Source organism: Pongo pygmaeus, chromosome 13, assembly GCF_028885625.2.
Source record: "Pongo pygmaeus isolate AG05252 chromosome 13, NHGRI_mPonPyg2-v2.0_pri, whole genome shotgun sequence".
Lineage (NCBI taxonomy): Eukaryota > Metazoa > Chordata > Mammalia > Primates > Hominidae > Pongo > Pongo pygmaeus.
The window spans coordinates 93371914-93444002 of NC_072386.2; the positions used below are offsets into that span (position 1 = coordinate 93371914).

The window sequence follows — 72089 nt, forward strand, 5'->3', positions numbered from 1 at the left end:
TATTCTCAAGGCACAGTAGTTTTTTTGTTTTGTTTTGAGATGGAGTCTGGCTCTGTCACCCAGGCTAGAGTGCAGTAACACGATCTCGGCTCACTGCAACCTCTGCCTCCCAGGTTCAAGCAGTTCTCCTGCCTCAGGCTCCCAAGCAGCTGGGAGTACAGCTGCGCACCACCATGCCCATCTAATTTTTGTATTTTTAGTAGATACAGAGTTTTGCCATGTTGGCCAAGCTGGTCTCGACCTCCTGACCTCAAGTGATCCACCAGTCTCGGCCTCCCAAATTGCTGGGATTACAGGAGTTAGCCACTGCGCCCGGCCAAGGCACAGTAGTTTTGAAGGACCTACATTCTCTATTTATTTACAACATGAAATAGTTCTTCCTTTTTTTGCTATTACTATGCCGATTTCTGAAGGACAACACATATATATATATATACACACATACAAATATGTATATATATATATACATACACACATATATATACACATGCACATATATAAATTTATAGCATGATCATAATGTTTGCAAATCACAAATGGGCCAAGAGACTTTTTTTTAATAAAACATTTGTTATAGATGTGAAAAAATGAACTGGGCATCTTTAATGTTCCAACAAATCATCTAGTCCAAAGTGGTTTCTGCAGAAACCCATATTCAGAAATACAATGATTTGACATTCATAGTACAAAAGACACTTGGATTTAACAGATATTTGCACTCAAAGAATCATCCCCAAACAAATAAGACAGATGTATATTAATACCAGAGTTGAAAGAAATAGTTGGAAAAGAATTTCAGGTACTAGCTAAAATCGATTATCCTTGAAGCAATGTATTTTATTCTATCATTGCCATTTATATCACAACTTTCATGTGCTTGGCATGGCAGAATTTGCACATATGCTGTGTTCTTTTATACATTCTAACAGTTCTTTTCACTGAGAGTTTAATCACTATCACTTAAGCAGAAAAACTTTGTAGAAAAAGAGAGTGAAGCTAACTAAATTTGCAGCTAAGCACAAAGGAAGGAAAGCAACCTTCTAGCTATGCAGTTTCAATTATTTTGTGACGGAAATTATGTAATAATTCTATTATTTATAGATACATGTCATCAAGGATGAAATGTTTATCCAATCACTTTTATATTCTTTGGATTTTAACAGATATATAAAATGTAGTATGAAATGTATTCAGGACATAGTAACAATTCCCTATATTTTATTTTCCTAGATTTCACTTTATAAAATAGTACTTCAAAATTATGAGTAAATTTTGAATGTGGATATTTTTTGTGATGCAAAATATGAAAAACACATCAGTTTTCTTAAAACAAAAAGTATGATTTGTCATTACTGATAAATGTTTATATATAGTGATCATGATTCCTCTACTTCGGCAATCTCTTACAGCATTAAATCATCATTTAAACCATTATCTACTCATAACAGTATGATTAAAGCAATAGTTTTCAAAGTGTGGTGTCTCCACTGAGAGCATCAGTTGCATCTAGCAAGTCATTAGAAATGAAAATTCTCAAGCTCTACTCCAGACTCATTAAATCAGAAACTCTGGAGATGGGTTCTATCAATCAGTATTTAACAAATCTTCCAAGTGATTCTGATATGTGATAAGGAAATATTCCCAAATAAAAAAAGATGCATATTATTGTAACAATACTGCAGAGAGCACAGGGCAGGGCAAAGGCTTGCAGAGCTGTGGGACCAAAGATGCTGCAGTGACCTCAGACCCATAAAGCCTTTGGCAACAAACTCCAGCCACGTTAAGAAACTCCAGCAAGCCACTCCAACCCATGAGAGCTGCCACGTGGGCCATGACCAGCAAAGCCATGGGAATAAGTCCACCTGGAGGACTGGGGACCCAATCCCTACCCCAATGTGTCCAGAAGGTGGGACTTCCAGTTAAAGAAGAATATTGTGGAACCTTAAGATTTAATATTTGCCATACTGGGTTTTGTATTTGGTTGAGGTCTTTTATCCCTTTATTCTCTTTCACTTTTCTCTTTTAGCATGGAAATAGCTATCTTGTGACTGCCCTACCATTGTAATTTGGATGTACACAACTTGTTTGATGTCACAGATTCACAGCTCGAGAGCAATTTGGCTTAGGATGAATCATACCTTGAGTCTCACCCAAATCTGATTTAGATGATATGTAGATGAGACTTTGATGCTCGGCCAAGTTAAGACTTTGTGGGCTATAGGAATGGAATGATTGTATTTTATATAAGAGAAGTATATAATTTGGGGGTTCAGTGATGAATGCTATGGTCTGAATGTTTGTGTTCTTCCAAAATTTCTATGTTGCAAGTGCGTCCTCAGTGTGATAATAAAAAGAGGTGAGGCCTTTAATAGGTGATTAAGTCATGAGGGTGGCACCTTCATGAATGAGATTATGTCCTCATGAATTGAATTAGCATAAGGCTTAAGGCTTACTAAGCCTTATACAAGAGACTTGAGGAAATCTTTTTGCCCCTTCCACCAAGTGAGGACCCAGTAATTAGTCACCATTTATGAGGAATGGGCCCTCAGCACATAAAATATGCTGATACCTTGATCTTGGACTTTCCAGTCTGTAGAACTGTGACTAATAAATGTCTGTTGTTCATAAATTACCCAGTCTAAGATATTTTGCTATAGCAGCTTGAATGGACGAACACATACATTAATTTGAATCAGAGATGTTTATGACTAATCCTTCCACATTAAGAAAATGTTAAAGTCTTTACCTGTATGAATAATAAAGATAGAATTTTTTGTGTCTTTCCATATTCTCTGTTTTTTTTTCTTAGTTCAATACTCTTTTGAGGCTTTCACGCAAACTCTAGTAATGTATGCCATGTAAGTGTTTTTATCTGCAATTATAAAATTACTTTGTATATTATTTTTCCTTCACTCTCCTATTGTAATGTAGTTTATAGGTTTATACATCAGGCAAACCAAGCCCAAAATTAATAGAAGAAAAGAACTAACAAAGATTAGAGCATAAATAAATAAAATTGAAATGAAGAAAACAATACAAAACATCAATGACACAAAAGTTGGTTTTTTGAAAAGTTAAACAAAATTGTTAAATTGTTAGTGATACTAAGAGAGACAGAGAGAAGATTCAAATAAATAAAATCAGAGATGAAAAAACACACATTACAACTGACACCACAGAAATTCCAAAAATCATCAGTGGCTACTATGATAAACTGCACGCCAAGTAATTGCAAAATCTCAAAGAAATGGACAGATTTCTAGACATACAACTGACCAAGATCGAACCATGAGGAAATTCAAAACCTGAACAGACTTATAGCAAGAAACAGGATAATATTCTATATATAAGATTTTTATATGCTAGAATATACATATATAATATTTTATAAATATGTTACATATAAAATTTATTTAGTTTATATAGTTTATCTATCTAAGATCATGCCATCTCCAGAAAGACACAATTTTTCTATTTCCTTTTGATTTGGAGGCCTTTTATTTATCTTTCTGGCCTAAATGTTCTCACTAAAACTTCCAGTTTAATGTCAAATAAAAGGGAAGAGAGTGGGTGACCTATCTTGTTTCTGATTTTAGAAGAAAAGCCCTCAGCTTTTTACTATTGAGTATTATGTTAGCTGTGAGCTTGTCACATATGGTCTTTATTATGTTTAGGTATATTTCTTCTATATGTAAATTGTTGAGAATTTTTATTATGCACGTATGTTAAGTTTTATGAAATACTTTTTCTCCATCTTTTGATATCATAGTGTTTTTTAAAAAAAACTAATTCATGTGAGTACATGGTAGGTAAAAAATATTTATGTGGGTACATGGTAGGTGTATATATTAATGGAGTACATGAATTGTTTTGATAAATGCATGCAACGCCTAATAATCACATCATGGAAAATGGAGTATTCATTTCCCTCAAGCATTTATCCTTTTTTTACACATAATCCAATTATACTTCTCTGGTTATTTTAAAATGTATAATAAATTATTGTTGACTGTAGTCACCCTGTTGTAGTATCAAATACTAGATCTTATTCATTCTATCTAACAATAATTTTGTACCCATTAAACTTCCCTCACCATCGCCATTACTCTTCCCAATCTCTGGTAACTATCCTACTCTCTATCTACGTGAGTTCAACTGTTTTAACTTTTAGCTCCCACAAAGGAGTAAGAACATGCAAAGTTTGTCGTTCTGTGCCTGGCTAATTTTACTAAACATAATGACCTCCAGTTCCATTCAGGTTGTTGCAAATGACAGAATCTCATTTGTATGTCTGTGTGTGTGGCTGGATATACTCTACTGTATATATGTACCATATTTTCTTTATCCATTCATCTGTTGATGGACACTTAGGTTGCTTCCAAATCTTAGCTATTGTGAATAGTGCTGCAATAAACATGAAAGTGTAGATATATCTTTGATAAACTCATTTCCCTTCTTTTAGAGATATACCTAGCAGTGGGGTTACTGAATCATATTTTAGCTGTATTTTCAGACTTTTAAGGAACCTTCATACTTTTACCCATGGTGGTTGTAGTAATGTACATTCCCACCAAAAGTGTATCAGGGTTCCCTTTTCTCCATATCCTCACCAGCATTTCCTATCACCTGTCTTTTAAATAAAAACCATTTTAACTGGGATGAGATGGTATCTAATTGTAGTTTTCATTAGCATTTCTCTGCTGATTAATGATGTTGAGTACCTTTTCATATACCTGTTTGTCACTTGCATATCTTCTTTTGAGAAATGTCTATTTATATCTATTGCCCATTTTAAAAATAGGATTATTAGATGTTTTATCTATTGAGTTCTTTAAGCTCCTTATATATCCTGGTTATTAATCTCTTTTTATATTACTAGTCAGCTAATAGTCTCCCCCACTCTGTTTCTTGTCTCTTCACTTTGTGGGTTGTTTTTTACTTTTTCCCTGTGCAGAAGCTTTTTAACTTGATGTGATCCCATTTATGCATTTTGCTTTATTTTTCTGTGCTTGTAGGGTATTACTCAAGAAATATTTGCCTAGTCCAGTATCTTGAAGATATTTCTTAAAGTTCTTGTAGTAGTTTCATAGTCTGAGGTCTTAGATTTAAGTCTTTAATTCATTTTGATTTGATTTTGGTATGTGGTGAGAGATAGGCATCTAATTTCATTCTTCTGCATATGGATATCCAGTTTTCCCAATACCATTTATTGAAGAGACTGTCCTTTCCCCAATATATATGCTTAGAACCCATGTCAAAAATGAGTTCACTGTAGTTATATAAAATTGCTTCTGGGTTCTCTAATCTGTTTCTTTGGTCTATTTGTTCAGTTTTATGCCAGTATTACATTGTTTTGGTTACTAGAGCCCAGTGAGTTTTGCCTCATTATAAGAGGTCTCAGGGTTGAAAGAAGTACTTTTTTGCCCTTCCATGTATTCCACCATGTAAAGATGTAGCATTTCTCCTCTCTGGAGGATGCAACAACAGGGCACCATCTTGAAAGCAGAGTGAGCAGCTCTCACATTCACCAAACCTGCTGGCATCTTGAGTTTGGACTTCCCAGCCTCCAGAACTGTAATCCAATACATTTCTGTTCTTTATAAATTACCCAGTCTCAAATATTTTGTTATAGCAGCATAAATGGTCTAAGAAACTTGTACCAGATATAACTGGTGTTGCTATAACAAATACCTAAAAATGTGAAAGTGGCTTCGGAACTGAGTAATGGATGGAGGCTGGAACAATATTAAAGTCAATGCTGGAAAATCCTGTATTGCTGTGAACGGAGCATTAAAGGATATTCCAATGAAGACTCAGAGAATGAGAGCTGTAGAGAAAGCTTCAGTTTTAGAGGTTATCTAAGTAATTCTGAATAGAATGCTGGTACAGATTATTTAGGTGATTGTGAAGAGAATGCTAGGAAAAACATGAACAGAAAAGTGTCATACTAAGGAGATATTACATGAAAATCAGGAATGTCTTTTTGGAAACTGGAGGAAAAGTCATCCCTGTTAGAAAGTGGCAACAAACGTAGCTGAATTGTGTTTATACACTAATGCTTTGTTGAAAGCAGAATTAAAGAGTAATTAACTAGGATATCTGACAGGGGAAATGTATGTGTAAGCAAAGCATTTAGAGCGCTACATGGTTTCTCTTAACTGCTTATAGTAAAGTATGAGGAGAGATAAAGAAATTAAAGATGAAGTTTATAATTAAATGGGAACAGAATTGAAATATTTGAACAATTTTCTGCTTAGTTAAGTTATGAAAAATAAAATGTGATGTTTGGGAGAGAAAATCAAGGCTGTGGCCTTTTATTAAAGAGATTAATGACCAGGTGTGGTGGCTCACACCTGTAATCCCTGCACTTTGGGAGGCTGAGATGGATGGATCACGAGGTCAGGAGTTCAAGACCAATCTGATCAACATGGTGAAACCCTGTCTCTACTAAAAATACAAAAATTAACTGGGCGTGGAGGCGCATGCCTGTAATCCCAGCTACTCAGGAGGATGAGGCAAGAGAATTGCTTGAACCTGGGAGGCGGAGGTTAAAGTGAGCCGAGATCACACCACTGCTCTCCAGCCTGGATGACAGAGCAAGACTGTCTCAAAAAAAAAAAAAAAAAAAAAAAAAAAAAAAAAATTAAAGTGAGATTAACATGGATAGAAAGAGTCTAAGTACTATTACTCAAGAAAATATGGTCATGACAGAAGGCCATAGCCCTACCCAGAATTGGAGCTGATTTCGGGAACAGTGAAAAATATAAAAGTACAAGCAGCAGCAGGAATGCCTAGCAGGCATTCCCAATCTCCAGCGTGGAACAAGGGAAGCCATTCCTTATTTATATCAGAAGGGAGCTCAGAGAAGTAAGCCAACTAGCTTAGACAGGGGTAGAAGGTTGAAAGAAGCACCCAGCTGAAATTCATGATATAATCTCAAGGGGGGATGAACTCTGTTGACCAGAATCTGAAAGGGGAAAAGTAGGAGAGAGCAGGAATTGTGCTGCAGACAAAAGCACAGAAGCTAAGCACCCAGCATTGTAGTCAGACAAGGAGGGGCATGGCCTGAAAGCCACAGTAGCTATAAGCTTATGGCCTGGAGCAGGTCTGAGTTCTGTGTGCAGACTGCCTGAATCTTAACCTGGGGCTATTAGTGAAGCATTCCAGGAGTGAGATTTGCCTTTCCAACACCTGGGAGCTGGGTGAGACTTACTGCTGCCTGCTACCTCTCCACTCTCCTTGCAAACTCTTCTGTGCAGCAGAGACAGTTATACTCCCCTCTGGAACGTTACCTGAGAGGCCTGAGAACTAGCCATTGACACACAGAGGAGCCACAGCTTACCTGGCATGTGGAGGGGCAGATTACAGAGCTGTCTGACCTAGCCACCATCTGGCCCTCCACTTGCACTGGTAGCTTAACACAAAGGATATAAAATTGGGGGAGATTTATAGCTCTGCTCATTGCCTAAGGAACCACAATACTCACAAGCAACAGTATGCTCAAATCCCACTGCTACTACTGCAGCTGGTGCTTTTTGCAGGCACCACCTTCTCTCTGGAAGCCAACCTACACAGTCAATTACAGCATCTCTGGGTAGAATGACACTGTGCCCAGAAAGGACAAAATGAGTGTGCAACTTCAGCCATCACTATTGCCTACAAACCCCTATATAACCAAAAGTTCTAAGTCTGTCTACATGATAAGTTCACTACTATTACAACCAGCATTCAAGAAAGCCAGCACACTAAGCCTTTCTACAACCAAGGAATCTCAAAGTGTCTACATCACTCCCCTGCCACCCCTATTAGAGTTGGTGCTGCTTCCCACTGCTGGGAGTCTTGAGGATAGGTTACACCACCAGATTCCTCGCAGATATTTCCCAGCACCAGCCTGGGGTGTGGCAGCCCCACTGGGTGGCTTGACTCAGAATAATAATAGCAATCACTGTAGTCTGGCTGTCAGGAACTCCTAGTGCCAGGAGAAGGGAGGGAGCACCACATCAAGGGAACTCCCATGGGACCAAATAATCTGGATGGCAGGGATTGGGTCTCAGATCATTTCATTGGTGGGAATCTTCTTTTAGCAGAGACACAGTGGCAGTGCTGGGCTCAGCAAGGAAAGTCTGCACTTCTACCCTAACAGTCAGGCAGCCTTGGTACCATGAAGGGTCTTAGAGAAGGGTTCATCTTTCACCCTTTGATCACTACTGCAGACACAGGAGAACCCACAGGAGCTCAGCATGGACGCACTTATAGACAGCCTTCTTGGAACACTTCAGGGTGAGTGCTTCTCAGGAGGAGCACTCTCCAGGTTCAGGCTTGCATTACAGGCAGTCACAGTTCCTTTCTATTTGGAGCATTAACACTTCTATAGATGAAAAGAGGTGCCTGTCTGATCTGAATAGCCAGAACACTGCAGCAGAAGTGAGACCATGAAGTGAATAGCTTTTCTGCTGGCCTGGCAGAGGAGCTGAAGTAGCTCTCACCTTTCACCCTGATAAGACTTCGGTGCATCTAACTTGGGCTCCTGCAGCCACCTTCAAGACAGGGATCTCTGCCCACCATTGGGTATTGCAACTACCCACCCACTGTAGCTACAACAAACATGAAAAAATGCTCAACATCACTAATCATCAGGGAAATGCAAATGAAAACCACAATGAGATCCCACCTTACTCTTATAAAAATGGTCATAATTAGAAAGTCAAAAAACAATAGATGTTGGCATGGATATGGTGAAAAGGGAATACTGTTACACTGCTGGTAGAAGTTTAAATTAGTATAACATCTATGAGAAACAGTATTGAGAGTCCTTAAAGAACTAAAAGTAGATCTACCATTTAATCTAGCAAACCCACTAGTAGGTAGCTACCCAAAGGAAAAGAAGGCCTTTTATGAAAAGGACATATGCACACACTTGTTTATAGCAGCACAATTCACAATTGCAAAAATATGGGACCAACCTAAGTGCCCATCAACCAATGAATGGGTAAAGAAAACGTGAGATATATATATATATATATATATAAAATGAAATAGTACCCAGTCATAAAAATGAATGAAATAATGTCTTTTTCAACAACTTGGATGGAGCTGGAGGCCATTATTCTAAGTGAAATAACTCAGGAATGGAAAACCAAACATTGCATGTTCTCACTTATAAGTGGGAGCTAAACTATGAAAACACAGAGACATAAAGAGTGATATAATGAACTTTAGAGACTTGGGAGAGAGAGGTTGGGATGGGGGTGAGAAATAAAAGCCTACACATTGGGTACAGCATACACTGCTTGGCTAGTGGGTGCACTAAAATCTCAGAATTTGCCACTATAGGATCCATCCATGTAACCAAAGACCATTTGTACACCAAAGGCTATTGAAATAAAAAATATGAAATATATGTATGTATACATACACACAACCAACTTTTAGTAAGTAAAAGCATGGTACTAGCATAAAAAATAGACATATAGACTAGTGGGACAGAATAAGGAACACAGAAATAAAGCCACACATATTAATATAAACTCAACCAATCTATGACCTGGGTGCCAAAAATATGCAATGGGTAAAATATAGTCTCTTTAATAAATGTTATTTGTTAAACTGAATATGCATAATATTGAAATTGGACATTTGTCTCACACTATATAAAATATCAACTTAAAATGAATGAAAGATTGAAATGTAATACCTGAAATTGTATATTGACTAGAAGAAAAATAGAGGAAATGCTTTTTGACATTGTTCTTTATAATTTAATGTGTTTCTCAAGTGATGAGAAACTCATTTAACCTACACTCATATACTGAAAGTGAAAGAATGGAAGAAGATATTCTATGTAAATGAAAATTAAAAGAGTGCGGTAGTTGTAATACTACTGCATATCATAATCAGATAAAATAAACCTTAAGTCCAAAAAATGGTTTTAAAAAGTACAAATAAAACCATTATATAATGATAAATGGGCCAATACAGCAAGAGGATATAACACTTGTAAATATATATGTCCCCAACACTGAAGCACCTAAGTATGTAAGAAATATTAACAGACTTAATGGGAGAAATTGACTGCAATACAATAATAGTGGGGAACTTCATCACCTTTTCTTTTTTTTTTTTTTTTTTGCGTTGTACAGATTATCCAGACAGAAAATTAGCAAAGATGTATCAGGGTTAAACTTCACATTAGACCAAATGAACCTAACAGACATTTACAAAACATTCCATCTGATAGCTGCAGAGTACACATTTTCCTCAAAAGCACAAGAAACATTACCCAGGAGAGATCATGTGTTAGTTCACAAAACAAGTCTTAAAAAATTTAAAAACACTGAAGTCTTATCAAGTATCTTTTCTGATAACAATGGAGTACAATTAGAAATCAATAAACAAAAGAACTTTGGAAACTACGAAAGTACATGGAAATCAACCAATATGCTTAATGGGTCAACAAAAGAATTAAAAAGAAAATATAAGGGCTGGGTGCAGTGGTTCATGCCTGTAATCCTAGCACTTTGGGAGGCCGAGGCAGGGGAATCACCTGAGGTCAGGAGTTCAAGACCAGCCTGGACAACGTGGTGAGACCCCGTTTCTACTAAAAATACAAAAAATTAGCTGGGCATGGTGGTGCGTGCCTGTAATCCCAGCTACGCAGGAGGCTGAGGCAGGAGAATCGCTTGAACCCAGGAGGCAGAGGTTGCAGTGAGCTGAGATAGTGCCATTGCACTCCAGCTTGGGCAACAAGAGAAGAACTCCATCTCAAAAAAAAAAAAAAGGAAAAGATATTTAAAAAGTGTGAAACCAATGAAAATGGAAAAATATCATACCAAAATTGATAGGATATTGCAAAACCAGTTTTATAGTTCTAAGGAAGAAGTTTATAGTAATAAATGACTGCCTCAAAAAAGTGGAAGGATCTCAAATTTAGAATCTAATATTATACCTCAGGGAATTAGGAAACCCAGAATAACCTAAACCAAAATAAGTAGAAGAAATAATAAAGACCAGAGCAACATAAATAAAATAGAGACCAAAAAAAAAAAAAAAAAACCTGCTACAAAAGATCAATAAAAAAAAAGCTGATATTTTGAGAAGATAAGCAAAATTGACAAAGCTTTACTTAGATTAACTAAAAAAGAGAGAGATGACTCAAGTTAAACCAGATTTAAAAAAGAGACATAATAACTGAAACCATAGAAATACAAAGGACCGTAGAAGACTATTGTAATAAACTATATGCCAAAAAATTGGAAAACATAGAAGAAATGGATAAATTCCTGCACACATGCAATTTACCAATATTGAATCATTAAGAAATCCCAAACCTAAACAGACCAATAATGAGTAACAAGATCAAAGCATTTATAAGGTCTCCTACCAAAGAAAAGCCCAGGACCTGACAACTTCACCAATGAATTCTACCAAATATTTAAAGAATCAAAACCAATTCTACTCAAACTATTTCAAAAAAGTGATGAGATGAGAATATTTCCAAACTAATTCTACAAGGCTGGCAAGTACAAAACAACAACAAAATGACTACAGGCCAATATTCACCATAAACGTAGATGCAAAAATATTCAACAAAATACTAGCAAACTAAATTTAATAATACATTAAAAGATCATTTACCATAATCAAGAGGGTTTTATTCCAGGGATGTAAGTATGGTTCAATATATTTAAATTAATGTGACACGTGACATTAACAGAATCGAGGACAAAAACCATGTGATTATTTTAATAGATGCTGAATAAGGGTTTGATAAAATTTAACATCCTTTCATGATAAAAACTCTCAACAAATTAGGTATAGAAGGAGCATACCTTAATATAGTAAAACCCATATATGACAAACCCATAGCTCACATCATTCTGAATGGGGAAAACTTAAAAGATTTTTCTCTAACATCTGAAACAAGATACCAATTTTACCCCTTTTATTTGAAGTTCTAGCCAGAGAAATTAGACAAGAGAAAGAAATAAAGGTCATTCAAATTAGAAAGGAGAAGTCAAATTTTCCCTCTTTGCAAAAGACATGATCATATATGCAGAAAACCCTAAAGACTCTATCAAAAACTGTTAGAAGTAACAAATAGTAAAGTGGCAGGATACAAAATCAACAGACAAAAATAAGTATAATTTGTGTATGCCAATAGCGATCCATCTAAAAAAATAAATCATGAAAGTAATAGCAACAAATGAAACAAAATAGAAAGGGAAAAACTTAACGAGTTGAATGATCGCTACAATGAAAACTATAAAACACTAATGAAGGAAAATGAAGAAAACACAAATAAATGGGAAGATACCCAGTGTTCATAGATCTAAAGAATTAGTATTCTTAAAATGTTCATATTACCCAAAATAGCATACATTCAATGTAATATTCATCAAAATACCAATGGCATCTTTCACAGAAATAGAAAAACAATCATAAGATTTGTATAGAAATACAAAAGATCCTGGATAGCTAAAGAAATCTTGAACAAAAAGAACAAATCTGGAGGCATTATACTATCTGACTTCAAAACACACTACAAAGCTATAGTATCAAAAGTAGTATGCTACTAGCATAAAATAGACACATAGCCATTGAAACAAAGACAAACAAACCTAGAAATAAATGCATGTATTTACAGCCAACCTATTTTTGAAAAATGCACTAAGAAAACACATTGGGGAATGGTCAGTCTCTTCAATAAATGGTGCTGGGAAAACTGGATATTCTACAGGCAGAAGAATGCAACTACACTCTCTACTTCTCACCATAAAGAAAAATCAACTCTAAATCCATTGAAGACTTAAAAAAAAAAAGACCCAAAACTATGAAACCCAAAACTATGAAATTACTAGAAGAAAACAGAGAAAAAAGCTTCACAAACCTGGACTGAACAATGATTTTTTGTTTAAGACCTCAAAATCACAGGCAAGAAAAGCAAAAATAGACAAATGGGATTGCATCAAATTAAAAAGCTTCTGCGAGATAAATGAAACAATCAATAAAGTAGAAACAACCTACAGAAGTTGAAAACTATATATCTTACAAGCGGTTCATATCCAAGATACGTAAGAAACCCAAACAATAACATAAAATGAAATAGTTTGATATAAACATGGGCAAAGTACCTAAATAGACATTTCTTAATACATACAAATGGCAAACAGGTATATGAAAAAACTGCTCTTGCAAATCAAAATGACAATGAGATATCACCTCACCACAGTTATAATGGCTATCATTAAAACGACAAAAACTACCAAATGCTGGTGAGAATGTGCATAAAGGGCACATTGTTGGTAGAAATGTAGATTACTACAGCCATTACATACAACAGTATGGAGGTTCCTCAAAAAAGTAAAAATAGAACCATCATACAATACAGCAATTCCATTACTGAGTAAATAGCCAAAGAAAATAAAATAAGTATGTCAAAGACATACCTGCACTTCCATGTCTATTGCAGTGCTATAACCTTTTTACTGTGTTATCATAAAAAAGACTCAGTATACACAAATTATAACCTATAAAACACTTAAATATATATACGTATACATTTAAAAACTAGAATATTTATGCTTGAATACGTAGTTACTAAGCTCAAAACAACCACAAAATACTTCTGTGTTATTGTAGTGTTGAAGCTGGATAGACATTGGCAAGATCTTAAGATATCATAAAAATTATATATATGAGGCAGATATATTTCCATTAAGACTCAAATAGTAATACTATTCGCCATAAAACACAGTGAAATCTCATCTTGTTATAATAACGTGCACGAACCTGGATGGCATTTTGCCAAGAGAAATAAGCCAGGCACAGAAATATAAACTCTGAATGATGTCACTCATTTGTAGAATCTAACACAAGATGATCTCACAGAAGTGAGGAGTAGAATAATGGTTACCAGAGGCTGGGGAGAATAGCGAAAGGGAGATATGGGAGAAGTTGGTCAATAGGTACAAAGTTAGACATGAAAATAAGTTATGGTGTTCTATTACACAGCAGGGTGACTATAGCAAATAATAATGTATTATGTATTTCAAGAGAGTCAGAAGAAAATATTTGAATGTTGATGTGGTTTGGATCTGTGTCTCCACTGAAGCTCATGTTGAACTATAATCCCCAGTGTTATAGGTGGGGTTTGGTGGGAGGTAACTGGATCATGGGAGTGGATTTCTCATGATAGTTTAGCACCATCCCCTTGGTGCTGGTCTCATGATAGCCAGTGAGTTCTCGTGAGATCTGGTTGTTTTAAACTGTGTAGTACCCACACCCCCAAGACCTGTTGCTCCTGCTCTGGCCATGTGACATGCCTGCTCCCCCTTTGCCTTCCACCGTGACTTCAAGTTTTCTGAGAACTACTCAGAATCCAAACAGATTCTAGTGTCATGCTTCCTGTACAGCCTGCAGAACTGTGAGCCAATTAAACCTCTTTTCTCTATAAATTACCCAGTCTCAGGTATTTCTTTATAGCAACACAAGCATGGACTAACACAAATGTGATCACCACAAATAAATAAATGTTTGAAGTGACAAACATGCTAATTACCCTGGTTTGATTATTATACAATATACACATGCATTGAAAACCCACAACTATACCCCATACATACGGACAATTATTACATGTCAATTATAAATAAAACTTTTGGAAATGATACAAAGTATTATACTGTGTAAAATGTCTTAGAATTCATTGAATAAGCTGATTTCTACATTTATATACCCTTTTTATTGTCTTAAATCTTTTGTGAAACAAAGAGGGAGATAAATTGATGAAACATGAATAGAAACATAGATTAATAATAAGTAGATATACAAATCATACATATAGACACATTATATATGCACATGCTACATAAATATGTGAAACACTGACTCATTGAAATTATTACAAGCTTGAAGAATCTACAATTATATATATTGATTTTAAGGATGAAATTATAAGCCATGTTTCTGAGTTGATAACATATTGCAAACTCTTAGGAAATATATCTTGTTCAAGGACCACCTCCCCTAACCTTTACATTGTTATTATAGAAAAAATGAGTTAATGTATACAAATAACTGTATAGTATTTAAAACACTAAAAATATGTACATATACACATTTATAAAGTAGAATATTTATGTTTGAAGACATGATTTCTAAGCTTAAAAACAACCACAAAAACATTAATATATGGTTATAGTGCTGATGCTGAATAGACATTAGCAATATCCAAAGATATTATATATATATTTATATGGCTGATATATATAAATATATGGCTGATATATTCTGATATATTTTTATTAATCCTCATGTTCTACAGTAGACTTTTAGTCTTAACATTTGATATGTTGTAGGCAAAATTTTAAGAAAGGCTCCCAACTACCATTCCTTCGGAGTGTGGGTAGAATTTGTGAATAACAGGAGATAGCATTCCCATTATATGCTACATTATGAAGTACAATTGATCCTTGAGTTAAATACATTATCTAGGTTGCTTGAATCTAACCATTTGAGCCCTTTAGGAAACAACGTTTTTCCTCAACTGATAGTGGTTAGAAAGGCTGAAAAAAGATAAGACTGATTTAACTATGAGGACTCCATGAAATATTTCAGGTTTGAAGATGTAGGGGGAGGTATTTGAGAAGGAACTTAGGCAGTTTCTAAGCGCAGAAAGCAGCTCACAGCTGACAGCAAGGAAGAAAACAGAGATATCAGAACTACAGCCACAAGGAATTAAATGCCACCAGCTGAAATGTGCTTAGACACTGATTCTTTCTTTGAGTCTCCAGGTAAGGCACAGTTCAGCTGACAATTTGATTTTTCAGTCTTGTTAGACCCTAAGCAGAGGACCTAGTTAAACCTGCCTAAGCTTTTGAATTATAAAATTATGAGATAAAAAATGAGTATTGTTTTATGTCTTAAATTTGTAATAATTTGTTATGTAGTAATAGAAGACTGACACATGCTCATTATAAAAATATCATTGGCTCTCTAAGATATTACTAGATCATACGCTTTTAATTACGAATGACAATAAGAGATTAATTAAAGAGATGATAATGCAGAAGGCAAGTATTGCTGGTTGCCCAGTCATTATTTAGATTTTAATGTATGATGATAGAGTAAATGCATTAGAGATTAATATTTTCAAAAGGCACTATAGACTATAAAACGCTCAATAAAATATTATAGAATTAGAAATTATATTTTGCTTATTAAACCATCACTTTTCAGGAAAACTTCAGTAGATGTTCTCATTAAGTCAGATAGTGAAGTAATCAGATCACAGAAATCTAAATTATGGAAGGCTCCCATCCCAGCTCCAATGCCTCTGTAATTTATCATTGTGTAAGATCAGTTAGAAACTTTGAGTCAAACTACTAATATTTCTGTAGTTTACCTCTTATAGTAGCTTATATTTAATAAAATTATTTCTTAAGACAAAAAATAGCTAAGACATTTTAAAAAGAGCTAAATAAGAGCAACATGTTTAAATGCCTCTCTATATAGTACTAGTATTCACTTATTAATGGAGTAAGATTGTGAGTTTAATAAAAATGTACTAACTCAGATATATTTATAAGTTTAAAAAGCATATAGCTTTAAAATATTTTATGTATGAGCAAACAATACGTTTAAGATGAGAGAAAGATATGTAAAGTTATGCAAACGATTTAACAAAAGTTACAGGAATGAAAGGGAATTTAGGATTACAGCTGATCCTCACAGACAAATGTTTAGACTTACCTTTTTTCCATATCAGTCAATAAGTTACAACTACATGAAAAAAATAAAACAAATATTTTATTAAAGTGTAAAATCAATTGATTACTTTTAAAACTCCTAGCTAGATTTAGTCAGTAATAAGTGAAAGTAAATATTAATCTTAGAATTTTACAGAACATAAAAACACAAGTGTCTCCTTTTGTTTTGCCCCTTTAATTCCAAGTGCTCTTGGCTTCTTTATGATGTCACCTTTCAACATCACCAGTTTGAACTTACAATACTTAAGTCCTGGCAAGTCGTAAGTGGGGAAAATGTCTCTCCCAAGATTGTAAGTCAAATTTTATGTTTTAAAATAACTGAAATACTCGTTAGCTTTACATTTAACTTCTTTAGTATGAAGAGATGTTTATTATATTATTATTGTGCCATTCATAAGCAAAAGATAATGTGTTTAAGCAGACAAAGATTCTCAAGCAACATAATAGATTGTTTTGATTTAAGATATAGCTAGTGCATGCATTTCAGTAAAATAGATACCTGGCTTTGGATAAGTCTTTTTTGTTTGTTTTTTTACTGCTAGTCTTACTTGATTTTTTATCACATTGCATTTTGAGTAATATAAAATAAAATAATTCATGATTTTCAGTCAGGGAACCACTCGAAAATTTCTGAGAATAATTTTTGTGTATGTAATAGTGACTGAAGAGTGTGACTGAATTTTAGAGGAGGCATTATATCACAGTGTTAACCTTTAGTAAAAAGTGGGGCAGCTCTATCCAAATATGACCAACTGAATATTAATTGTATCCCTCTTGCAAAATATTGAGTATGTGAAAGTACTTTGTAATGTAAAGCAGATAATCCAGGCATGAGAAGTTATATGACAATAGTTTACTTATGCTTAATTTATTCTGTGTCAAAATAAGGTAGGTAAAGAACACGTTTCAATTCTGTAAACCTTTTTACAGAGGACATGCAACAAAGGTGAAGGAATGGAGTTTTGCAATATAAAGTATGGGTGGGCCTTCATTTAGCAGTATTGTTAAAGGAAAGATAAAACATGAATATTAAAAATAAAATAGGCTTTCCATAGATACTGGTACCCATTTTGGTATAAAACAATCATTAAAGTATAATTTTTGGTAAAGGTTTAAATGCATTTGTCATGATTACTTCAGAAGCTGAGTAACTTGATGCCTACTATGCAATAATCTGTGTTCTGGCACCTAACATGGCAGAATTACACTATATTTTAATTACTTTCAAATATATAAGCACTGTAAAATATCGATGGTATTATTGTTATCATGAGCATCAAATAGCTTTCAGAGAACTTAACCACAATGGTTAAAAACCTCTTTTTGGTCTTATGACTATTTTTTACGGTGTTATTCTAGTGTAATCCCAAAACATTCTTGTTTTTATATGAGGAAACTCATAGAATTCATAATCAAATGGCCTCACCATTAGCCAGAAAAGCTCACATAAAAAATCTTAATAACAAATTAGCATATTTCTTTGGGTTCAAGTGACAGCTCCCAATTCATTTAACACACAAAATTTAAGATGCAGAAAATTAATTTTCGACTCCATTTGTCTTTTCACTGAATTCTTCTAAGAATGCCAGAGCCTTAGTTTAGGACTTAACATTTCTGTGCCTATGGCTATAAACTTGTATCTGATGAAGAAAATTTTTCTGTTTGAACTCAGTTTTTCCCTTCCCACTTACTCCTTCTCTAATACCTTTGTTCTATCCAAACCTCAACTATACCATTTAATAGTTTCATCTCTTCTGGCCTTGGCCTCAAATTTAGGTTGTGTTAGTCAACTCAGCCCATTTATAATGTTGAATAGAACACCAAATCACAAAGATTTGGTGTGAGATAGGGTATCTAAATATATGAACATTTAAAATTCCAATATTAGCTTCCTGATCTCATATCTAATGCATATTTTACATTTTTCTCTCTATTGAGTAGCATTACTAAAATCCTCTTTTACTATCCTGGTCTGGGGATTCACCTTGATGTAGAGAAGATTTTATAAATCTTGGCACCACTCACATTGTAGTCTAGAAAACTTTTTGTTGGAATAGAGGATTAGAAGGTGCTGGGGGTAGAGGAGATCTAGCATTCTGTCCATTGTAAAATGCATTATAATATGTTTAACAGTACTCCTGGTCTCTATCAACTAGATGCCAGTATCATCACACACACACATACACATAGACAATTGTGACAAGCAAAATGTCTTCAGACATTGCAAAATGTTTTCTGGGCCAGGAGTTCAAAATAAACCCATGCTAAGAAACACTGCTTCAGAAAATGCTAGAGAAAGATAGAGAATCTTAGTACACACAGAGCCATTCCTCAGCAAGACAATAATCCTGGGGCAGTTGACCTTGCCTTTACAGAGATAACTCCTCTAGCAAATACAAGAAGAGTAGCTCAGGCTGCAGTCAGTTCCTAGAAAACTTTCTACCATGTCTTTTATGGACTTCTTTTCCCTGCAGCTGATGCAGATTCCAAAAATCTAGTCAACTGGCAAGATTTCTGGCAATATGCATACAAACAGGAGGTCTATGAACAACTCACATGTAATTGGGGAGATATATCATTTAAATCCTTTGACTTTGAATCCACTATATATTTTTAAAACACATCTAAGCAGAGATACAGTTACAGGCAAGAGTAAAAATGGGTGGATTTTGTGTTTAGGTTAAAATATAATCCAGACTAAAGGGAAAAATAATCAGAAAAACAAACTTGGTTAAATGTTTACCCCTTAAACAATTTTTTTTATGGTGGTAGAATAGAAATAATTTTTCTCTTAAGAAATAAAGTCCCCCATGTCTCTTGCTTCTCTAGTTTTTATTTCAGAAAACTTAATCCTAGTTTTCTTTTCAACGTTGCAAATACATTATATTCTACATTGCTGACAATTGGAAACCTTCTTTACCTCAGAACACACACAGTTACTGAAAATGATTTTGAAGCGATTGAATATATAAGCTTGAAGTGAAGGTGGAATTTTAGCTTCTACATTCCATTTAATCTTGGTAAATATGAGGCATTAATTACTATGTTTCCATATATATATATCCAGACACTTTAAGCATTAGTCCTATTAAAAAACAACAACTTTTTGACTTAATAATCACATTTTTCCCTCTTCTTAGGTTAAGTCATTAAATTAGATCTTAGGGATTTAATTTAAAATTGTGAAAATACATTTACATCCATATAAAAATATCTCAAAATAAAAATAAGGGATACGCTAACAGTTTATTCTAAATAAGACAATTTGTAAGTTTTTTTAATAAGAATGTCAAAAATTGACTGCAAATGCACCCTGACCTAGATAATTACTTGACTGTACCAGAGAGGAAAGGAAAGAGATGCTCTCACCAGCAGAGCCAGACTTAAAGAGTGGGAAAATGCTGTCAAATCCAAAAGATCAAATTGCTTTAATTGCTTATCACGTAATTTACATAGTGAGTAGGGACAAGGGTATTTGGTTTATTGCTGTTTTGGTTCCTACAAATGATTCTCACTAAAAATGCAAGAGGTTAAAATGTATTGAACTGTCACTAACTCTAATCCCATAAACACGAAGAAATATATAGAAAACTTTGATCACACAAAAAAGATACATTATGACAGATTCCAGTCAATCCAACTTGCTTTTCTCCAACCAATGGCTGTTCAGTTACCCTATAGAGTCTTGCTTATTTTTGAAGTGAATACAATAAATTATATTGTGTACGTGCTAGTATTTCTGGACTTTTTCTTTCAATATAATATTTCTTTGTATTCATTAAAGTTTCCATATTGCACATATAAGTAATTTATTCCTTTCGATTGCTAAGAAGTATTCCATTACATTTAAATAGCACACTTAGTTTATCCATTCCTTTGTTGATGGACACTTGAGTTGCTTTTAGTTTGAGGGCATTGTGAATAAAATTGCTATGAACATTTTTGTCTAAGTCTTTCTGTGGACTTTGGTTTTCCTCCTTTTCTTTATTTCCTAGAGGAAAAGTTCAATTCACTTATGCAGCTTTTATACGTATTTTAATAACTTATTTCTGTATAATTTGCTTTTGTGTTATTTCAAATTTTAACTAATTTTCCTAAATTTTTATCTTCTAATTTTGCTGATATATAGACATATACTTCATTTAAACTGTTTATCATATCATCATTAAACAAGTATAATTCATTGAACTCTGTATCATATAAACATATTACATTTGATTGGCAGCTTTAACAGTTATTATTATAGATATCACTGGATATCATATTTACCCAATTGTATCCTCTACAAATAAAGACAATTTTACTTCTTCCTTTTCAATCTTAGTGCTTTTATTGCTTTATGAAACAAAATAGGATCTGGATTTAAATGCTGAATAGATACAGTAGGTTTATCTTTGCCTTGTTTCTGATTTTTAAGGAAAGACAGTCAATATTCCTCCAATAAGTTTGATTTTAAAAATAGGCATTATCTAGATGTATTCTATCCATCTGTGGGCAATGTTCTCTATTACTGGTTTTCTCATAATTTTTAATTATGAATGCATATTACTTTCAAAAATTCTTCTGCATATACTGAAATGATCAGATGATTTTTCTTATTTATTTGTCAATTGGAATGATTGCATTGGTTGATTTTAGGTTAAACCAACCCCATATTCTGGAAAGTAAACCAGATGGTCATGATGTATTAGCAATTTTATATGTTTGTCAGTATGATTTTTAAAATTTAAGAAATTATATGTCTATAATAATGTGGGATATTCATCTGTAATATGCATTTTTAGTATTGACCTCAAAAGGATTTGAGTTATTAGCCTCAAAAATGAGTTGGAACATACTTACTCCTCCTCTACTTCTTTTCTTTCACTGTTTTCCCAGTTTCAGTGGAGAGATTTAAAACATTGATTTTAAACATTTTTTTATAATATAAAACATTAAAACTGTAAGTTATTCTCTATGAACTTTTAAGCAGTATTCTATCATTTTCATATATTATCCTATTGTTCAGTTGCTTCTTTTTAAATAGGTTTTTATTGTGATCTCTTTTGGACCACTGGTTCTTTAAAAGGAGCTGTTTATTTTTCAAATATTTATATATTTTCTAGATAATTTCATTATTGACTTCAAATCCAATTGCTGGGTGATTAAATAATATGTCCTAGAAATTATAGAAGAAATTAACAGATCATTCTAATGTACTATTTTGAAAATCTCAAGTTTAATAATGTTTCATGAACTTAAAATCTTTCCTCTTCTAGAGCATTTGGAATAATGCAGTTCATAATCATTGTTGGGCATCAACATTTCTTCAGTAGGATATAAATGTACTTTGACTGGATCTGAATTTAGAGATTCAGATATGGTGGGGCAAATAATTTTGGTGCATGTACTCAGTTTAAGAAAATGATATGCTGGATAACTTATTGGTGAAAACATATTAAATATTATTCAGCTAATACAAATTTTTATAGCACGAAAAAATGTGCCACGTTTTATGCTGCTAGCTTCATTCTTCAGTCAAGGTATCAAGATACTGCTTTTCTATGCTTAAACCTTAAGTTTTACACACTGTCAAATAAACACCACGTGTGTGTTTGTGTATGAGCACAAAAGCCTCAGACTCACTCATGAACAACGATGGCTCTATGTCCAAAATATAATGAAACAATGTAAAATAATATTTCTCTAATAGATCTTAGGACTGGTCTCCATTACCAATAAATAAAAATTAGATTGTAAAACACTCCTTCGTGGGATCAAACATTTTAAGATAGTAATAAAACTAATGGGAATCTATAAATGGAAAACAATTTGCAATATAGTTTTTCAGATTTTCTTTAAAAAGTAATGAATTTCCTTATGAATTTTGTGGAATTATGAAATTCCACACTGACATATATACATGCACACACAAATTCACAGGTGCACACAAAGGCCATTTAATAATTTGGATTTGGTGAAGTTTTTTGAGACTATTTTGAGGATATGCTTTTACATAAGCATAGAGTTTACAAAGTGATACCTTGTTTCAAATTCAATTAAGAAAGAATTTGGAGCATGAACTGGGAAAAATAATTCAACTTTGTTTTTGTAATTTTTTTAAATGTATATTTTCAGATGTGCAATTTGCTTATACACACACACACATAAACAAATTGCACATATAAAAATATACACACATATGTGATACATGTATGTACATATAGTTTGACCAACCATTATTTAGTACTGTTGTAATTTGAAAACACATTTGCTCATCTCTATTATCCTGGAGATGAAGTAATCTTATATAACAAAAGATATCTGAGATTGTGAAGTATTTCTCTAGTTGTTGATTGCAGGTATTGGAGTATAATAATGACAATTTAAAACAGTGATTTTTATATAAATTAACTAAAGCCTTTCTTTTTTGTTTTAATAGCCAAAGAGTAAACTTTGGGCCATATGATAATTACATTCCAGGTAAGAAAGCATTCAATATTTATTGCAAAACATGTGTGCTTAATTTTATGGTAAGTACTATCCTCCATTCATAGTGATAAAGCAAACATTGCCATGGAATAAAATTGATAATTAACTATTTCCCAAGGAACCTTTCTTATAGGCCCAGTGAACACCTTTTATATATGTTTTGCTTTGTTTTGATTCCAAGGAAGTTTAAGTAAATATGTTCAGTATATGAAAGCCGGAAATAGTTACTTGTTAGAATTCATACAATCAGATATTCTTACAGTTGAAAAGTAATGTAGAAATTGGATAAATAACTTCTTGTTTATGTCAGGAATTTCTTCTACAACATTCCTGATAGATTATATCCAGCTTATAATTGGCCCCAAATTTCTTTACGAGACAAGGCAAAGGTATTTGATTTTGAAGAACTTCAAATATCAAGTATTTTCCCCTCAGATATTGAGCTTAAATAGAATTTTTTTCTGTACATTTTTCCCATTGTTCCTATTTTCTTTAGAAAACTCATAGGAAATGTCTATTATTTCCACACATTAATGCTGCATGTATCTAAATACAATGATGAAATCTCTCATTGTCCTCATTGGTAACTTAAATAACTTTAATGATTTGTATTATAGTTTCCAGATTACTTCACCTACCCAGTCACCATTCTGTAGGCTTTTTGTCATTTTCCTTTACAAAATATGTCACCTATAACAATACCATTCTTGGGTGTATAGCATTTACCACCCCCCCCTTCTTTTTTTCCGAGACGGAGTCTTGCTCTGTCGCTCAAGCTGGAGTGCAGTGGCGTGATCTCGGCTCACTGCAAGCTCCGCCTCCTGGGTTCACGCCATTCTCCTGCCTCCGCCTCCTGAGTAGCTGGGACTACAGGCGCCCGCCACCACACCCGGCTAATTTTTTGTATTTTTAGTAGAGACGGAGTTTCACCGTGTTAGCCAGGATGGTCTCGATCTCCTAAACCTCGTGATCAGCCCGCCTCGGCTTCCCAAAGTGCTGGGATTACAGGCGTGAGCCACTGCGCCCGGCCGCATTTACTCTTGTAGCTTGGAAAGTTATTATTAACTAAGGGGATCTTAAGTCTTAGCACTTAGATTAAATCATATATTTACTGAATATTTATGCTGGCATTGTGCTAAGTACTATGGGAGCTACAGAAGTAGTTAACTTATTTTCTGTTATTAATAAAATTGTATACTAACCAAAAGCATAAAGCAAAAACCTAGACTGGAAGAGACAGATTTAAAAGGAAACAGTAAAACTGAATCTTTCCATTTATATTATAGTTACGCTAGTTTTGCAATGACTGCTTTATATAGTTATCTGTAAAACTGCTCAAAATAGAAAAAGCAATTTTTATTTTCTCATATTGATAACAGAAAATTGCAAACATTACCAAATACATGAAATCATAATTTGAATCACTTGTTTATTCATGTACATGATATACGTTGCACGTAATGCCATTTCAGCTATGATGGAATTCTATTCACTCCAAAATGTGTTTTTTGTCTCCCTCATTTTAGTCAGTGAATTAAGTAAAAAATCATGGAATCAGCAACACTTTGCCCTGTTATTTCCCAAACCACAACGGCCAGGAACCAAAAGGAGATCAAAACCTTCTCAAATACGGGACAATACGTTTCCTGTAAGCATTGGAAAGATTTTATACTTATCAGTAATAAGTAATAACTTAGTAATAATTATAACCACAATAAGTAATTATAATTAGTATTAAGTAATCACTAAGTAGCAAGCTTGTGAAATCTTGTATAGTTGTATGTGTTATAGATCAAAGCTGACCAACAAGTTTCTGCAATGATGGGAATATTTATCTCTGTAGTCCAATGAAGCTATTAAATACTTGAAATGAGGCTAGTGCAACTAAGGAATTGAATTTTACATTTAAATTACATTGAATTAAAGTAAATTCATATGTGGCTATGAAATGCCCTATTGAACAGCACAGTTAGAGATAATTTAAAGTCTACCACTTAAAGAAAATAGATATGTTTTATCTGCATTTTACTGTATACAGTTGCCCCCTTTATTTCATATTAACTATATTTTTAAGTAACCACACATTATAAAAATTGTTTCCAAGAAGCACAAAATTATGGAGTTCCTGATGTTAGAGTTAGTGTGAACATTCAGGAAATGTTCTACAGCTGGAGAAAACTCTCATTTGAGTCATGGGATTACATTATACCTTTAATGCTTCCTCAGTTCTGTAATATAGAATTCAGGATTCAGAGTATTGGAAAATAAATATTTTCCAATGTTTCTGGAGTCAACATAGGATATGCATATGTTCAAAGAAAAGTTTTCACAAAATAAATGTATCATTAACTTGTTTATTTTTAAAAATGTAACCCATTAATAGTGAACAAAGTTCTTTTTTTCTTGCTGAATTTATTTTTCCATTTTTGTTAATATTTTTACAGAGATTAGCTATTTTTGCCATTCAGTTTTGTACATATTTAATTAGAAGTTGAAAACAAAATGCATAATTTCTCTCAAATTAACATTCTCTGTTACAGATTTCATTATTTCAGTTACCAATCTGATGATACTCAATTTGTATCTGCCAAGCAATAGGAGTTTCAGGCTTTTATCTTTAACCATGAGTAGCATTCTAAATTCCAGAGACTCTGAAAATGAAAATAGACTAAGACATGCCTCAACCTGAACTATTAGATATTAGAGAATAGTTTCTGATTTACCTAGAAATAGAAGGTGGGCAAGATATTCCAAGAATTCTCAAGAACACAGAGTTAAAAAAGCCTCCTATGATTCTGAAGATATGCTATGAGTCTACCAATTTGAACCTAAAATCCTGAGGGAACTATGAAGATCCTATAAACTGAAAGTAAGCTCCAAATGTGGCATGATTATTCACTAGTTTAAAAAAAGGATGAAAATAAAAAAGCAAAATAAAGGATGAAATCTCAAACTTCCCCATTTTTTAACAAAAGCTAAAATCTTTTTATGGTTGAAGTTAAAATATATTTGGGATATACTAATAAAAACTGTATTATTCACCCACAAGTTGTTCATCATTATTGTAAACATCTTTCAGATAATTGATGAAGAAAAATTAAGAGGAGATCGTAGACAACCATTATGGATGTACCATTCTTTAATGAGAATTTCTGAAAGACCATCCGTTTATTTAGCTGCCAGGAGGCAGCCTCTCAAACCAACTCATACTGTCAAGGTGGATTCTAAAGCAGCAGGTAGAGAAAACTTACTGTTTTTATATTATCTCTGTAATTTTCTGATTAGGTTTCTATTAGAATTTTATCAAGTTTGGATTTTCTCATTTTAAGAAATATTTCAATATTTATCCCCAGAAATTGGTAAGAAAGGTGAAGACAAGACATTACAGGAGGACACAACAGATTTGGAATCAGAATTAAAACAAGGAAAAAAAGATTCAAAGAAAGACAAGGATGTAGAGAAAGGAAAAGATGACAAGCTCGATGCAAAGAAAGATAGCAAAAAGGGTAAAAAGGATGCAGAGAAGGGCAAAGACTCAGCTACAGAATCTGAAGATGAAAAACAAGGTGCAAAGAAAGATGACAAAAAAGATAAAAAGGATTCAAAGAAAGGCAAAGACTCAGTAACAGAATCTGAAGATGAAAAAGGAGGTGCAAAGAAAGATAACAAAAAAGATAAAAAGGATTCGAAGAAAGGCAAAGACTCAGCAACAGAATCTGAAGATGAAAAAGGAGGTGCAAAGAAAGATAGTAAAAAAGGCAAAAAGGATTCAAAGAAGGGCAAGGATTCAGGCATAGAATTACAAGCTGTAAAAGCAGATGAAAAGAAGGATGAGGATGGAAAAAAAGATGCAAACAAAGGTGATGAATCGAAGAATGTCAAGAAGGATGCCAAGAAAGATGCAAAGGAGATTAAAAAAGGTAAGAAAGATAAGAAGAAGCCCAGTAGTACAGACAGTGACTCAAAGGATGATGTCAATAAAGAGTCTAAGAAGGACACCAAGAAAGATGCCAAGAAAGATACTGAGAAAGAATCTGCTGATTCAAAGAAGGATGAAAAGAAAAATGCTAAGAAGAATGCAAAGAAAGATGAAAAGAAGGATGCAAAGAAAGATGAAAAGAAATCCTTCTTTTCATCCAAGGGCAAGTAGGCCTTGGATAAGAATTCGAACTGAAAGAATAATTCAAAAGCGTATTTGATGAAACAATAGTGGTAGTCTGCAGCTGAATTTGTGAGAAAACAAGAGGGCTCAAAGAATTAAATAATTTTTAAAAGGTGGTAAAGAAGGATACAAAGGAGAACTCAGAAGAGGTTTATAAAAATATATAAGAAAGATGTTAAGAAAAATTAAAGAGGTATGCATTGAAAGACTTGAAGAATACATATACTTAAATTTGGGGATATGAAGGATTCAATGAATGATCTCTGGAAAGATTTAAAGAAGAATATTCAGATAAGGATGTTGAAGATAATGACACTAAATCTATGGACACACACACACACACAGACAGCTTAATAAAGGCTTAAAAAATCCAAGGAGACAGATGTATCTATAGATTTAAAATAATCTCAAGCTGCATCCACAGATACAAAGAAATATAGGAGCCATGACATGAAGTTAAACACCTTGTAGAAAGCCTACTTTCAAGTAAATATAGCATTCCTTTGGAAGAAAAAAAAAAAGTAAAAGAAAAGAAAAAAAATGTATTACCGCCTGATGAGCCTACATCTTTCTTTCTGAAGTTTAAACAACCACAGTCATGTTTATGGTTGTCGGATGTCACACTTCCAATCCAAAAGAAGCACACTTGGTAAGTCAGTTTTGTTTTGTTTATTTATTTATTTATTTTTTGAGATGGAGTCTCTCTCTGTCGCCCAGGCTGGAGTGCAGTGGCGCGATCTCGGCTCACTGCAAGCTCCGCCTCCCGGGTTCACGCCATTCTCCTTCCTCAGCCTCCCGAGTAGCTGGGACTACAGGCGCCCGCCACCACTCCCGGCTAATTTTTTTTGTATTTTTAGTAGAGACGGGGTTTCACCGTGTTAGCCAGGATGGTCTCAATCTCCTGACCTCGTGATCCGCCCGTCTCGGCCTCCCAAAGTGCTGGGATTACAGGCGTGAGCCACCGTGCCCGGCTAGTTTTGTTTTATTTTAAGCCAGATTGAATTAATTCTTGTCTTTTTCATTTTTGTGGGTACATAGTAGATGTAATAATAATTGAACCAAATTATAATTAGATAGGAGGAATAAGTTCAAAAAATCTATTATATAGCATGGTGACTATAGTTAATGACAATATATTGTATTCTTGAAAAATGCTAAGAGAATGAACATTGTGCTCTCATCGCATAAATAATAACCATGTGAGGTGATGCTTATGTCAATTAGCAAGATTTCAGGATTCCACAATGTATACATGCTTCATAACATCATATTGTACACGATAAATATGATTTTACTGATCAAATTAAATAAATTTAAAATAATAAAAATCGAACCAATGTAAAGGTTCAAATTGACACTGTTCTTATATTATCTCTGTAATTTTCTGAGTATGTTTCTTTTAGAATTTTATGAAGTTTGGACTTTCTCATTTTAAGAAATATTCAAAGAACATGGCGAGACAACCAAATAAATGAAGCTTTAAAAAGTGTCCATGGAAAGGTTAAGGAAGTCTCTAATTAGGGAGAGGTTACTAGCTTATGATAGATGATATTATTACCAATTAAGCATCCAAAGTTTTAAAATAGAAAATAGTAATCAATTTATTTTTATTGAAAGAAGGATGAAAATCAAAATTGTTTATTACTGACAAGAACAAATTTAAATGAGGCATATGAAAGAGCTACTTGATAAATGGCTAAATACTTCACAAAACTAAATTCACCAGAATTTAACAGAGTGTAACAGAATAAGAATATATACATAATATTTATTTAGATGTGGAAACAATTAACTTACTGTCTTTAAAACTATATTAAACTCTGTCGTGACCCATAAGTCCTATTGATTTGAGGAAAAAATAAAAAGCAATATTGGGCAAAATGAAATATCCTTGAACTTCTCAATTAAACGACAATTCATTTATTTCTGATTTAACATTTTCTTAAATAAACTCAATGTTGCTGCAGAACTTGCAAAATGATTTTCTCTTCTCTTTATTCTTCCTGACATAAACTTTGGATGCAACATAAAGCTTCTCTTGGACATTAAAGGAAGGGTCTCCTATTCTGTATGTTCTCAAGAGCTAGCTTCCAAGGAACAGTAAGGAATAATTGTTTTTCTTTAACATTCAACATTGGGTCCTGTCCTTCCTGAATCAACTACTAAGAGTCAGTGGTTATTGTAACTCATGATCTGCCAGGTGATCACACCTTGTTAGCCTGGGTCAGCTGTAGTGGCAGAGGGAGTCAAATCCTAGCCCTTTGTTTTCCTCCCACTCCCTCTAGGAACCTGCTCATCATCTTCCTCTGCTTATAGTAGAATTATGTGTTGAGATTGCTAAACTTTTCTGGAAATGTTACCATCTCTCTGAGGATTTAAGAAATCATTTCAAATCCTCTTTTTCCTCTATAAAAAGGCCCTTAAGATTATTTTCACCAATAGGATTCAAAAGTCAGGTTTTAGATTGAAATGTAAAATGACAGAAAAATTGAGCTTCTACCTTTAATATCCTACTGAGGTGCACCATCACCAGGAACTTTCATGTAGTTAAATTTAATAGCAGTGTCCTTTTATTCTAGTACCTCTTCATTTACATCTATGTTGTTTTCTCAGTTATTCCAATAAAAAATAAAAATGAAAAAAATGGCTTTACATACCATTCTTATGCTGTTGAATCTTATATTTAAACGTAGTATTTACTTATTTACTCAGCTCCATATTCCCATATCCAAATACTTAGTTAAGGCATCTAGTTGACTAGCTTCCAGGTATTTCAAAATTAACAAATCCCAAAGGGAACTGTTGACATCCCTCCACCAATGCCTCTTTCTCCTCAAGTTCTAGCAAACCCATTAAATGATGCTGGTATCCAGTCTGTAGCTTAATCCAAAATCAGTGAGTCATCCCTAATTACTCTTTTTTCTTCACCCTGCCTACTAGTAGTAAGTCCTATCCTGTCTACCTGCAAAATACTTGAATTGGTATAATTCATTACATTTCTACCACTTCTGTACACTAGAAGTCCAATCAACCATTATCTCTTACTTGAAAACTTCTGTACACTAAAAATCCAAACAACCATTATCTCTTACCTGAAAACTCCAAAGCCCTCTAAGTGCAGGGGAAGCCCCTGCTTCATGTCTTTCCACAACACCATATCCTATTCTCCATATAGAAACCATCATGTTTCTCCGTTGGTCAAAGCTTTCTAGTGTACTGACGCCACACTTACCATCAACTTTTCTTTTGCTCTGGCTTATAAATCCATTAATGCTCTGTGTGCTGACTATTTATCTGCCCTCATGTGACAACACTATTCCTTTTGTCTACCATGCACTTGTTGCATTGGATTTTTAAAAATATTTTACCACATGTAACCTTACAATATTAAGCCTTTACACTTGTTCCTTCTCTGTAGAATGCAGTTCTCCTAGAACATCACATTGTTGACTCCTTCAAAATAGTCATTCTCAGCTTACATTCTACATTTCCAGATATTTTTCATAGACTAATTTATTTTTTGACACAGTGTCTCTCTCTGTTGCCCAGGCTGAGGTACATTGGTGTGATCACAGCTCACTGCAGCCTCAACCTCCCCAGGCTCAGGTGATTCTCCCACCTCAGCCTCCCCAGTAGCCTCAACCTCCCCAGGCTCAGGTGATTCTCCCACCTCAGCCTCCCCAGTAGCTGGGACTACAAGAGCTCTTCACCACACCCAGATAATTTTTGTATTTTGTAGAGATGGAGTTTTGCCATGTTGCCCAGGCTGGTCTCCACCTCCTGGGCTCAAGCAATCCACCGCCTCAGCCTCCTCAAGTGCTTGGATTACAGGAATGGTACTATCAAAGACTAGGTGTTAATAATTACATCATGGAGAATGGGGTAACCACCTCTTCAAACATTTATCCTTTGTGTTAAAAACAATACAAATATGGACACAGGGAAGGGAACATCACACACTGGGGCCTGTCAGCGGGTGGGGGGCTAGGGGAGGGATAGCATTGGGAGAAATACCTAATGTAGATGACGGGTTGATGGGTGCAGCAAACCACCATGGCACATGTATACCTATGTAACAAACCTGCACGTTGTGCACATGTACCCCAGAACTTAAAGTATAATAATAAAAAAATTATTATACTAAAAAAAAACAAATATACTTTTATAGTTGTTTTTAAATGTACAATTAAGTTATTATTGACTATAGTCACTACAATGTGCTATCAAAAAGTAGGTCTTAGTCATTTTTTTCTAATTTTTGTGCATTAACTATTCTCATCTCTCCTTCAATTCCCTACTACCTTTTCCAGACTCTGATAATCATGCTTTTACCCTCTGCCTCCATGAGTTTGTTTTAATTTTCAGATACAACCAATGAGAGAGAATATGCAATGTTTCTCCACATCTTTGCCAACACTTTTATCTTTGTTACACTAGCCAATTTATATATATCACTTATATATACAAACATACATATATGTACACACATACATATATGTATATATACACATACATATATGTATATATACACACACACATATATGTATACACATTGAATTTATTACATTTTACATGTATGTGTATATATATATATACACATGTCAATGTAGCAAAAATAGAAGATAAAATTTAAAATAACATCATTTTCAGTAGCATCAAAAATATGCAATAATTTTATTATCACTAATTGATTCAAACTTATTTTCATGAGAAATCAATACAATCAATCTTAAACAAATAAGGATTACAGAAAAAGGGCACAGAAGTTATAAGTCATATACCAAGTTAATTATGTACCAAGTGAAAAGTCTTATACCAAATTACTTCATAATCAAGACAATGCTTGTAAAAGCAGTGGCAAAATTCAAAATTATTGCATAATTATAATCATATTCAAGTTATCTCACAAATGCTTAATCCACAAAATCTTTTTTAAGTTAAAATAACAGCAGCAGCAAAAATGACTACTATTTATTTACTACTATTTGCTAAACACTTTCCTTGTATTATCACTTAATCCTCACAATCCTAATATATCTCCATTTAATTGAAGCTCAGAAAGGTTAAGAAACAATAAATTTGCACAGATAGTGCAAAACCAGAATTTGAGTCTGAATGAATCTCATATGACACCAACATTTAGACTGCGGTTATGTAGTGTAATTGTTTGTGGATTTGGGAGAATTTTTCTTTAGCACCACAGGTTCGGTTTCTTCTAATCCTATGTATCTTTATTTGCAAAAATGTATAGTTGTGTTAAAATTACATAAAATTATATTATTAGTTTAAAGATCTGCTACAGAATTTAAGAAGGTAGTTGTTCTATTCATAATTGCTCACCATCAGCCTCTCCTCCTACTACTGATCCTACTCTCTATACCCTTCGTGTCTGCTCAGTAAGTATTGCACATTGCTTAGTAATTTACATTAGTTGTATTTGCAGGAATGTGCTGTATTGAACAAATATGGAAATTAAAAATATGCATTAGAATCCTAGATCAACCATTATGTAATAATAAAAAGGGACTAAGAAGCAGGATGTAAAACATTAAAGTCAAAGAAAAATGGAAGACTACTAGTGTACACCTAAGAATATTGATTCTGGAAACCATTTCAAAAAATAATAACTAGATATAAGATTATCTGCTAATGATTACTAATGTTCTCTAACCCCTCCAACATAAGGACTTCCTTGGTATATATGCACTGAGAGAGTCACAATTAACATTGAAACAGTACATACATGCATATATGCACATACGAATAAAAGGCTTTGTTTTTATTATTTTATTATTTTTGCACCAAGAGGACAACATGCATTGTTCTCCATTCTTCTCTTTTGTGAATTTGTAAGCTGTTTGAAGATTTTTTACCCCCATTCATTTTGCTTAACTTTTAGTGTAACTTTAAAACAGGTTTTTCAAGTACTAGAGGACATGAAATACTTATGTTTCATAAAAAATGTTTTATATCTAACATTGTCACATAGCTTTGATGGCTAAGTAACTTACTGAATTTTGGTACTTTAGGTTGAGGAACTTAAGCTATTTCTATAGAAAAGGTGACAGTCATTCTGTAATGGTACTTGAAACCTGATAAAACCACATGAGTGACAAAAATGGGGTCCAAGTGAAGCTAACCGATTTTGAAAAATGGGGGAGGGAGGGATGGCTAAGAAGATAAGGCACCATTAATACAATTCCAAAAGTGCTCAATTTTGCAAGAGATGGCAAAATCCAAAACCATTGCTCTGTGGGTTTATACAGTAAAGTTTTCTAAAGTTTATTTATGAAGTAAAAAGAAATGTTGCCTCCAGAGAAAAAGGTATGTCTAAGGGTCATAAACATCCTAAACTCACATGCAAGTGTTGTAGCTATTTGCATTATTTTTCATACAAAGTTTGGCCTCTTTAAAAAGTGAGAGTCCAGGAAAAATACGAAAGGAATTTTGAAAATGATATTATTCCAATTCCCTTTGCAACATATATCTTCTTTGTCAAATCACAAAGTAATAACTTGCTAATACTTAGATCATTCCCTTTTTTTTTTTTTTTTTTTTTTTTTTTTGGTCAAATCTTATTCTGTTGCCCTGGCTGGAGTGCAGTGGCATGATCTCAGGCTTACTGCAATCTCCACCTTCAGGTTCAAGTGATTCTCCTGCCTCGGCCTCTCTTGTAGCTGGGATTACAGGTATGCATCACCACATCCAGCTAATTTGTATTTGTTTTGTTTTGTTTTGTTTTAGTAGAGATGTGGTTTCACCATGTTGGCCAAACCTCTGCCCTCAAGTGATCTGCCCACCTTGGCCTCCCAAAGTGCTGGGATTACAGGCGTGAGCCACCATGCCCTGTCGTTAAGGCAGGCAAATATATGAGGCAAATATATACAGCCCCTGGTCTCCTTTCAGTCATTTAGTATTTTTGTATCATGTTCCTTCAGGTCTATTTTTTTAACCATTGGACAATACCTCATTAGTAAATATACCAGATGAAATAATTCTGGTGTTTTGAACATACTGAATATGGTCCTGAAGACACCGAATAATTTCTAAGGGAGCACAGTTCCATTTTAAGCCTTGTATATAGTTTATGATAGTTTTTATAGTTATTCTTTTTTAAATGATTCAAATGCAAGTTCTTCCCTTAGCCTAATCTGAGCCCTAATCCATAATAAAATGAAATTGCTTCTGTAAATAAAGCAAAATATGAATAAAAGTATTGTGGAAAGTATCCAGTGATAATATCTAAATAATGATTGAGTTTTCTTATCAGGCTGAACTATTTGGCAAACATGTAAACAGAAACCTACTCCAGGTGTTAAATATGTTCAATAATCAATCTTATAGTTATTAATAAGTTATTATACATGGTAATTTTTTATAGTTTCTCAGTTATTGGATGCAAAAGAAAATAGCTGCCATAGTCATCACATTAGCAGTTTTATGGTAGGCAAAATCAAAGAATTTCAGGGTATGTACAGAGAGGATATGTGAGTAACAAATCATGGCATGGTTTAGTTTGGCATTGGGATAAAACAGTTAAATTTATAAAAATCCATAAACTTTGAAAGTGCATTTCTGTTCATTGGAAAAAAAAGAAAAGGGTATGGTTTTATTGATAGCAAGGTAAGGGTATGGTTTTATTGATAGCAAGATTAAGAACCAAAAATGCACTTCAAAACCAAAGATTAAGAACCAAAAATGCACTTAAAAACAAATTATATATATGTAAATATATTATAAATATATAATATATTGTATAAATATATTATATCTTTATTATATATTTTATATAATAATATATAATATATAAAGTTATATATTTCTAAAATATATTAATATATTATTATATTAATATATATTCATTATAATATATAATTATATATTGTATATAATAATTAATATTATATTAATTTTAATATTATTATGTTAACATGTACAATATAATATATTCTGTATATTATATTATATATAATATATTCTGTATATTATATTATATATAATATATTCTGTATATTATATTATATATAATATATTCTGTATATTATATTATATATAATATATTCTGTATGTTATATTATATATAATATATTCTGTATGTTATATTATATATAATATATTCTGTATGTTATATTATATATAATATATTCTGTATGTTATATTATATATAATATATTCTGTATGTTATATTATATATAATATTCTATGTTATATTATATATTATATTCTATATGTTATATTATATATATTAATTCTATATGTTATATTATATATAATATATTCTATATGTTATATATAATATATAATCTATTCTATATAATAAATTTACAATATATTATACATATATAATACTCTAAAATATATAATATATCATATAAATCTCTAATATGTATTATAAATATATTTAAATGTAAATTAAATATATTTATTTATTTATATGAATTTAATTATTAAATATATGAATTTAATAATTAAATTTATAAATTTCATAATTAAATTTATTAATTTAATATTTATATTAATTTAATATTAAATTTATATTAATTTAATTATTTTATATATATAAATTAAATATATAATATATTTATATAATATGTTTCTATATATAAATATATATGTAAATATATTTTTATATATAAATATATATAAAGATATGTAAACATATATTTTGATATATAAATATATGTAAACATATATTTTGATATATAAATATATATGTAAACATATTTTGACATATAAATATATATGTAAATATATATTTTGACATATAAATATATGTACATATATTTATATATACATATATATTTATATACATATATGTAAATTTTTATATATAAATATCTATGTAAATATATATTTATATATAGAAATATATATAAATATATAAATATATATTTATATGTAAATATATAAATATATAAATATATATTTATATATATAAATATATAAAAATATATATATAAATATATAATATACATATATATTGTAAATAGATAATTTATATTATAACTATAATATATATTATAAATTTATAATATATATTATAACTATAATATATATTATAAATACATGATATATATTGTAAGTACTATATATTATGAATATAATATATTCATAATATATATTGTAAATATATTATATTCACAATATATATTATAAATATAATATATTCACAATACATATTATAAATATAATATATTCACAATACATATTATAAATATAATATATTCACAATACATATTATAAATATATTGTATTCACAATACATATTATAAATATATTGTATTCACAATATATATTATAAATGTGTTGTATTCACAATATATATTATAAATGTGTTGTATTCACAATATATATTATAAATGTGTTGTATTCACAATATATATTATAAATGTGTTGTATTCACAATATATATTATAAATGTGTTGTATTCACAATATATATTATAAATGTGTTGTATTCACAATATATATTATAAATGTGTTGTATTCACAATATATATTATAAATGTGTTGTATTCACAATATATATTATAAATGTGTTGTATTCACAATATATATTATAAATGTGTTGTATTCACAATATATATTATAAATGTGTTGTATTCATAATATATATTATAAATGTGTTGTATTCATAATATATATTATAAATATGTAATAAAAAATATGTTTACAATATATATTATAAATATATAATATATAAATATATTAAATTTAATGTTAAATATATTTAATATAATTTAATGTATTTAATATATATTTAATATATAAATCTATATTATATGTAATATATTTATATATTACATGTTATATATTATATAAATATATTATATATATAAATATAATATATATTATATAAATATATTTTATACATATTAATATAATATATATTATATAAATATATTTGATATATATTAATATAATATATATTATATAAATATATTTGATATATATTAATATAATATATATTATATAAATATATTTGATATATATTAATATAATATATATTATATAAATATATTTGATATATAAATATAGTATATATTATATACATATATTTTATATATAAATACAATATATTATATACATATATTTTATATATAAATACAATATATTATATACATATATTTTATATATAAATATAATATATTATATAAATATATTTTATATATAAATATAATATATTATATAAATATATTTTATATATAAATATAATATATTATATAAATATATTTTATATATAAATATAATATATTATATAAATATATTTTATATATAAATATAATATATTATATAAATATATTTTATATATAAATATAATATATTATATAAATATATTTTATATATAAATATAATATATTATATAAATATATTTTATATATAAATATAATATATTATATAAATATATTTTATATATAAATATAATATATTATATAAATATATTTTATATATATAATATAATATATTATATAAATATATTTTATATATATAATATATATATCAAAATAAGACTCCTTTTTATTCTTTTTTCTCTAAACTTCCCTTCTCACTTCATTTCATTCATTTCATCTTCCATCACTGATACCCTTTCTTCCAGTTGATCGCATCGGCTCCTGAGGTTTCTGCATTCTTCACGTATTTCTGGAGCTTTGGCTTTCAGCTCCATCAGCTCCTTTAAGCACTTCTCTGTATTGGTTATTCTAGTTATACATTCGTCTAAATTTTTTTCAAAGTTTTCAACTTCTTTGCCTTTGGTTTGAATTTTCTCCTGTAGCTCGGAGTAGTTTGATCGTCTGAAGCCTTCTTCTCTCAACTCGTCAAAGTCATTCTCCGTCCAGCCAATTTTAACGTAAATCACCTTTAAAGTATTTCTCTTGAGTGTTCCTTGGACTCTCTACTTGACCAGCACTCCACCTTTCAGAGTAGCTCGTTTTTGTCTATGACTAATATTGCCCTTTAGAAAATGTCTTTCATAAAATTTTGCCTTTTAGAAAATGTCTTTCTTACATCTAGTTATAAACTCGGACAATGTATCATCTAACCTACTAGTTTCATATCTTGTTTTGTCCCCAAAATACCAATATCTATTCCACTGTTCTACCCTAAATACCTCTGTAACCAGGTAAGATGCAAAGACAGAAACTAATCTCAACTGCTAATTCCCATTAATGCTCAGATCTGGAAATTATATATATACCTAATTCTATATATATAATATGTAATTATATATACATACATATGTGTATATATGTATCAATTATCTATCTATATGGATTTGGATAATTGGTAATTCATAGTATCAATCATCTATCTATATAGATTTAGATAGATAATTGATATTATCTATATCTACATATACACATGTATGTCTCAGATATAGGTACAGACATAGAATTTTTCCATCTGGCATATTTAAAAATTAGTTACTTTCTAATGGTTAAAAAACGGACCAGATGGAGCATAATGTATATCAGATATAGATACCTAATTGGGAACAACTTAAATAAAAGCTGATAAATTATTGGGTAAACAGAGTGGCCTAAATAAGATTCAGGGAAAGCAGCAGTCACTGGCCACAGAGGTTAAGTGCAACGGTCAAGGAATAAGCTGTGGGACAGCTCTTCTCTCTAGCACATTGCCATGGAAGATCTATGCCTGCTGCTCTTTCTAGACAGAAAAATAAGACAGGATTTTAATAAATTATAATTTCAGTGGTTGTCATATGTATATGTGTATCCACAAGCCATTGATCCCATCAGTGTTCTGTTTTCTGCTATTTACTACTACTAAGGCGTTTTATATTCTAGTACAGGATTTTTTGTGAGAGGAGCCACAATTTTTTAATCTCTATCAGTTACCTATTAATTTCAGGTTGTTGTTGTACCTGGTCATTAATCATTGTTTATAAAAAGAGACAGGAAAGGAAAATTAAAATTTCATATGGATTGATTCAGTTGATTTACAAGGAAAGACAACTTCCTCTTAGGAAGAGATATTTTGTCTTAGGTAAAGTAACTTAATGACATAAGGGATGGCTGAACATGAAAGATGAGGCCCCAGTGCATAGCACATATGGAACTTTACATTAGAAAAAAATAATTCATTTACATAAGAGATAAGCTCTTTGTTTTTGAAAGGGAAGGAAAATAGCTGGCATTTCTTGCTGGAGAAAGTTATCACAAGTGGAAAGGTTACCCTAGAAATAAAAGATATAAGAAAACTGAAATTTACCTTTATGTGTAATAGCCATCTAATTTTAAAACAATGATGTTTAATATGTAATTCAAAGGGATTTTTTTCATATTGTTTTCATCTGCTGTCCCATACCTGCAATATAAGTCATTTGAGTAAGTGGCTTTGCTTTGATGATACTTAAGGGGAAGAAATGGATAATTAATTGGGCTAAGCATGATAGTAAAGAGGAGAATGGGATTTCAAAAGGGGATTTAAGGTGGGTGGCATTTGTGAAGAAACCTTAAAAATGAAAATTATTAGAATATGTCCTAGTAACACCCAACTTTCCCTAAATTCAAAAAATATTACAAAGTTGGAAAATATTAAAGATCATTATAGTTTAAATTTTCCTATGTAAACAAAGTAAAGGGCATCTACAGAATGTTGAAAGTTTGAAACTTTATGGACTTATTTATTTCATAAAGGGCTCTCTAACTTGTACACAAATTAGAGGTTTAGTTAAATGCTCCTAATTTGGTTTACTGAACAAATTGATCTGAAATAAAGTACGCTTTTCAATTATGTTTAGCAAGTTTCACTCATCTCTTCAGAAACTTCTGTTTCATTTCCTCCATTTATACAAACCTACATGTTAACATGTTCACAATATATATTTTCCTAAAGCCAGGACAAAGAATATCAATTGGACCCTCTGTAACTTTTCCTAGATATAGTTGGTAACTTTTTCTTAGAATGTCTGCATTAGGGGTAGATTGGTTTGCTAGGACTGCCATGACAACAAACCACAGAGGGGGTAGCTTAAATAATAAGCTATTTTCTCACTGTTCTGGAAGGCTAAAAGTCCAAAATCAAGATATTGGCAGGGTTGATTTCTTCTCAAGCCTCTCTCCTTGGCTCCTATATGGCTATGTTTTCCCTTTGTCGTCACATGGTCTTTCCTCTGTGCCAATCTGTGTTCTAATCTCTTGTAAGACCAGTCATGTTGCATTAGGGTCCATCTTAATGACTTCATTTAACCTTAATTACTTCTTTAAAGGCCTTGTCTACCCAGTCACATTCTGTGTTGCTGGAAGTTAAGACTTCAACATGTAAATTTCAGGGGAGACAATTTATTCCACAACAAAGTTATATGAGATCAGTTTTTTAGTTTTAATCACTCAGAAACCTAAGGTTCTGAAGTAATATCTTCAGTTGAGTAATTTGTACTCATTTTTTGGTAGAAAGTCTAATTTGTTTAAACAATGAGGAGAACTTTATGACGTAATTGGAGTCCACGTATTTTCAAAACTTCAACATTTGGTAGATGCCCTTTACTTTACCACTACCTCTGGGAGAAGCTTTAGCATCTCATTTGACTCTGATTTGATTGTGTTCCAGAACTACCATGAAGATGGATTGGACATTACACCACACTGGAAAAGTGAAACATCTCATTCAGTTGGTGATCTTCCTGTCATGAAAGTTGCTTGACAGCTCTAATTATGAATTGAACACATTAAACACCTGGTGAAATTATCAATTAAAATCATCTACTCACCATAATTATTTGTGTCTAAGTTTCTGTGAGTTATGACCTACCTCACAACCATCTACACATGGTTGTCAATGGCATTGGTTTTGCTAAATTATTAAAACAATCTTTGTTAAAATTAGTTTTTCTATCGTTCTACCTGGACCTGGTCTTCAGTTCAATATGGAAGGAATGGAAGAAATCTGTTCTCCTTTACCACACAATTTCTTTGTCAGAACTTGTAGGTTCTGTCATTATAAAGCTGGGTTAAACTGCATACCACACTCAGGCTTGCTCAAAGTTTGCAGTCATGTGTGTAACATTATTCCCTGATTTCAACACTTTTCATTTTATGTTTTTCTGTTTTTGTAATTTGGGTTGGTTCTTAAATAGATTTGAAACTTTTCACTTACTGTAAGCTACCATTTCCAGAATTCCCTCTTTAAAAGATTGATTTCTGCTTGGATTATCTAAAGATTCTACAAACACTAGAATTCAGGCCCCTAGTTCCTAGTTTTTCCCACTATATCATCTCTCTCCTTGACGGTTTGTAGCTTAGCAAATAAATTTTGTGAACATGTAGCCCTTTTGAGTTAGCACAGAACCATCATCAGGCAACACAATTCTTGTCAAGAAAACTAAAACCTATATTATGAATATCAAGCCATTACAATTTCTTCTTAAAGGGATCACTTTTGAGTTTTAAATATTTTTTAAAGCAAATTTACACCATTACAATCTGGCCCTGATTTTATTGTTCAATCTTATTCCCATCTTTCTTCTTTTCATCTTTCTACTTAACTTTCTTTCCATCTTACTACTCTATTTTTTTTCCTTTAATCCAAAAAAACGTGCCAACATTGCTTTTTTATTTTTTGCAAACAGCTTTGAGGTAAAATTGATATTAAGCAACTGAATATATTTAATGTACATTATTTAATGAGTTTGGCATGTGAACACATCCTGAAGCCATCACTATAATCAAGGAATAGACATATTCATCTCCAAAAATTTCTGGGGGTTTTTGTTGCTTTCTTTTGTTTTGTGGTAAACACTTAACATGAGATCTGTCCTCTTAACAAAGTTTTAAGTATGTAACACAATATTGTTGACTGTAGGTACTATACTGTTGAGCATATGCATAGTTATACCACATCCCCACATTCTCCTTCCCCTGGTCCCCAGTAACCACCTTTGTACTTTGTATTTTCTAATCCCACGAGTTTGATTATTTTTGGTATATCATATATGTAGAATCAGGCAGAATTTGTCCTTTTGTGACTGACTTAGCATAATGTCGTTAAGGTTTATCCACCTTGTCACATATGGCAAATTTTCCTCTTTTTAAAAACTGTGAATAATAGTCTGCTGTATGTCTGTATGACATTTTCTTTATTCATTCATCTGTCAATGAATGAGCTGTTTCCATAGCTTGACTATTGTGAGTAGTGCCACAGTGATCATGGAAGTAAAGATCTCTTAGAGATTCTGATTTCAATTATTTTAGGTAGATACCCAGGAATGAGATTGCTGGATCATATAGTCTTCTATTTTTAGTTTGTGGAAAACTTTTCATACAATTTCCCATAGCAGCTGCACCATTTTTGAATTGTCACCAAGAGTGAGATAGGTTTCAAATTTTTCCATAACTTCACTAACATTTGTTATGTTTTGTTGATAATAGCTACTCTAACTGATGCAAAGTGATATCTCATTATGATTTTATTTTGTAATTCTCTGATATTGATGTTGAGCATTTTTTCATATACCCATTGACAATCTGTATGTCTTTTTATTTTGATAAATGTCGATTAAGATTTTTACCCATTTTTAAATGAAATTATTATGCTATTGAGTTGTATGATTTCCTTATATATGTTATATATTTCTTATTATATACATGGTTTGCAAATACTTCTTTCATTTCATATGTTAAGTTTTTACTGATTTTTTCTTTGCCGTACAGAAGCTTTCTTAGTTTGCTGTATTTTCTTGTCTATTTTTTTATTTTGGTGGCATATCTAAGAAATAGCCCAATGTCAATAAGATTTTCTCCTGTACTTCCTCACAGCAGTTTTACAGTTTTAGGTCTTACATGTAAATCTTTAATCTATTTTAATTTGATATTTGAGTATGGTATAAGGGTCCAATTTACAATTTTTTTTCCCAAAATATATTTTAAACTTCCCTTCTTTGGTGTTTTTACCAAACTGTTTACTTGACCTGGAATATCACTTTCTTTTATTGAATTTGTCAAACATTTGTATATTTTCCAATGTCCCTATTTAGACAGTCGCTTCACAGGAACTTCCCAGATTATCTGCTATAATCTGTGCCTAATTCACCAGATGGGTATCTGATACGGAGATTGCCATATTTCCCTATCTTTATAAGCAGGAATCAGCAAAAATATTTAAAAAATTATAATTCTTTCTTAGGTCCAGCATTTAAATTCTCCATCAATTTATCTAAACAGGGTTGACTTCATTGCAATATGATCAATGAAGCTGTGTTGGGACCAGTGCTCAAAATGCCCTGTACCTGGAGTTAATATTCTGCAGTCATCATTTTGAAAATCTTAATATTTTAATTTTTGAGCATCTGTATTGCAAATGAAATCCCACCACACAATGTGGGCTAGGAGGAGGTAGGGTCAGATCCAAGTGAGGGCCCTGAAGGATCTGGAGATGCGAAAGGTAGCAGCCATCTCTGACTCAAGTAGCCAGCTCTATTGTGCCATCCAGTGAGATTGGCTAGCACCTCTCATTCACTCCCATCCACATACTGAGCACATCCTCTCATGGCATCCGCAATCCCTTGGTGGTTTTCTAGCTGCCATGGTTTGGAGTGGTGAGCTTTGGGGGAAAGGGAGACTGACTTCCTGTCACTGGCCAGGGTTTTGCATTTTCATTTTGCGTTGAGCCCCTCAAATTATGTAGTTGATGAGCCTCTAATAAATCTCCCAGCAACAATCTAGTCAATGATTAATTCTATACTAATTATTCTAAGGTAATTGAAGTCGTCTTTTCCCCTGATATTCACACAGTTTTGTTGTGTTTTGTTTTGAGACAGTCTCACTGTGGATTGCCCAGGCTGGAGGGCAGTGGCAGGATCATGACCTCCTGGGCTCAAGCAATCCTCCCACCTCAGCCTCATGAGTAATTGGAAACACAGGTGTGTGCCACCGTGCAATGGCTACTTTAAATTTCCTTTTTTTTTTTTGAAGAGAAGGGGGTCTCCCTGTGTTTCCCGGGCTTGTTTTGAACGGTTGGGTTCAAGCTATCCTCCTGACTTGGCCTCCCAAAGTGTTGGGATTACAGGTGTGAGCCACCATGCTAGCCTCACATGGCTTAATACCAAATTAAACAAAAACAACACAGAAGGTTAAAGGCATTCCACAGCCATTGATTACATTTCTTTTTCTCTTAAATGCTTTCAAGAAATACTGTTATTGTATTAAATTGAACTAATATTATTCTGAAGACAATATTTACATGTGCCTGAATAATTAGAAAGCATATTATAAATGTAATCTGAGAAAAAATATTCTATATTTCAAAGTTGTAAAGAGACATTTCAATATAATGTGGTAGACAGAACATGTGTCTAGATTCTAGACTTCCTATTTTCTACCTGTGTATTATTAAAATATTTTTGGTACCAAATCTTAACTATTTTTATTTTTTATTTATTTAAACCTAAAAACATGCCTGAAAATTTACTTTCTCAATAAATCTTAGTCACTTTCTCTCTCTAAAATAATTATCTTCATTTTTAACTTGGAAAGCTTATTGAGCTGCTAATTAGCTCCTAAAATATGTCCCATAGGGCATGGATATAAATCAGAACATTGAAACAAAAAGAATAAAATTAATCCTCACAATTAAGTGGAAAATTTAGACTTTCCAAAGGATCTGAGGAAAGAGTAGATGGGGTCTTAGAGAAAAAAAGAGGCAAAAGCAGAAGATGATATAATTGGCATGCTATACATATTGATGGTTAGGAAGAATTGCAGAAAGACTTTTTAGGAAAATGGGTGAACTTTTAGTAGTTATATGGTAATGGTATACAGTAACCCTCATTAAAATATCCAACATACTCTTAAAAGTAATAATTAGGCAAAGCTTTAAGCTGTAAGTTTGTACAGAATGACTAATGTGTGCCATGGTGGAGTCATGATAACTAAAGAGTGTGGCATAGTTTATCAACTGGATAAATTCATCAGGAGTAGGAACTCAGTCCAAATTTGTAAGCTCCCTGTACTTCTTTGCTGGAGAACATGAAATAAGAACTAGCACTAAAAAATAGGAAATGCCTAGATCATATTAAATATATAACAGATACTATTATATATGACACAAAAACTACACTGAAACAGATTCTGTCAACATACAAAGAGAGAACCTGAGGCACAGAGAGGTGATTTTCCCACTATCCCACAGATTATAAGGGGCAAAAGCAAAACTTGAACCATGACTCTTCATCTCTAGACCCCGTGCTCTTAATCACTACATCATAGAACCTCTCTGCACTGATTCTTAGTTTGTGATATGGTTTGGCTCTGTGTCCCCACCGAAATCTCATCTTGTGGCTCCCATAATTTCCACATGTTGTGGTTTCAGATGGAGATGAGGAACTTGTTGAGAACTGGAGCAAAGGTGACACTTATTATGTTTTAGTAAAGAGACTGGTGCATTTTGTCCCTGCCCTAGAGATTTGTAAAACTTTGACCTTGAGAGAGATGATTTAGGGTATCTGGCGGAAGAAATTTCTAAGCAGCAAAGTGTTCAAGAAGTGACTTGTGTGCTGTTAAAGGCATTCAGTTGTACAAGGAAAGTAGAGCATAAAAGTTTGGAAAGTTTGCAGCCTGACATTGCCATAGAAAAGTAAATCCTATTTTCTGAGGAGAAATTCAAGCTGGCTGCAGGAATTTGCACAAGTAACAAGGAGCCTAATGTTAATTGCCAAGACAATGGGGAAAATGTCTTCAGGGCATTTCAGCAGTCTTCACAGCAGCCCATCTCATCACAGGCCTGCAGATCTAGAAGAAAATAGTGGTTCCATGGCCCAGGCCCAGGATCCTCATGCTGTGTGCAGCGTGGGGACTTGGTGCCCTGTGTCCCAGCCACTCAAGCCATGGCCGAAAGGAGCCAATGTAAAGCTTGAGCTGTGGCTTCACAGGGTGCAAGCCTCAATCCTTGACAGCTTCCATGTGATGCTGAGACTGCAAGTGCAGAGAAGTCAAGAATTGGGATTTGGGAGCTTCCGCCTAGATTTCAGAAGATATATGGAAATGCCTGGATGACCAGGCAGATGTTTGTTGCAGGGGCAGGGCCCTCATGGAAAACCTCTGCTATGGCAATGCAGAAGGGAAATGTGGGGTCGGTGTCCCCACACAGAGCCCCTATTGGGGCACTGCCTACTGGAGCTGTGAGAGGAAGGCCACAGTCCTCCACACTCCAGAATGGTAGATCCACTGACAGCTTGAACCATGCAAATGGAAAAGCCACAGACTGTCAATGCCAGCCCATAAAGGCAGCCAGGAGAGAGGGTGTACCCTGAAAAGCCAGAGGGGAGGAGCTACCCAAGACCATGGGGACCCATCTCTTACATCAACGCGACTGGGATGTGAGAAATGGAGTCAAAGGAGATCATTTTGGAGCTTTAAGAGTTGACTGCCCTGCTGGACTGTGGACTTGCATGGGGCATGTAGCCCCTTCGTTTTGGCCAATTTCTCCCATTTGGAATGGCTGTATTTACCAAATGCCTGTATCTCCATTGTATCTAGGAAGTACCTAACTTGCTTTTGATTTTACAGGCTACTAGTCAGAAGGGAATTGCTTTGTCTTGGATGAGACTTTGGACTGTGGACTTTTGAGTTAATGGTGAAATGAGACTTTGAGGGACTGTTGAGAAGGCATAACTGGTTTTGAAACGTGGAGATATAAGATTTGGGAGGGGCAGCAGAGGAACAATATGGTTTGCCTTTGTATGCCCACCAAAATCTCAACCTGTAGCTCCCATAATTTCCATGCATTGTGGGAGGGACCTGGTGGGAGATGGTTGAATCATGGGGGCAGGGCTTTCCTGTGCTGTTCTCATGGCAGTGAATGGGTCTTAGGAGATCTGATGAGTTTAAAAATGGGAGTTTCTCTGCACAAGCTCTTGTTTTTTGTTGTTGTTGTTTTTTGTTTTGTTTTTGTTGTTGTTTTTGTTTTTTTGCCTGCTGCCATCCATGTAAGATGCGAATTGCTCCTCCTTGCCTTTGACCATGATTGTGAGGCCTCCCCAGCCACGTGGCACTGTGAGTCCAATTAAACCTCTTTCTTTTGTAAATTGCCCAGTCTGGGGTATGTCTTTATCAGCATGGTGAAAACGGACTAATAAAGTTTGCTAACATGTAAAAGTAATTTCAGTCTTATTTCAATTTTCTACAAATAACATGTGAATTACACTAACTGGGATCCCTTTCACTTTCTCAATCACTATGGGAAAATAAGTAACCAGAAGTTTAAAACCACTGCAATGCAATTTTTTTGCAATAGATTAAGAGTCATACCTCACACATTTATTTTTCTTTTCTCCCAATTGCTTGGTACAGTGTAGTATATTTCTCATGGTCCTGCAGCAATAAGATGGTATACTTTTAAATAATTTATACTTACCTATTTTATAGTAATCTCAGCCCAATATATTTGCTTTTCGAGGCGGTATGGAAGTGATTTTGTTCATTCAGGATTGTTGAATGTAATATTTTCTAATTAAGTAATTGTTTTATCTTCTATAGACACTTAGATTCTTTACCACTTTTAAAAGTTTATTGCCTAAAAAAGAGTAATACTATCTATATTAGATTTTGCAATTATTATTGCACTGCTGAGCCTTCTAACAGTGGATTGGCAGGCTAACTCCACAACATACATTTTGACAGGTCATGTTTATTTAATAGATGCCTTAGACAAGGCAGAAAATACAGAGGCAGATACAGACATGGAAAACATGTTTGGATGGTGTTTCACTCTGAATTTAAGTTAATTTTCAGTGACTTTAGCAGTTTAAGTAACAGAAGGCTATTGTCACTGCTGGATGGTTTATTCAGAAATTTATTATATTTACCTTGGAGTTAATGGGTCAGTGTGTTCTTAGCCAAAACAAGCAACAACGGGGTCACATAAAGTATAGAAAACTGTATATAATATACATTAATTAACTATATATGTATCCTTGAATAAGACATACACATTTTTATATGTACATTCTGGGCACTGCACTGGTAGCTTTAGACAACAGTAGCATCTTTGTAGTGCATGATCTTGACATTTAGTTGTACACTTGTAACTTTACCAGATATGGTAGAAAATTCTAAAGCAGAATGAGATCTTTATGCACTGCTGGATAAGACATTTCCTATATTTTAATAGCAGAGCTGCTGATTTGCATGAATGACACAAAGTAATTATGTCTGCACTTCTAGCTTTAACTTGTTAGTGCTCTTAGTTAGGCAACACTAGATAGGCTGCCCCAAATTACATTTGGGATTAGGAGCAAAAAAGAAAGCAGAAAATATTCGCCTGGTTGTCCTCAAATGCAGGAATCAGCATCATATATAATCTCAAGTTGATTCCAGGATTGAATGATGTCTGAGATGTAAACACAAGTTTGCCCATGAAAAGGTATTAAGTTTTATTAAAACACAAAAAGAAATGGTGGCTCTTATCATGGGCAATGTTTGACAAATTCTTTTTTTTTTTTTTTTTTTGAGGCGGAGTCTTGCTCTGTCACCCAGGCTGGAGTACAGTGGCGCGATCTCAGCTCACTGCAAGCTCTGCCTCCCGGGTTCACGCCATTCTCCTGCCTCAGCCTTCCGAGTAGCTTGGACTACGGGCGCCCGCCACCACGCCTGGCTAATTTTTTGTATTTTTAGTAGAGACGGGGTTTCACCGTGTTAGCCAGGATGGTCTCGACCTCCTGGCCTCGTGATCCGCCCGCCTCGGCCTCCCAAAGTGCTGGGATTACGGGCGTGAGCCACCGCGCCCGGCCATGTTTGACAAATTCTTAAATCAAGATAGTGAAAGTATTTATGAAGTTATTGCAAAGCCAAAAGATAAGAAAGCAATTTAAAGGACCTAGGATTGGAGCACTGCCTCTGGAAATACTGAATACTGTTCTATGTGAATATGTACTACATTTTATTTATTCATTCATCTGTTGATGGACACTTAGCTTAATTCCATATCTTCGTTATTGTGAACAGTGGTGCAATAAGCATGGGGATGCAGATATCTCCTTGATATATTTATTTCATTTTTTTTGTATATATACCCTATAGTGGAATTTCTGGATCATATAGTAGTTTTCTTTTAATTTTCTAAGGAAGCTCCACACTGTTTTTATAATAGCTACACTAATTTACATTCCCAAAAACAATGTGCAAGCATTCAAAAATGATACTCAAAAAAGACAGTGTTGAATTTTAAGAATTTATATCTTACACAACTTACTAAAACTCTGTAGAGAAATAATTAAGATTGAAGCTGCTGTTTGAACCATAGCTCTATCTAGAGTCTTCTCTAAATTAATCCATGCAAAGAAAAACAAGCTAGATTTTTCCCCGTTAGGCTAAAGCTATCATTTGAGTCTACCAGCCATTTAATTAAGTTCCAGCAATGTACATTTTTGGTGCAGTTGAAGACACTTCATGTCAATGCCAGCGATGCTCAGTTAAGCTGACAAGTGCTTACACAGAAATTGTGAGATGGTAAGTGTCCATTGTTGTTTAAACCTATTAAGAGCTAGTATAATTTGATATTTAACAGTGGATAAGCAATGTATATAGAAAATAATTTAAATAAAAAGCTTTGTCATCTTATTCAAATATTCTGTTTTGGTAAGCCAGCCTAAACTATGCTGCAAATCCCTTTACCTACTCTTGAAATGAGTTCTGCAACAACGCAGCCAGGTGACATCAGCCGATGGCAGAATAAGAGGTTCATCCACTCATATCCCCCCATAACCACAATAATTTGGCAGCCATCCATGTACAAGAGTGACTTTGTGAGACTTTAAGGATTCAGGTAGGATCTTGTAAAACAATAATGGAGCCCATATTAAGGCAGGTGTTTTGAGAAGATCAACCCATGCTTAAGTGTCAAGGTCATCAACCATATTCCTGGATAGAGACCAAGAAACAGCCTAATATGGCCTTGGTCCTGCCACCAGAACTGTCTGCTAAGGGACCATACAGGAACCATGCCCTCCCATGCCTCCAGTAACAGACGTGTTGACCTTAATCTTGGTTATAGACCCTGAAGCAGACTGTGACCTGGCTCTAGCCCCTCCTAGCAGCAGCATAGGATCAGCCTTTTCCACCCAATAAGTCAGTGGAAGACATGCCTATTGGTGGCCCCAAAAGCAGGACTGTAGACCTTAATCTGACTGAAGATCTAGGAGCACCCGTTATCCAGCTTCAGCCCTGCTCACTCATAACCCAGGAGAAATTCTGCCCACCCTGGAACATAGCAGGCGGTACATTTGTACTTCTGAAGGTAGGCCTGTAGACAACAGTTTGACCTTGGCCCCAGAAGTGACACTGTGACTCAGTTTCAGCTCCTCTCAGCTATAGCCTGGGGCTAGTTCTGCCCACCCAGAGACCCACCAAATGACTCACAAGATGCATTCCCAGGGATGGTGTTGAGTATCTGTTTGGATGGAACATTTTTCAGGATATAACATATGATAAGATACAAACAAATCTTAACAAATATAGAGAGATTAATAATCTTATCACCCATATCGATATGAAACTAGAAAACAATAATGGGAGAAAAATTGGAAAATTCACAAATATGTGGATATTAAACAACACAATCCTGAACAATAAATAGGTCGGTCAATAAGGAAATCAAAGTAATATCAAAAGATATCTTGAGACAAAAGTAAACAAAAATCTCCATAACATGCCAAAATGCATGGTATGCAGCAAAAAGCAGTTCTAAAAGGGAAGTTTACAGCAATAATTGTTTACAGTAAGCAAAAAGGAAGATCTTAAATAAATCCTAATATTATATCTCAAGGAACTAGGAAAAGAATGAACAAACTAAAGTCAAAGTTATCAAAGGAAGGAAATAATAAAGACCAGAGCAAAAATAAATGAAACAGACACTAGTAAGACAATGGAAAAGCTCAACAATACCAAGAGTTTGTTTTCTGAATGGTAAACAAATTTGACAAGTCTTTAGCTAGGTTAACCAATGGAAAAAAGAATGAGAAAGACTCAGTATTATAAGTGGATGAAAAGAGATTACAACTGATGACACTAAAATACAAAAGATTATAACACAATAAAAGACTACTATGAAAATGTATATGCCAATTAATTGGATAACTTAGAAGAAATGGTTAAATTCCTAGAAACATATAATATACCAATCTGAATCATGAAGAAATAGAAAACCTAAATAGATCAATAAAGAGTAAGGAGATAAAGCAGTAATCAAAAACCTCTTAACAAGGAAAACCCCAAGACCAGATGGTTTTACGGTGAATTCTACTGAACATTTAAATAATGAACATAAATTCTCAAACTGTTTCAAACAATAAAGAGTAGGAACACTTTCAAATTTATTTTGTAAGTTCAGCATTACCTTCAAACTAAACCCAGATAATGACACCAGAAGAACAGAAAATGATAGGACATTATCTCTTATGAATATACATAAATACAAAAATTGTCAACAAAACACTAGCAAATCAAATTGAACAGCACATTAAAAAAATCATACACTATGCTCAAATCGTATTTTTTTCTGAGGTACAAAAATGATTCAATATATTTAAGTCAGCAAATGTGATACATAACATTCACAGAATAAAGGATAAAATTGTATGATCATCTCAATAGATGCAGAAAAAGTATTTGACAGAATTGAACCATTTTCATGATAAAAGCTCTCGAAAAATTAGGTATAGAAGGAATACACCAAAACATAGTAAAGACCATATATTACAGGACCAAAGAACACCGTACTCAATGGTGAAATGCGGAAAGTTTTTTCTCTAAGATCAGGAACAGGACAAGGTACTGACTCTCACTACTTCTATTCAGTATAATACTGGAATTCCTAGCCAGAGCAATTAGGCAAAAAAGAGAAATAAAAGGCATCCAAATGAGAAAGGAAGAAGTAACAGTGTCTCTGCAGATGACATGATCTTATGTATAAGAAGCACAGAACACTGTATCAAAAAATTGTAAGAAGTAATAAATGAATTCATTAAACTTGCAAAGATATGAAGTAACATAAAAAATCAATTGTGTTTCTATACTTACAACAAGCTATCTGAAGAAAATTAAGAAAAAAATTAATTTACAATACAATAAAAAAATAAAATACAAAGAAATGAATTTAACCCACGAGGTAAAAGATCTTTATATTAAAAACTATAAAATATTGATGAAATTGAATAAGATAAAAATAAATGGAAAGACATCACATGCTTATGGGTTTGAGGAATTAATATTGTCAAAGTGCCCATGCTACCCAAGTAACCTAATGATTCATTGCAATTCCTATCACAATTTTAATGGCATTTCCATGGAAAGAGAAAAAAAATCCAAGACTTGTATGAAACCACAAAAGTGAGGCCATCACACTTTCATATTTTAAACTGTATTGCAATGCTATAATAAAACATTATGGTACTAGTACAAAAACAGACACACAGACCGATGGGACAGAATTGACAGCCTACAAATAAACCCAAGCATGGCTGGGTACAGTGGTACATGCCTGTAATCCCAGCACTTTGGGAGGCTGAGACAGGAGGTTCATTTGCGGCCAGGAGTCTGAATCCAGCCTGGGAAACATAGTGAGACCGTGTCTCCATTAAAGAAGAAAAAGAAAAAAAGAATAAACCCCATGTACCTGGTCAATTAATTTTTTACCAAAGCACCAAGAACACACAATTAAAAAATAAAAGTATTTTTAATGAATACTATTGGGAAAAATATATCCACACACACAAAGAGTGGAAATGGAACTTTGTCGTACACCATACATTAACTCAAAGGTGATAAAAGACTTAAGTGTAAAATTTGAAACTTTAGAACTTCCATAACACAATATAGCAAAAAGTTCCTTGCCATTGGTCTTGACAAGAATTTTTTTTGGATATGACACCAAATGCACAAGCAAAGAAAGCAAAAATCATCAAATGTGATTACATCAAACTAAAAAGCTTCTGTACAAGTGAACCAACAGAGTGAAAAGCAACCTATGACACTGCAGAAACTATGACATTGCAGAAACTATTTGCAGACCATATATCTGATAAGGAGTAATATCCAAAATATACAAGGGACTTGCTCAATTTAATAGCAAAAAATAAATAACTCAATTAAAAATGGACAAAGAATATGATTTTTTACAAATAAGATACACGAATACCCAAAAGATGCAAATGCAAATTAAAGGTACAATAAAATACTACCTTACCTGTATTGGAATGGCTATTACCAAGAAGACAAAAGATAATAAATTTTGGCAAAAATATGGAGAAAAGAAAATCCTTGCACACTGTTGTGGGGAATATAAATTGGTACACCCATTATAGAAAACAATATGGAAGTTCATAAAATATTAAAAAATAGAACAATCATATTATCGAGTAACCCCACTTCTGAGTATCTATTCAAAAGAATTTAACTCAGGATCTCAAGGAGATATCTGCACTCTCATGTTCACTGTAACATTATTCACAATAGCCTGGATGTAGAAACAATCTAAATGTTCATCAATAGATGAATATATAAAGAAAATGTGAGATATACAGATAATAAATAGTAGATACACACACACACACACACACACACACACACAGTGGTCTATTTTTCAGCTTTGAAAAAGAAGAAAATCCTGCCATTTGTGACAACATAGATGAACCTGGATGACAATTATGCTAAGAGAAATAACCAGACACAGTTATACAAATACTGTATTTCCTCACCTATATTTGAAATCTAAAAATGTCATACTCATAGAAATAGAGTGTAGAATAGAGGGTGCCAGGGGCCTGGTGTTGGAGAAAGAGGAAAATATTGGTCAAATGGTACAAATTTTCAATTATGATGTTAATAATTTCTGAGGATCTAATGTACAGCAAGATGACTCCAGTTACAATAACTCTGTGTTTTATTCATAAAACTTGCTGAAAGTGTAGATCTTAAGTGTTCTCACCACAATGAAAAAAGAAGTGGAAACCATGTGAGGTGATTGATGTGTTAATTAACTTGATTATACTAAGCGTTTAACAGTATATACATATATCAAATTATCACATTGTACACTTTCAGTATATACAATTTTATTGCCAATTACATCTCAATACAGTTGGCAGAAATAAACTCTGCAGTCAAAGGCTTGCTATGATTCTAATTCCTCATCTGACTCTTAGATTTTAAAATTTGTGTAAATGCAGAAAAAGAGAAATGACAAATGAGAACAAACCATTCTACCCATCCATGGAAGACCCTCAGTGCCTCAAACTTCGTCCTGTATATGGCAAGGCTCCTTTGCCCTGGTCATTAGAAGTGATACCACAATCTATAGCTTCTTTTCTGGGGGGTCAGAGACTTGAGAAGTGAAATGTAATAAAAATGAATCTAATGTTTATCTGGAAATAAAGGCTTATTATTATTATCATCAATATTATTATGTATTATTATTTATCAAAAAGCCAAAGCTAAGAGACTAAGAAATGGATCAATGATTGCCAGAAGATGATGGATGATGAAGTAGTCAACTTTAAAGGGAATACATTGGAAGAACATTTATGGTGACAAAACTGCACTGTTATTGGGATGGAAGACAAGTGACTTCTAAGCACATGTTAAAATTCATAGAACTGCAATACTAATAATGAGCTTGAATGCATGAAAACTAAAAATAAAGATAAAAGACACATAAAGGATGGTGAGAGATCCTAGGATGGCATGCAACCATGACAAGAGAATGTTTTATACACATATGACATAACTGTATTATTAATAAAAGGGTTACAGCAATAATGGGATATCTAACTTTGAAAAATGGTCTTTTGACTGGAAACTATACAACTAAAGACAAATGGAACTTTTTATATAAACTGCATTCAAAATTTAGTTGGTAAATTTGTATTTCGTGAAGACACAGATCACCAATTCTGCTTTACATATGGACTGGGTTGAACAAATAATTAAGTGGATGGCGAATGTTGGGAGTCAAGTTTCCCACTCTCAGGGAAAGAAGCTACAGATAGGCAAGGAGGAAAGGCTAGTTTGGACCTGGTGTTCCTCAATAAGAGTCAGCGATATTAGTATGAACTCAGGTTTAGCTATATGAAAATAGATAACTAGATAAATGATAGATATAGACAGATAGATTAAACATATAGATAAGTGAATATTCGTGAGTTAGTATATACAAATAAACTAAATGGCTTTTTACTCTAAGAGGGCTTAGACACAGTGATACCCCTGCAGCAATGAGCATACCCAGCATTCAGATACTTATTCAAAAATACCATACACCAATAAAAAGAATCAGAATTATTGATAAAGTGATTGATTCTGGGACTAGGACATGGAAAATATGAGACAAGATGAGAGCATCCTGTAGTACTGGAAAGTAAAAATGTGCTCAAAGAAGGGCACATTTCAAAGTAACACAGGAATTCACCCTAAGGATTCTCCAGGAAAGGTTCCCCACTGGAACAATTTCTACAACAAAAAAACCAATATAGTATTGGATTACATAGCCAAGTTTAAAATATATGAGTCCCTACTAATATAAATTATTAAGTAATTAAATAAGTGGGGAAAAGAGACAAATCCTCCACACAGAAAAAAATCTCAAATACTATATGTATGTATACATGACTTCCCTCTCAAGGCGATGGAATTTAAACCCTTCATGAATGTGAGCAGAACTTAGTGAATAATGTCCAAATAATAAAATATTGAAAGGTGAAAATAGTAACTTTGTAGTGATGAAGGCTTTCAGATACTAAACCAAATGATAAAAGTTAATCCATGTTGTGTGGATATACTATAGCTGCTGGTAGGATATAATGCAAAAAGGACTTTGCTTGTGTGATAATCTTCTCCAAAACCCATCACCCAAGTCTAATCATTAGAAAAACTTCAGACCAACCTAAATGGAGGAACGTTCTACAAAATATTAACCAATAGTCCTCAAAATTTTCAGGTACATGAAAAACAATGACTGGGAAATTGTCACATAATATAAGAGAATGAAAGAAGAGACATGACAACTTAATCAATATTGTATCCTGAAATAGAAAAAATCATGAGTAAAAAAACTGGTGAAGTATGAGTACATTATGGAATTTAGTTAATAGTATTACACCAGTGTTACTTTCTTAATTTTGACAAATGTGTTAAGGTAATGTAAAATTATAACAAGAGAAACTTAAACTGAATAAGGAATATATGAGAACTCTTTGCAATATGTTCACAATTATTCTATATATTTATAATTATTCCATAATTTAAAAAGTTTATAAAGCAGTAAATTTTATTTATTGTACATTAATAAAATTCATAGTTAAAAATTGTATTATTCTTATTGTAATTTCTTTATTAATTATTAATAAATGATAGTTGTACATGTTTATAGGGTACATGTGATCTTTTGATACAGGTATACAGTCTGTAGTGAACAAATCCAGGTAATTGGAGTATTTATCATTTCTTTGTGTTAGGAACATTACAATTCCACTCGTTTAGTTATTTCAAATATAAAATAAATTTGTTAACTATTATCAGCATATTGGGGTACCAAATATTAGATTTTATCAACCTACGTTAAATTTTATTTAGTGTACTTTAACTGTCTATGGAATGAGACATAATGACAGATGAATATCACCTAATTGAAAAATAGAGAAAAATACTTTCTCTGTACATCTGAGTTCAGTTTGCATAAATATTTAATCTCTCTACAAATAAACGCATTTGCCATAGTCCACTGCACAGTTTCATGAAATATTCACATTGGTTTTAGGCCAGTACTTACAATCACCATTTATAAAGATATTTTACAAGAAAACATCCATAGGAAAAAAATTATTTTTAGACATTGTTTGTAACCTATTTTAACCTTATGTTAGAAAATCTGAACATTGTGGTTTTAAAATATATTTTGATGTCTAAAGGGCAAACTTCCTCATTACCCTTCCATTTGAAATTGTCTTGAGTAATTTTGCAAGCATATTATTCCAGAAGTATTATAGAATCATTTCATTAAGTTTTATGTAAATTTCATTGGGTTCTGTAATAGGAAGACATGTATTGAATTTAATAGATTTGATTGATTTAAAAAATATGATCTCCTAGGGCTAAATGTATGTCATTTTTTTTAATTTTATAGTTTTAAACGGCATAGTTCCTGAATTGTCCTTTTTAAATCTCTTTTTAGGATAACAATTTTGTGCACTCTTCTCACTGCTGTAAGTGAGGTTTTATTTCACATCACTTTCCGATCTATCACTCTAGTACAAAAATCTACAAGTTTTGTTTATCTGTTTCACAACAAAACATCTAGCTAAACCCATTATTGTTTCTGTGCTTATTCAGCTGATTATCATACCATATTTTTATGTAGATAATCCTATCACCTGCATGGTGGGGAATTAAAAAAAAAAACACTCCTTTGCTAATATTTACACCCAAAGTAATTTTCTTGGAAAATTGCATTTCCTGTTTTTCCCAGAGTAATAATAATAATAATAATAGTAATAATGCCACCTGGCAATAGTTTCCAAAGTTTAATTAGAACACCTTCAAGGTTCCATGGTTTGAAAGCATTGCTTGCTTACTTGATTTGTCTATTTTGCTTATGCCATGTATGATACATTTTTGTAGATGATACAAATAATCCCAACCCTTATAATTTTATCAGTGGACTTTTCAAGGTTTCTGCTTTGCCTAGTTATCCTTTTACCTATTAACAAGTGTTGAAAGTAAAATAATATAATACGTGGAGTATCAATAGTGTCTCTGTATTAGTCCATTTTCTCACTACTATTAAAAAAACTGCCTGAAACTGGGTAACTTAAAAAGGAAAAATGTTCGATTGACTCACAGTTCCAAATGGCTGGGGAGGCCTCAGGAAACTTACAATAATGGCAGAAAGCAAAGGAGAAACAAGTACCTTCTTCACTTGGTGGCAGGAGAGACAGTGTGCACCTGCAGGGGAATCTACCACTTTTAAACCATCAGATTTCTTGAGAACTCCCTCACTATCATGGGAAGAGTATGGGGAAGCTGACCCCATGATCCAATCATCTCCCACCACATTGCTCCCTTGACATGTGAGGATTACAATTCGAGATGAGATTTGGGTGGAGACAGAGGGCCAAACCATATCAGTCTCCATCGTAAAGGAAGTCCAGCTGTGTTTCTGACTCTCCTTCCTTTTCTGTTCCTGTGTTGGTCTAATACTAATTTCCCCCTGCCAACACACAGTCATCAATTGTGACATAACTGTATTAGCTTTGAGTTTGTTCTAAGTATATTAGAAGCAAAACAAATTACAGGAAGCATAGAATGTGATGAATTTTTTACTGCTAACCTCTTGTCTTTGTTGATATTTTAATAGGGAATTGCTAAAAATTTAAGTAGAATATCACTTGGAGACTATACTAAAATATCTTATTACAAGATATCAATAACTTCCAGCCATTAAATCCATTTGAAGTTTTCCCGTTTCTATGACCTGACTAGACAGTACTAATAGTGAGCATATCCTTCTGAAAAGACCTCATGTTTAACATTGTAAAACAATGGTATTGTTACATATTTCTACTATGCTTTGTTCCTTTCCATTTCCATTGTCACCCACTTCTCCTACAGCTGCTCTTTAAATCTTGAAATACTTCTAGTCCTTTTAAGCCCCATCCCCTACTTTTCTCTCTTTCTCATTAATATAAATCATATATTAATTATATAAAAATATATATTAATATATTATACATTATATTTATATTAAAATATATATTATGTATATACATAATGTGTATAATATATATATATATATATATATATATATACCTATCAAAAGATCCTATGCACTCCCATGACTTGAACTACCATCTCTTAAATATCTAACTTGGGCTTTAACCTCTTTCTTAAATGCTCTATCTCAATATTCTACCAGGCCCTCAATTCCTTAATTTGTTGCTTTAGAGGTACCTCAGCCTAAACATGTCCCACGTTAACTTTATTTTATTCCTTTCCAAATCTCTTTTTTTTCAACATGTTGTTTCAGAAATTACAGCCACCCTTCCACTGATTGCACCAGCAGAAACCTGAATAATATTATTTATTTATTATTACGTTCTTTTTCCAGGTCTGTCCCCCGACGATCTCTTATGTGTATTTACTCCTTTATAGAACTATTGCTATCACCATAGACCATGGCTCAACGTGAGTCATACGTGGACTGTCAAAATAACCTTCACTTTTATGCCTCTACTCAATTCCCTTACAATCTACTCTTCCCAATAGTAGGTAGATATATAGATTCAAATCCAAGAAGCTCAAAGAACTCCTGGGAAATTCACTGCAAAAAAGATCTTCTCCAAGGCATATAGTCATTAGGCTACCTAAAGTCAACATGAAGAAGCAAATTCTAAGAGTAGTAAGACAAAAGTATTGGGTAAGTTACAAAGAAAAATCTATCAGACTAACAGCAGGCTTCTCAGCAGAAAGCTAACAGGCCAGAAAGGATTGGGGTCCTATCTTCAACTTCCTTAAATAGAATCCTTAAATAGATTAACTATTAGTCAAAAATTTTGTATCCAGCAAAACTAAGTTTCATAAATGAAAGAGAAATAATGTCATATTCAGAAAAATCCTGAGAGAATTTGTCACTACCAAACCAACACTACAAGAAATGCTAAAAGGAGTTCTAAACTCTGAAACAGAAGCCCGATCTGCATCAAAATAGAAACACTTGAAAGCTTAAAACTCGCAGAGCCCATAAATAAATAAATTAAAAAAGGAAAAAAAACTATCTAGGTAACACTTAATATGATGAAGAGAACAGTACCTCACATCTCAATATTAACACTGAATGTAAATGGCCTAAACTTTTCACTTAAAATATACAGAATGGCAGAATGGATGAAAAATTATAAACCAAATATGCACTGTCTTCAAGAGACTCATCTAACATGGAAGGATTCATATAAACTCAAGTTAAAAAGGTAGAAATATATATTCCATGCAAATGAAAGACAAAAACAAGCAGTAGTAACTATTCTTATATTAGACAAAACAGACTTCAAAGCAACAGGAAAAAAATGATCACCATATAATGATAACAGGATCAAGCCAACAATTCTACATTTATATTCACCTAACAGTGGAGTTCCAAGATTCAAAAAACAGTCACTACTAGATCTGAGAAATCAGATAGACAGCAGCACAATAATAACGTGAGACTTCAATACACCACTGACAGCACAGGACAGATCAAGACAGAAAGTCAACAAAGAAACAATGGACTGAAATGACATGCTGGAACACATAAACTTAATGAATATTCACAGAATATCCTACCCAAGAACTGCAGAATATATTCTTCTTATCAGCACGTGGAACATTCTCCAAGATAGGCCTGTCTTGGAGAGATACATTTTTAAAAAATCAAAATAATATCCAGTGTCTTCTCAGACCAGAGGAATAAAACTAAAAATCAACTCCAAAAAGAACCCTCAAAACTATACAAATACATGAAAACTAAATAATCTGCTCCTAATGACACCTGGGTTAACAATGAAATCAAGATGTAAATTAAAAAGTTATTTGAAGTGAATAATAATGACACTATTTATCAAAACCTCTAGAATACACCAAAAACAGTGCTAAAAGGAAAGTTTATAGCACTAAATATCTAGATTAAAAAGTCCTAAAGAGGGTCAGACATGGTGGCTCACAACTGCAATCCCAGCACAATGGAGAGTCGAAGCAGGTGGATTGCTTGAGGCAAGGAATTTGAGACCAGCCTGGGCAACATGACAAAATCTTGTCTCTATAGGAAAAAAAAAAAAAAAAAGAAAGAAAGAAACCATAGCCAGGCAAGGTGGCATGCTCTGTGGTTCTGGCAACTCCTCAATCTGAGAGGTGAAAAGATCGCTTGAACCCAGGAGGCAGAGGTTGCAGTGAGCAAGATCATCTCACTGCACTTCAGCCTGGGGGTGACAGAGTAAGACTGTTTCAAAAAAGAAAAAAAAGTCTAAAAGAGCACAAATTGACAACCTAATGTCACACCTCAGAGAAATAAGAACAAACTAACCCCAAAGCTAGAAGAAGAAAATAAGTAACAAAGATCAGAGCAGAACTAAATGAAATTCAAAGGAACAAAAAAGATACAAAAGATCACTGAAACAAAAAGGCACTTCTTTAAAAAAGTAAACAAAAAAGATAAACTGTTAACTAGGTTAACCAAGAAGAGAAGAGTGAAGATCCAAATAAGCTGAATTAGAAATGAAACGAGACATTACAACTGACACCACAGAAATACAAATGATCATTTGAGACTACTATGAACAACTTGATGTATACAAATTAGAAAATCTAGAGAAAATAAATTTCTGGAAACATACAACCCTCCTATGTTAAATCAGAAAGAAATAGAAGCCCTGAATAGACCAATAATGAGCAGTGAGATTGAATCATTATTTTAAAAGATTGCCGCAAAAGAAAATCCAGAACCAGATGGATTCATAACTGAATTCTACCAGACCTTCAAAGAAGGATTCGTACCAATCCTGCTGAAACTATCACAAAAGATTGAGAAAGAGGGAATCTTCCCCAATTTACTGTATGAAGCCAGTATCACCCTGATACCAAAACCAGGAAAGGACGCAACAAAAAAAAGAAAATTACAGATCAATTCTTATCATGAACATAGATGCAAAAATTCTCAGCAAAATACTAACTAACCAAATCCAACAGCACATCAAGGGATTGTTTAACACACACAAGAAAATAAAAGTGATATATCACATAAACAGGATTAAAAACAAAAACCATATGAACACCTCAATAGATGCAGAAAAGTTATTTTATAAAATGCAATACCCCTTTATGACAAAAACTTTCAACAAACTAGGCACAGAAGGGATTTGCCTTAAAATAATAAAAGCCATGTGACAAACATACAGCAAACATCATAATAAATGGGAAAAAGTTGAAAGTATTATCTGTGAGAACAGGAACAAGACAAAGATGCCCACTTTTACCACTCCTATTCAACATACTTCTGGAAGTCCTAGCTAGAGCCATTAGGCAAGAAAAAGAAATAAAGAACATGTAAACTGGAAAAGAGGAAGTCAAACTGTCACCGTTTGCAGATAATATGATGGTATATCTAGAAAATCCTAAAGACTCCTCCAAAAGACTCCTAGATTTGACAAATACATTCAGTAATGCCTCAGGTTACAAAATCGATGCATACAAATCAGTAGCACTTTTATACACTAACAACAGCCAAGCTAAGAATTAAATAATAACTCAATACTTTTTACCACAGCTGCAATAAAATAAATAAAATACCTAAGCATATACTAAAGGAGGTGAATTATCTCCAAAAGGGGAAATACAAACACTGCTGAAAAAAATTAAAGATGACACAAATATTTGGAAATGCATCCCATGGTCATGGATTGGAGAGTCAATATTGTGAAAATGACCACATGGCTCGAAGCAATTTAAAGTTTCAATGCAATTCCTATCAAAATACTGACATAATTTTTCACAGAATTAGAAAAAAAAATCCTAAAATTAATATGGAACCAAAAAAGATCCCAAATAGCAAAAGCAATAATAACCAGAAAGAACAAATCTGGAGGCATCATATTACTGGACTTCAAATTATACTACAAGGCTGTAAGTTACCAAAACAACATGATACTGGAATAAAGGTAGGCACATAGACCAGTGGAACAGAATAGAGAGCCCATAAATGAAGCCAAATATGTACAGCCAGCTTATCTTTGACAAAGCATACAAAAATATAAATTGGGGAAAGAATACCCTGTCTAATAAACAGTGCTGTTAAAACTGGCAAGCTGCATATATAAGAATGAAACTGGGTCCCTAGTTCTCACTTTATACAAAAATCAACTCAAGATTGATCAAAGACTTAAATATAAGACCTGAAACTGTAAACATTCTAGAAGACAGGTTGAAAAAGCTCTTCTAGACATTGGCCTGAGCAAAGAAGTCATGACTAAGACCTCAAAAGCAAATGCAACAAGAGCAAAAATAAATAAATGGGACCTAATTAAACTAGATAGCTTGTGCACAACAACAGAAATATTTAACAATAATTAGAGTAAACAGACACCCACAGAATTGGAGAAGTTATTTGCAAACTACACATCCAACAAAGGACTAGTATATAGAATCTACAAGGAATTAAAAACAATCAGCAAGAAAAACACAAATAATCCCATCAAAAAGTGGGCAAAGAACAGGAACAGACATTTCTTAAAAAGAAGATATGCAAATGGCCAAGAAACATAGAAAAAAAATTCTCAACATAACTACTTATCAGGGAAATGCAAATTAAAACCGCAATGAGATACCACCTTACTCCTGCAAGAATGGCCATAATTTTGACTATTATCAAAAGTAAAAGAAAAAAAAAAACAACAGTAGATGTTGGCATGGATGTGGGGGAAAGGGAATGCTTATACACTGCTGGTGGAAATATAAATAAGTACAAGCTCTATGGAAAACAGTATGGAGACTCCTTAAAGAGCTAAAAGTAGATCTACCATTTCATCCAGCAATTCCACTATTGGATATCTACCCAAAGGAAAAGAAGTCATTTTATGAAAAAGGCACTTGCACATGCATGTTTATAGCAGCATAATTCACAATTGCTAAGATGTGGAATGTACGAAAGTGCCCATCAACAAATGAGCGTATAAAAAAATTTGGTATACATACATCATGGACTGCTACTCAGAAAGGGAACAAAATAATGTCTTTTGTAGCAACTTGGATGGAGCTGGAGACCATTATTCTAAGTGAAGTAACACAGGAGTAGAAAACCAAAAACCGTGCGTTCCCACCAATAAGTGGGAGCTAAACTATGAGTACAGAAAGGCATACAGTGTGATATATGGAATTTAAAGAATCAGAAGGGGGAGAGTGGGAGGAGGGCTAGGGATAAAAAAAAAAAAAGACACATTAGATACAATGTACACTACTCTACCGGAGAGTGCACTAAAATCTCAGCAGTTATTGCTATATAATTCTTCCATGTAACAAAGAACCATTTGCAACCCAAAAACTATTGAAATAACGATTTTTTTAAGCTGTATATTGGCTTTCAATTTTTGTGGGCTGAAAAAATAATCTTACAAACCCTCTCAAGTTCCTGCAATTACATCTCATTCACATCTGTCTGTAAATGCATTTCAGATTCATTGTAATTCAACTATAATGTAATTCAAATTTTTGCTTCCTAAATGCAGCGTGTTTCTCCTCAAAGTTAAAATATTTCTTCAATGTACCCTCTTATGACATTTTTTGGTCACACAGCTTCTTTTATCTGTATCTTTATAACATTTGTTATGCTTTACTTGGCCTTTTAATGTCTTTCTTTGCCACCAATTAGATTTTATTTCACTAAAGTTTTAAGTATTTTGTAATTATTAAACACACAGAGACACACACATTCACTCCTGTACATTTTCATGCACATCCCCACATTAAGGTTTTATTATAGTTGTTTCTTACTGCTTATTCCAGTTTTTACAATAACCTAGGTCAAAATTAATAGTTAGATTCTACCCATTATAAGTAAAATGATTCCTTGCCAAAATGCAAACTGCTTGTCTGCTATGTTTAATGAGATCAGCTCACACTTATCTGTTAACTCTTTTGCCTGAGGGAACCGGTAAACATTCTGATGTTATTTTTCATTATTATTGCTTTCACTCATTCTCCTTTTTTTCTTTTGAAAGGTATATTTTTGTCTTTTCTTGTCTTTAGATTCATTTGTGTTGGAAGAAATATGTAATTTACCTACTGATAATTATAGTAGGCATTTGCTATGCATATTAAAATTGGGATAGTACCAGAATTTTAGGCATTATTTGTTACTTAAGTCTCCAAATATATGGGAATTGGATGCATCCATCTAATGGGAACTGTTGATGTGCCAGAGACCTTACATTTCAAAAAGCATGAGCAGGTTTTTAGAAATTTTAGTGCTCTAAATACATTCTATATTCTGCACCAAATTTTTGTAAATTAGCCACTCCATCCTTCAGGATATACAAACACTGGGACAAAAGTAGGGTTCTTACATTTCACAGATACTTTTTCCAAAAATAATTCTCATAGTATTGTGTCTATAGTTCTTTTAAGTTTGGGTGTATGTGGGTTAATCTGATTAGTTACAACCTGTATTTTAATTAATCGATGAAAAACTCTTACAGAGACATGAGACTTCCAGAACATTAGTGTGAGGAACTTGGGGAAAACTCTTCCTTGATATGGCATCTATTAAGCTGTTCAAAATTTGCAAATACAGTCATTAAAAACTTCTGGAGTTTCTTTCGCGAGCTTACAACAAATTGACAAAATTGGTAAAATTTAATAAAAATCTAAAGAGCTCAATAGGGCAGCTCGAGGCTGTTCCTATCCACTCACTGCTTTTCCTTGAGGAAGAAGAGTTGCATTAGATTCAGCAGCCAAGTGACAGTCCATCTCTTCCAACACCATAAGTGGAGGGCTCTTCTGGGTGTATTAGGCTGACAAACACTGGCAGATTCCATTTACCACAACCCTTTAATGCACACAACCTCTATGAAGTGTGCAGTGGCAGTGGGGCAATGATGCCATTCTTCCACCCCTAGCTCCCAGTTTCTAATGAGGACCCTAGTGGGGCAGCTGATGAAGAGTGGAGTTCTTATCTCCTACAGAGCTCTGTGTTGCAGGACAGTTGTTCCAGTGAGCTAGAGAGTCAGATGTCAGCTCTAATTTCTTCCAGCTTCCTATGTCAGAAGCATTATTCCTAGTAAATTTGGCAGTCAGTAAACAAGATATATCCCATATTCCCAGTTCTGGTCCAGGGAAGGTCCATACTGGACAGTTCCCACTGTCTCTCCACCCATACATGCAGCTATTCTCCATATGGGAGGTATCTATGAGGCAGTGGGGGCAGATCAGGCTCTCACAAAATGTCCTCAACCCACAGCTTCTCCGTGTGGCTCACAGTGTGTTTTCAGAGGAGGGTATGAGCAAGCCTCAAACACTAACAACATTCTCAGCTCTTGCCAAGACACCCAACTTTAATTGAATTAGGTTGTGAAGCAATTTACACACCACGGTATGGTTCCCAACAATAAAATAATCAGCTATAAATTACTTAAGGCTAATAGCTAGATTTTATGCCAATACAGGCAGATTACACAGAAGTTAAATGGCAGATCAAGAAAAGAGACAAAGAGATCTCAGCTAAAGGCAAAAACAAAATTAAAAAGACAAAATAATATACAATAACATTTTAAGTGTATTTTTTGATTATTATGGATAAATATTATTTGTACATATTTATGGGTTACATGTGGTATTTTGATACAACCATACAATGTATAATGATCAAATTAGAGTAACTGGAGTATCCCAAACCTCAAGCATTTATCATTTATTTATATTAGGAACATTCTAATTCCATTCTTATAGTTAGTTTGAAATATAAAATAGATTATTGTTAACTGTAGTCACCCTATAGGGCTACAGAGCACTTATCCTTTTAAATGGTTAGAAAAAATTGAACACATATAAACCAGCAATTTTATTACAAGATAAATAAAAACATCCTGCCATACAAAAAAGTATATTTGTATATTAATAGCAGTATTACTAATAAAAGAAAAAAGGTAAAAACAACTCAACTGATGAATGGATAAACAAAATATGTATCTACAAAATGTAATTGTATTTGACAATAAAAAATAAAGTACTGATATCGGCTACAACATAAGTGGTTCTTGAAAACATGCTAAGTGGAAGCATCAAGTTACAAGGACATCATACTGTTTAATACCATTCATTTAAAATATATAGTACAGGTAAATCTACAGAAACAGAAAGTAGATTAGTGGTTGCCAAGGGCTTACATTGGATATTGGGGATGGGGAAAAAGAGGAATGACTGCTAATGAGTATGAATTTTTTTGAGCTTATTAAAATATTACAATTGATTGTGGTAATGGTTACACAAATTCAGAATATATTAAAAATTTTGAATTATATACTTAAATAAGTGAATTGCAAGGTATGTAAATTATATGTCAATAAACTTAAAAAAGAAACACTACTATTGTATTTTGCTTTATGACTTATCTTAGCTCAAATTTTCCATAATTATAATACATTTTATTTTTTTATTTTTTTGACAGTATTTTATTTTATTTTTATTTTTATTATACTTTAAGTTTTAGGGTACATGTGCACAATGTGCAGGTTAGTTACATATGTATACATGTGCCATGCTGGTGTGTTGCACCCATTAACTCGTCATTTAGCATTAGATATATCTCCCAATGCTATCCCTCCCCCCTCCCCCCACACCACAACAGTCCCCAGAGTGTGATGTTCCCCTTCCTGTGTCCATGTGTTCTCATTGTTCAATTCCCATGTATGAGTGAGAACATGCGGTGTTTGGTTTTTTGTTCTTGTGATAGTTCACTGAGAATGATGATTTCCAATTTCATCCATGTCCCTACAAAGGACATGAACTCATCATTTTTTATGGCTGCATAGTATTCCATGGTGTATATGTGCCACATTTTCTTAATCCAGTCTATCATTGATGGACATTTGGGTTGGTTCCAAGTCTTTGCTATTGTGAATAGTGCCACAATAAACATACGTGTGCATGTGTCTTTATAGCAGCATGATTTATAGTCCTTTGGGTATATGCCCAGTAATGGGATGGCTGGGTCAAATGGTATTTCTAGTTCTAGATCCCTGAGGAATCGCCACACTGACTTCCACAATGGTTGAACGAGTTTACAGTCCCACCAACAGTGTAAAAGTGTTCCTATTTCTCCACATCCTCTCCAGCACCTGTTGTTTCCTGACTTTTTAATGATTGCCATTCTAACTGGTGTGAGATGGTATCTCATTGTGGTTTTGATTTGCATTTCTCTGATGGCCAGTAATGATGAGCATTTTTTCATGTGTCTTTTGGCTGCAGCATAATCACTACATACTCACCTTTAATTATGATAGTATGAATAATTCTATTTGCATTTTCATTATCAACTTTTACTTTATTGCCTACAGTTTTAATTAAAACTAATATTGGAGACATTATATACTTTTGTTTACACTTATCTGTTTTCTCAGAAGTTATTTTATATCCCATTTGCAAAGTATTGTCTTCCAATAAGAGTGCATTTTTTTACAATTTTTGATTTCTGAAATAAAATATGAATTGTAAAAGCTATCTGAAAAAGTGTTGAACATCACTAATCAGAGAAATACAAATCAAAACCACAATAAGATATGACCTCACTCCTGGTAGAGTGGCTGTTATCAAGAAAACAAAACATAACAAGTGTGGTGAGAATGTGGAGATAAACCTTGCACACTGTTGGGGGAAATGTAAATTAGTATAGCTATTACGGAAAACAGTATGGAGATTGATAGAAATTTAAAAAATAGAACTGCCATATTATATAGCGATCCACTACCAGGTACGTATGCAAGCGAAATGTAATTGGGATCTTAAAAAGATATCTTCATTCCCATGTTTATTGCAGCATAATTTACAACAGCCAAGATATGGAATCAATCTAAGTGTCCATCAATAAATGAATGAATACAGAAAATTTGGTATTTATACACAATGGAATAGTATTCAGCCACAAAAGGAAGAAAATCTTGTCATTTGTGAAACATGGATGAATCTGGAGGACATTAAGTGAAATAAGCCAGGTATAGAAAGACAAATACTGCATGTTCTCACTGATATGTGAAATGTAAAATGATCAAATTCATAGAAACAAAAGCAGGCTGTTGGTTAACAGAGACTTGGAAGTGAGGAAAATGGAGAGATACTGTTCAAAGGGTACAAAGCTGCATTTAAACACAAGGAAAAAATATTTGAAGAGATAAATATGTTCATTATTTTGATTCCATCATTCCAGGCTGTGTATCTTTGTGTGTGTATATATGTCTATAACAATGTAATTATATACAATTATAAGTTGTTAAGTGAAAAATTATTTTTAAAAAATAACATTAAAAATTGGCCTATTGGGACCATTTTCTTTGATTTAATATTGTGTAATTTGTAATATATAAATTGATTTGGTATTTTCATTATTAACTACATTTAAATAAGGCCATATATTTGCATCTGAATCTCTACTTCTCTATCTTCATACTAAGAAATTATTTTTATTGCCTTATTCTCTGCTAAAATAATTCACTTGACAAAATAGTAACCCCCAGGTCATATTTCCTCCTTCATTAAGTTATTCTTTGTTAAGTTTTGGATGGTTAGACTCAGTTTTTCCCACTTGTTCTATGTTTATTATGGAAAGTATTATATTAGTTTACATAGATTACCTAATCATCCACAAATATTTTGATCCTATTAGTTCCTTTATTTATATTTAGTTCTGTGATTCAATATGTTTAATTCTCAGTATCATTCATTTTATCCAACTAAATTTTGACTCCTTATTTGTTTTTATTAATTTTTATGTTGGCTGGAAATCTCCCCTTAGTACAGATTTTCAACATACTCACTTTTTAGGTGTCACTCTCACTGAGCTCATTTCAGCTTGATGATATTTTTGTTCCTTTAGCAAATAAATGTAAAACATGGCATTTTAGATCTTCTCTTACTTTTTTCCCTTCCCTTTTCTTCTTTCTCTTTTCTTCCCTTCCCTACTCTTTTCTCCTTTATTCCCCTCACCACTTCCTCTTTCTTTCTCCCTCTTATACACACACATACACACACACACACACACCCCCCCGCACACACCACAAATTACCTGATTGATCATACTCCATTGGTAATTGTGGCTATGAGATTATTATGTTCACTAGAGTACCATTCACAAAATAGTCCACTGGAGGAGAGTGCAAAGCATGGACCATTCAAAGTTATGGGATTAAAAAAACACAAAACCATAAAACACAAAAATCTAATTTCCTCAGAAAAGACTTTTTCTACCATGTTAGACATATTAAGGTATTTATTCAATTCAGAAAAGATGTCTTAAAATACAACTTATTATTTTTGCTTTATATATACTTGATTTAGATACAGTGATACTAAATTTCTACACTTTAGATCTGATCTTTCTTCTATTTCTTTACTTTCTAAGTGCTTTAGTTTTTGGCATACAAATTTGTAATCTGAAAAAGTCTTGTTTTTATTCGATATCATTGAATGTATTTGTGATGTTGATTTTTCTATCGAGGGTTTTTAGTTTAGGTATAATTATTTTATTGGATTCACACAATTTTTATACTACATTACACCATTAAGAGCTGCTTTAATTCTCTCTTATGCAGGTCACACTTCAATATCTATTATCTGGTTTTTCCATTGCTAATTTAATAATAGAGCAATATATAATAAATAATACAATGTATGTGATAGCTCAACTTTATATTTTTATACTGATGTAAGTTGTTTATTAGTAGTATGTGCATTACTTTCCCTATGTTCTACATAGTAGACTATTTCAACAGTTTTCATGTAATATTGTTCTATGTTTGTGAGTGTGAATTAGGAGAGATGCATATGTACTAATGAGTAGATTCCTTTCTGTCCCTGCACTTCCCGCCAATAATATTGTTAAAAAACAAAACACTAAAATTATTTCCCATCCTAATACTGAAGGCTGATGGTTGGAAAAGCACATTGACAAGTTGGAGATCCTGAAGCCTGAGAGGATAAAAGGAATTAGAAGCTGAAGTAAATCCAGACAGAAGTAGCTTTGCTCTATTTCTTCTTAGATTCTTAGCTATACTAGAAGCCCACTTTCCCTACGTAGATAATTTTCCTGATAGAAAAATAACGTGTCTTCTTCCTAATTTTACACTTACTTTAAGTAGAAAGATAAAAGAAAGTTATTAGTCCCTCACCCACAAGTTTCATGAAATCCAATATCTCAGTTTAAAAGGAATTATTCTCACTTTTTAAATATAATTTAATTAGAAGAGAACACTAAATCCTGCCTATTATTTTTGCATATCAGTTTATTAGTGTTCTTCCTTTCAAAGCATTAGAATGAAAATACATAACTCAATATGCACACACTTTTTTTTTTTTTTGAGACGGAGCACTCTGTCACCCAGGCTGGAGTGCAGTGGCAGAATCTTGGCTCAGTGCGACTACTGCCTCCTGGGATTCAAAATCACTCACAGTAGTATTGCATAATTTATGAAAGATTTCTTCCAAAGGCGTCACTTTGATCCTCCCTCACTCATGAGCAGCCCCAATATCAATAGATTAAATAAATTATAAAAACATACAGGCTTCTGCTTTCATCTCTGACATACAAAGAACTTAGAAGTAGTCATTTCAAGTTGTCCTTATGAGAAGAAGCTGAATGGACTAAAAATCAGTTACTTTTCTTGAGTGTGATTTTGCTGGGCAAACCATCCACACAGAGTCAGGAGAGAAAGGTGAACCCAGAGTCACAGCTGAGATCTGCTTACATGGAGCAAAAGCCTCTGAAGCCATAAAGTGGTAGGGTCACTTCAAGATTAATTTTTAACAAATTGCTGAGTATTATCCAGCATAAGAGGAGAAACTTCTAGAATGTCCTGGAAACTGCAGCCTTAGGTTGACATCCACACTTTCATGACCTTTGCCTCCAGAAATCTCACCTAGTTCTTGCAGTAACAACAGTGGGGAGAAAGATCTCATATTT

General features: G+C 33.0%; 1 protein-coding gene across 5 annotated transcripts; it reads left to right on the plus strand.

The window, feature by feature from the left end:
- The first annotated feature begins 13883 nt into the window (after positions 1-13883).
- CYLC2 (cylicin 2) lies at positions 13884-41135 on the plus strand. Of its 5 annotated transcripts, XM_054500757.1 has the most exons (9): positions 13922-13964; positions 15616-15791; positions 16952-17056; positions 23188-23228; positions 24764-24885; positions 26317-26473; positions 26591-28048; positions 34003-34088; positions 40971-41135. In XM_054500757.1, the coding sequence occupies exons 3-7, from the start codon at positions 17040-17042 to the stop codon at positions 27385-27387; spliced, it is 1134 nt and encodes a 377-aa protein (XP_054356732.1). In that variant the 5' UTR covers positions 13922-13964; positions 15616-15791; positions 16952-17039; the 3' UTR covers positions 27388-28048; positions 34003-34088; positions 40971-41135. The 5 variants fall into 5 exon arrangements, with proteins under 5 accessions (XP_054356733.1, XP_054356730.1, XP_054356732.1 ...); XM_054500758.1 differs by lacking the exons at positions 15616-15791; positions 34003-34088 and adding an exon at positions 38173-38247 and having other exon boundaries at positions 13884-13964; XM_054500754.1 differs by lacking the exon at positions 34003-34088.
- Positions 41136-72089: the final 30954 nt, after the last annotated feature.

Bases quoted from the DNA above. Each gene is read 5' to 3' on its own strand.
- CYLC2 (XM_054500758.1), top strand. The intron at 24,886-26,316 runs GTAAGCATTGGA...AACATCTTTCAG, and splicing joins TACGGGACAATACGTTTCCT to ATAATTGATGAAGAAAAATT. The intron at 26,474-26,590 runs GTAGAGAAAACT...ATTTATCCCCAG, and splicing joins GGTGGATTCTAAAGCAGCAG to AAATTGGTAAGAAAGGTGAA.